This window comes from Staurois parvus, unplaced genomic scaffold (genome assembly GCF_062004578.1).
Source record: "Staurois parvus isolate SC_StPar_1 unplaced genomic scaffold, SC_StPar_1.0 ptg000187l, whole genome shotgun sequence".
NCBI lineage: Eukaryota > Metazoa > Chordata > Amphibia > Anura > Ranidae > Staurois > Staurois parvus.
Window position 1 is genome coordinate 6,630,299 of NW_028317983.1, and position 72,089 is coordinate 6,702,387.

At 43.8% G+C, this 72,089-nt stretch overlaps 1 protein-coding gene across 1 annotated transcript; it reads left to right on the top strand.

Moving 5' to 3' along the window:
• Window positions 1-3,832: 3,832 nt before the first annotated feature.
• On the top strand, window positions 3,833-49,910 carry FBXO32 (F-box protein 32). The gene is made up of 9 exons (XM_089677530.1): window positions 3,833-4,028; window positions 20,685-20,794; window positions 21,069-21,118; window positions 21,776-21,868; window positions 30,005-30,098; window positions 33,613-33,797; window positions 34,957-35,139; window positions 37,589-37,732; window positions 41,650-49,910. The coding sequence occupies exons 1-9, from the start codon at window positions 3,916-3,918 to the stop codon at window positions 41,737-41,739; spliced, it is 1,062 nt and encodes a 353-aa protein (XP_089533656.1). The 5' UTR covers window positions 3,833-3,915; the 3' UTR covers window positions 41,740-49,910.
• The last annotated feature ends 22,179 nt before the right edge of the window (window positions 49,911-72,089 follow it).

Genomic DNA, 72,089 nt, shown 5'->3' on the forward strand with positions numbered 1-72,089 from the left:
GGCCAGGTTACCATTGCGACCCCAGTAGGTACGCCGCTGCTTTAAGGGGTTAAAGAAGATTGTACAATCAGATTGTAATGTGCGTGATCAGCATAACCTATTGGCGAGCACATAACAAACATACATAGCAGCAAGGACAGTGCACTTGACTGCGGCAACCTGAGCTTTTATGCTGCAAATGCGTTCACTGTGCACTCCCAGCGCACTGACCGAGCTCTCACTGCCAGCTCTGAATCATGGTTTTTGATAGGGAGCTAGCAGGATGGAGAGCCAATCACAGTGGTCACATGACAGAGAAGTTGTACTGCCTCCCAGGCATTCAAGTCCACTTAGAGGGCTGCCTTTAGGCTAGGTGCACACCTAACGCACGTTTTTGCACTTTTTTTTTGCGCATTTTCCCACTATACTCATAGGGCAGCCCATTCATTTCCTATCCTAACAATGAATGGCACCGCAAACGCAACACACATTTCATGTAAAGCTCAGCCTCACAGGGGTAGTGAACTCCACTTTATCGCTTACAATATAGCGTACCTGTAGGTACAATAAATATCTGTTACATACAGGGGCGGACTGACCATTTGGAAACTCAGGCACTTGCCGAGGGCCCGGAGTCAGTAGGGGGCCCCATGAGATGCCCCTGGTACCTTTTTCATAGGCTTATTTGAGTTTGGGCAAGGACACAGGGGCCCAATGATCCCCTATTGCCCGGGGGCCCCATGAGTTGTCAGTCCGACCCTGGCTAAATATGTGCCGTTTATGAGACATGTTCTGAGGCCGGTGATGTCACTGACGCATGTGCACTCCGTGCCGCAATCATGACGTACGCATATGTGGGAGTGACATCATCACAGGTGAACCATTCAAACGGAACATGGAAGGAAGACCAGGTGAAGAAGGAAGCCCTGGAAGTGCACCGCTGGAGGGATCCGTTTTACAGGTAACTCTGTCATATTGTACTAGTATGCGATGAATAGTAGCATGTTATTCCATTAACTAAAGGGGGAGGAGAGAAGTTTTGTTTCGTTTTTTAGTTTTAGAACCTACTACTTTAGTGCCTGGTCATACCTAGTGCGGTTTTGCCTTTTGATGCGAGTTTCAAAGTGCATGGCAAGTCGCACCTTATTGTCCGCAATTAAAGCGGTCATATCGGTGCAACTCTGACTTGGTCGGAGTCACACGGATTTTGAAAGTAGTGCTTGCACTTCTTCAGGTGTGACCAGGGCCAGGGCTTCCACTAGGCAAACTAGGCAGCCGCCGAGGGATCACTGCGCAGCACCGGCCGGCACTCTTTGTGTGGGACGCTGCCATGTCATGAATGATCCTTCAGCTGAGAGGAGGGGCGACAGAGGGGAGGAAGAAAGAACAGAGGAAGATGCCGGGTGTCTGGAGCTAGTGTAGCAGCTGAGCTGCCGCTCCTTCCGGTGTTCCTCTCGGACGCGGTCCCTTACTGCAAGCCGGCTGGCGGCTGCTGATCACTGTAGAGTTCCAGCCCTTCCCATTTATCAGTGGAGGCGGAGCTGCACCTGTGGAGGAAGGTGATGTCTGACTCTGATGTCTCGTGTCTGTGTGAGTGTGACTCGGCTGGCTATCCCATCCATCACATGTGCAATATATCGGTGAGTGATGACATCATCATGATCCCACAGCCTGCTGTTCTAGTGCCTGCTGATCTGTGTCAGTGCTGGTGGTGGTGTGTTGTGTCGGATCTGTCACTGTGTGGGATCACTCAATTCAGCTGCCTGCTGTCACAGCGGTTTACCTCCCCCCATTGCCTGGAGAATTCCAGCCTGGGATCTGTCAGATTGTGGATCCATCATCCTCCACTCACTGCAACTGTCACCCTGCCACTGCCAGCCACAGATACAGTCCGTCCGTGACACTGATTTTGTTTTTAACCACTAGCCTACAGGGCACTTATACGCCCTTCCTGCCCAGGCCAATTTCCAGCTTTCAGTGCTGTCGCACTGAATGACAATTGCGCGGTAAAACACTGTACCCATATGAAATTTTTATCATTTTTTTTAGACAGAGCTTTATTTTGGTGGTATTTAATCACCTCGGGTTTATTTTTTTCTTAAACAAACCAAAAACCACTGAAAATTTTGAAGAAAAAATGTTTTTTGTTAGTTTTTGTTATACAATTTTGTAAATAAGTGATTTTTCTCCTTCACTGATGTGCGCTAATGAGGCCGCAGTGATGGGCACTGATAGGTGGCACTGATGAGGAGGCACTGGTAGGTGGCACTGATGGGCATTGACAGGCATCACTGATGGGCACTGAAAGGCAGCACTGATACATGGCACTGACATATGGCATTGGTAGGCGGCACTGACTGGCACTGTTAGGTGGCACTGACTGGCACTGTTAGGCGGCACTGATTGGCATTGATGGGTGACACTGAAAAGCAGTTCAGATGGGCACTGATATGTGGCATTGATGTGCACTGGTAGGCACTGATATGTGGCACTGATGGACACTGACAGGTGGCACTGCTGGGGCTACACTGATCATCAGGGCACACTGATCATCAGTGTCCTGATGATCAGTGTACATGTCCCCTCCGTGGAAAGCCGATTACCGGCTCTCCTCTCGAGCTGTCAGCGTGACAGCTCGAGAGGAGAGAAATGCCGATAACCGGCATTTCCCTGTTTACATGTGATCAGCTGTGATTGGACACAGCTGATCACATGACCAAGCCGACATCTTTGGCTCTTTCCGTGATCGGTGATCCGCTGTGTCCAAGGGACACAGCGCACCGCCAATCGCCGCGCTGCGCACTCCCTGAGCCGCGCGTGCGCAGTGAGAATAGGAGGACGTCATATGACGTCCTCCCAGAACGAGAGAACCACCTTGTGTCCGTCATATTACTATATGGTGGGCGGGAGGTGGTTAATATTGGTGCTGGTGGCATCTTATAGCACTTATTTTTGCAAAGTAAAAGAAATGTAGCAGTTTCATGTTTTGTTGATTTAATATTTTCTACTTTTACATTTTTGTTTTTTTTGGGGGGGGCGCAAGTGGTTGGCCTTGCCTAGGGAGCAAAATAGTCTAGCACCAGCCCTGGGTGTGACTTGCATAGACATCTGTGTCTTGCAAGCCGCAAATCGCACCTGAAGTTGGAATGACATCCGACTTTGAAATCACGTGACTTCACTGGAAGACGCACGATTTCAAAGTCGTATCAGTGTGATCGGGGACTTAAGGGGTTAAAGACGAATGTACAATCAGATTGCATAGTGTATGACCAGCTTAAATGTCACCAGGGGCGGACTTACCATTTGGAAACTCAGGCACTGCCCGAGGGCCCGGGGTCAGTAGGGGGCCCCATGAGATGCCCCTGGTACCTTTTTTCATAGTCTTTTTTGAGTTTGGGCAAGGACACAGGGGCCCCATGATCCCCTATTGCCTGGGGGCCCCAGGAGTTGTCAGTCTGCCCCTGAATGTCACCCAGTTTATTCCTAGATATACTTTTTATTTTTAAATACATTTTACCAAGTAGTTCAAAGCGTGCCAGGATCTGGGGATTGATGACACAACCGGCCAGTCTAGAAAATGAAGGTGAATTGAAAGGACAGCCAATTCGGGGAGAGTTCTTTAAAAGCAGGACTTTCCCGAGAACGGGAGGCGGTGGGCAGGGAAGGGGCTCTGTTTAGCCCATGGAGATGGCAGATACAATGTGTCAGAGCTGCAGCTGTTGGTCTCAGGACACAGCCAAGGATCCAGTTTCCCATTTTGCAATAACAAAGCTGCAGCATAAACAAAGCCACGTGTCAGCGGAGGGGAGGGGCCAGCACTTCCGGCAACAAAGGCTGCGCTATATATAGCCCAGCTCAGGCTGAGAACACTAGACTGAAAACACTGGGAGAGCTGACTACACCAGGGACACAGACCGTCAGCTGATCCCGGAGACAATGCCCTTCCTAGGACAGGACTGGAGGTCCCCCGGGCAGAGCTGGGTGAAGACGGAGGATGGATGGAAGAGATTTCTGGATGAACACAGCAATTACGTCAGCGACATCAACAGGTGAGACGAGCGAACCGGCTGCTGGTGGACTACAAGTGTCAGCCAGCACTGCCGGGCATTTAAAGTTACAAAATGTTTTATTTAAAACGATGCTGAAAAAATCTTTGAAGATCAGCGATGAGATGGGGGCATGGACAGCCAAGGACATTTCCAGGGACAAATGTTTGTATCGCTGTTCCTGGAAATCGAGGACCATTTTACAGAGACGTGATCGATTCTGCGGTCCGTAGACCCCTAAACCGTTGTTTGTATAAGGCTCTCCATACACACTTAGATTTCTTTTGTTCAGCCCAGACAGATTCCTCCATCCACCCTATACAGGGGGCATGGACGGATCTCCCCTGTTGACTATTGCATTCTGACAGCTGGCCCCTGCACTGCTCAGAATACCCAAACAGCAGCTGCTTCTGATTGGATACAGGAGCTGTTCATCTGACAATTTTCAACCTGTCTTCTTGTGTTCAGCCCAGACAGATTCCTCCATCCACCCTATACAGGGGGAATGGACGGATCTCCCCTGCCGGCTATTGCATTCTGACAGCTGGCCCCTGCACTGGTCAGAATACCCAAACAGCGGTTGCTTCTGATTGGATACAGAAGCTGTTCGTCTAACAATTTTCTACCTGTCTCCTTTGGCAAAAATCAATATAAACAATCAACTTTTTGCTGGTGGGGGGGGGTGCCGACCCAACGTTCCAATTGTAGCCCAAATTGGACTGAGATCTGAGCTGTGTATGGCAGCCGTAGCCCAAGCTATTGTTTGTACACCGTGCCAAGGAATTCCGGAACATTAATTTTCCGGACCAATGTTTACAGCGTGATGTTCCCGTCACAATTAACCTCCTGGAGGGACTTGTTAGTTCAATTAAAACTGTCTGCACTGCAGCAGCCAATCGGATTCAGGCATTCTTGCTGATATCCAGGATATGTTTGGTTGCATTAGGGGAACACAGACTGTCCTTGTTTCTGGGGATTTGATATATACAGTGTGAGCCAGGGGCGGACTGACAACTCATGGGGCCCCCCGGGCAATAGGGGATCATGGGGCCCTTGTGTCCTTACCCAAACTCAAAAAAGCCTATGAAAAAGGTACCAAGGGCATCTCATGGGGCCCCCTACTGACCCCGGGCCCTCGGGCAGTGCCCGAGTTTCCAAATGGTCAGTCTGCCCCTGGTGTGAGCCGAATAATGTCAAGGATCTGTTTATACGCGGGGCCACAATGACAACGGGGCAACGGGGCCCGAGTTTCCAAATGGTCAGTCTGCCCCTGGTGTGAGCCGAATAATGTCAAGGATCTGTTTATACGCGGGGCCACAATGACAACGGGGCACTGCAGACCCAGAACACCGCAGCTGCAAGATGGTGATAGGACTGGTAAAGTCTAGGAATGCGTTCATCCAGCCCGAAATTGCATCCACGTTTAGTCGCACTAGATGGACTTGTGTATTATTTTCAGCCTAAATCTTCCGTCACACTGAATCCGAAAGTCGAACGCCGAATCCGACTTTGAAATTGTGCGACTTCACTTGAATTCGCACGATTTCAAAGTCGAGTGTCAGCCTGACTTCAGGTGCGACTTGGAAGACATCTATGCGACTTTATGTACAGATGTCTATGCAAGTCGCATCTGAACTTGAAAAAAGTAGTGCATGAAGTACTCTCAAAATCAGAGTCGGAGTCGCTCCCAGGGGCGGACTGACCATTTGGAAACTCGGGCGCTGCAAGGCAGAAGAGCTAACCATTTATCCACTGGTGAACTCAGGCTACTGTGCGTTACCATGCGCCATTGTTCTGTGCGCTGCCTTATTAATAAGTAATCGAAGAAATGGAATGTTCTAGGCTCATCATTACTGTACAAGTTATACAATAACAATGCACCTGCCATCAATACAGGGCGCCTGGAAAGGTTTGCATTGTTGTGGAAGAAGCCTGTGTGTCACCCCCTGCGCTGTCTGCCCCTCAAAGTATAATTTTAGTTTTGGATTGAGTAGAGGGATGCGAACCCTTGCCAGGTTGTTATTGCGCTCAGCACCCCCGTTGGGAAGATGCACCCTCTTTGTCCTGGTGACCATTGTCATCAAGAGTGAAAGAAAATCCCACATTTTGTGTTGTCACCAGAACAGGACTAGAGGGGGAAATCATCCAATGGGACACTAGTTCTGGGCTTCTCTCACTTTGGAGTGATTTCCTCTCCCTTCCTGTTTTGGCTATGGGATAGGAAGTGAAGGGAAATCTCCCCAATGGGACACAGATGGCAAAGTTGGCAGAGGTTCTAACCCAAATCCAAAAAATAACATTTTGCCACTTTAAAGCGGAGTTCCACCTAAAATTAAAAAGAAAAGTCAGCAGCTACAAAAACTGTATCTTCTGACTTTTAAAATACAGCCACTTACCTGTCCCTCGGTCCAGCGGTGTCCTCGCCACCGTTGGTTTCACCGGCCGTCTTCTCTCCCTGGCGCCGGCATCTTCAGTGTGGGCACCCGGCTGTGACAGGTACCCACTGCGCATGCTCGAGAAGTGCTGCGCTTTGTGAATGGTCCTGTAGTCTTCTGGGACCTGTCACAGGGAGGGAGGGGGAAGGACAACGTCCGCTTCTGATCGCCTCACAATTGTAGCGAAAGTGGGAGCGGGTACCTGTCAAATTCGGGTAGCCGCTCCCCCCCCCCCCCCACTCCCCAAAGGTGCCAATCCTTAATGGGGAGCGGGGGACAAAGGCTTAAAGCAGAACTTCCCCTTTTGGGTGGAGCTCTGCTTTAAGGTTACATTTACACGCGCCTCCTGTGTTTCGTGGTACAAAGAAAAAAAAAGTAAACAGTTGCTATAGAAAAGGCAAAAATTTACTACTGCAGCTAAACGCAGGGGCATGTAAACGCACGTAATAGCAGATAAACGCAATGTACAAATGTGAGTGATTTCTGTGGCAGGAGTGTTGCACCTTCAAAATTAAAAAAAAACATGCATTTACAGTACATGAGGCAGAACAACCGTCCGTGTGAAAGACGCCTAAATGTTATACTTCTTTGTTCAGGTTCTGTTGCATTGTATGTGTTTGCGTTTACGTGCGTTTAGACGCATCAGGAGTATCTACTGTAATCAGGGAATGGATGCACAGAATTCTATTTTCTCTGAATAGCCCAATAGTTATAATACAGTAAAAAATATAAAAAATCATTATATAAATTTGGAAATGTCCTATAGTGTCAGATTTGCCCATGGCAATGTGAATGAGGCCCATACACGGGCGGCGCAGGCCCGCAATGTGAATGAGGCCCATACACGGGCGGCGCAGGCCCGCAATGTGAAGGAGGCCCATGCGCAGGCCCGCAATGTGAATGAGGACCATACGCAGGCGGCGCAGGCCCGCAATGTGAATGAGGACCATACGCAGGCGGCGCAGGCCCGCAATGTGAATGAGGACCATACGCAGGCGGCGCAGGCCCGCAATGTGAATGAGGACCATACGCAGGCGGCGCAGGCCCGCAATGTGAATGAGGACCATACACAGGCGGCGCAGGCCCGCAATGTGAATGAGGACCACCATACACAGGCGGCGCAGGCCCGCAATGTGAATGAGGACCACCATACACAGGCGGCGCAGGCCCGCAATGTGAATGAGGACCATACACAGGCGGTGCAGGCCCGTAATGACAATGAGGACCATAGACAGGCGGCATTGGCTCGCACTGTGAATGAAGACCATGTGCAGGCCCGCAGTGTGAATGAGGACCATACACAGGCGGCGCAGGCCCGCAGTGTGAATGAGGACCATACACAGGCGGCGCAGGCCCGCAATGTGAATGAGGACCATATGCAGGCCCGCAATGTGAATGAGGACCATACACAGGCGGCACTGGTTTGCATTGTGAATGAGGATCATGCGCAGGCCCGCAATGTGAATGAGGACCATACACAGATGGCATAGGCCCGTGATGCAGCACTTTCCCAGTCACGAGATCTTGTAAACACAGGCCCGGCTCATGGAGCTATCTAGACATCCAGTTGCCTGTGTGTGTGATCTGAGCTGGCTTGGAATGGCGTGTTATTTTTGTTTCTCTTGTGGCAGGCATGTGACCCGCAGTCCCGTGTTCCCTCCGGCAGATGGCGCCGTGCTCGGCCCTGGCAGGGGGCCCGGATTATGGCGGGGATCAGAACAGATCTGGATGACATTGCCCAGAATCTCTTGGCAGCTGTTACTGAACTGTGTACTCAGGATTGTAGAAGAGCTCTGTGTGTGTGTGTTGATGGCACACCAGGGCTTTAAAGGGGATCTGTCCCCGATCAAAGATTTCACTGACGCGCAGCAGTTCACCGACATGATAAAAATGACGCTTTATTGCTGAACTTTACTTTATATTGCAGGTGATGTACACCTGAAAGTGGAAACTAGTTTTAGTTGGCCGCTAAGGCTCCATGTACACATACGCAGGTGCATGTGCGTTTTGGTGCGTCACATTTTATGCGTGAAAATCACACAAAAGAAGTGCTAGCACTTTTTTTTTTTTTTTTTTTAATTTTGTAGTGCACCAATTTTAATGGTACTTTGTTACCATGCATTCTGATGCACCTATGGAACCACCTGCCTGGAGTTTGCATGTTCTCTCTGTGCCTGTGTGGGTTTCCTCCTGGTACTCCGGTTTCCTCCCACACTCTAAAGACATGCTGGTAGGTGAATTGGCTCCTGTCTAAATTGGCCCTAGTATGTGTATGTATGAATGTGAGTTAGGGACCTTAGATTGTATGCTCCTTGAGAGTTAGGAACTGATATGTATGTATGTAAAGTGCTGCATAAATTGACGGCGCTATATAAGTACCTGTAATAAATATTGATGCAAGTTGCGTTGGGTTGGCCATTAAAAATTAATTACACCTCAGCATGCCTGTTGAAAAAAAATGTGCCCTGCAGGAATGCATAGAGTTTTTTTTTTGCTTTCACCTGCGTTGTACAAGTGCAAACTGAGCCTAGGGCCTCATTCACATTGGCAATGACATACCTGCATTTATAGGGCATTTCTAAAAAATAGCAACGCATGTTATGGTATTAAAAGGTATCATACATCCTGTGCATTTACCTGTGTTTAGGTGCATTTAGTTTGCATGTTCTCCCTGTGCCTGCGTGGGTTTCCTCCGGGTACTCCGGTTTCCTCCCACACTCCAAAGACCTGCTGGTAGACTAATTGGCTCCTGTCTAAATTGGCCCTAGTATGTGTATGTATGAATGTGAGTTAGGGACCTTAGATTGTACGCCACTTGATAGTTAGGGACTGATGTGAATGTACAATATATATGTAAAGTGCTGCAGAAATTGACGGCTCTATATAAGTACCTGTAATTTTAAAAAAATGAAATTGAAAGAAATTAGAAATCTGTGCATTGGGGGGCAGATTGGGTACTCTGAACATGTCTAAACGCACGTATAATTAAATGCAACAGAACTTGATGTGGGAAGCTTAACATTTGTTTATATTTCCCAGACCAATTTCATTGAAATAAACCGAGTGCAGGACGCTCCTCCAACGTTTGCCTAAGGGCTTGCTCACACTGCTGATGTGCGTTGGTAGGGGCTGGCAGTGCGTTCAGATCAAAATATGCGCCCATGGTACGGAGTTCATCCTGCATGTGAATGACTGTGATAATGTGTACCCTGGTAAACCATAAATGTGCTTTATTGTGCAAGAGCCACCTTTGTCCTAGTAACAAGGGGTGCTAAGAGGCAATGGCTGCCTGTGTCCTAGTAACAAGGGGCGCTAGAAGGCAATGGCTGCCTGTGTCCTAGTAACAAGGGGCGCTAGAAGGCAATGGCCGCCTGTGTCCTAGTAACAAGGGGCGCTAGAAGGCAATGGCCGCCTGTGTCCTAGTAACAAGGGGCGCTAAGGGGCAATGGCCGCCTGTGTCCTAGTAACAAGGGGCGCTAGAAGGCAATGGCTGCCTGTGTCCTAGTAACAAGGGGCGCTAGGAGGCAATGGCCGCCTGTGTCCTAGTAACAAGGGGCGCTGGGAGGCAATGGCCGCCTGTGTCCTAGTAACAAGGGGCGCTAGGAGGCAATGGCTGCCTGTGTCCTAGTAACAAAGCACGCTAAGGGGCAATGGCTGTGTCCTGGCATCAGGAGGATGCAAAGTGGCAGGAGCAGACTGTGTCCTAGCAATGAAGGATGTTTGATGCTAAGACGCAGATGGCTATTGGCTCCAAAGTACAATAAGAGGTAGAAGCAGCCTCTGTCCTAGCAACAAAGCACTCTAGGAGGCAAAAGCTGCCAGTGTTTTGGCAACAGAATGATGCTGGGAGGCAATACTTGCCTGTGTCCAGGCATCAAAGAACACTAGAAGGCATTAGGAGTCTGTGTCCTAGCATCAGAAGGAGGCTTAGTGGCAGAAGCAATTAGGGACACTAGGAGGAGACAGCAGTTTGTGTCCTAGCAACAGAAGGATACTAGGTGGCAATACTCACCTGTGTCCTAGCAATCAAAAATATAAGGAGCCTGTGTCCTAGCAACGGAAGGATGGTAGGCAGCAGGAGCATCCTGTGTCCTAGCAACAGATGGATGCTAGGTGGCAGAAGCAGTCTGTGTCCTAGCATCGAAGAACACTAGAAGGCAATGGCAGCCTGTGCCCTAGCCTCAGAAGGATGCTAATTGGCAGAAGCAGCCTGTGTTCCAGCAATAAATGATGCTAGGAGGCAATAACCATCTACATCTTGGCAATAAAAGGCAGGAACAGCCTGTGCCCTAGCAACAGATGATGTAAATCAGCAGGAGCAACAAATGACACTAGGAGGAGACAGCCGTCTGCATCCTAGCAACAGTAGGATGCTAGGTGCCAATACTTATATCCTAGTAATGAAGAATATTAGGAAGCAATGGCAGCCTGTGTCTTATGCAGGCCATAGATGGGGAGAAAAACGGCAGATTTTCGGCCGATTAACGAACTATCGGTCGATCTAAAAAACTTACCTGACCACCAATTATTACGAAAATCGGCCGATTAATGAGTAACCTATAACGGGAAATGATGTCATTTTGTGGCCTTTGTGATCCTTTTTCGGAAAACAATCGTTCGTTTTTGACCATCAATGAGGATAAAGTCGGGCGTTTTTCGAAAATTTTCCAACATCACCGATAATCTGAAAGTCCAAAATACATGAAAAACGGCCAACAAAATCGTCCACTAACGATAAGATAATCGGCCGGTTTTATTTTCGGACGAAAAATCGGCCGTTTTTCTCCCCATCTATGGCCTGCATTAGCAAAAGAAGGATGGCAGGCAGCAAGAGTGGCCTGTGTTCTAACAACGGACAGATGCTAGGCGGCAGGAGCAGCCTGTGTCCTAGCAACTAAAGGATGGTAGTTGGCAGGAGCGGCCTGTGTCCTAGCAACTAAAGGATGGTAGGTGGCAGGAGCGGCCTGTGTCCTAGTAATGAAGAACACTAGAAGGCAATGGCAGCCTGTGCCTTAGCATCGGCGTTCATTTGCAACCGCAGTGACAGGAAACTTCAAACAATCAGGAAGGATATTTGTTTTCTAAAACAAATATGTAGCCGTGTATGTGGTGTCCATTCTTTCCAAAGTCAAATGTTACAAGGAAACAAAACTTTAAAGTGCTTTCATCATCGAATCTATAGGAAGAGGAGCACTAAGGGCCCTGAGCTCCTGGGACGGTTGTACCTCACACAGCCTGTCATAGTTCCAGCCCAGACAGAGCGCTGGAATCGAATTCTTGTGGTTTGTGTCATTCTAGAAAACAAGCCGTTATTTATAGACTGGTGTCTGGAAGGGGAAGGCAAACCTAAAGCTCTCCATTGTGACGGCCCGTGCCTCACCGCCGGTGTATTACCAGAGGCCTACTGACGGCCTGTTGTGATAAGCAATGCATTCACCAGAGAGAAGTTTCCATCTGCCTAAAATAGTCCAGAACATTCATGGAACGAAATTCGGTTTACTGTCAGCGAGTTTTTGTTCAGGGAGAATGTAAAGAACAAACGGCTTTTCAGTGACGAGTCAGGACCTCCAAAAGGATACAAAGGTGCCATATGGAGAAAAAGATCTGACATTGGACATTTATGTTAAAGCAAACCTTTCCCCCCTTTCATTAAGGCCTCATTGACATTGCAGGCTGTCCCTTTAATCGCAATTGAAGCGCAGTGACTGCACAAACAGGAGCTGCTCCCAGGGTGAAATCTGTGCTGATTACCCCATTGGGAGATTCCCCCTTTATTCCTGTGCCGATGACCCCATTGGGAGATGCCCCCTTTATTCCTGTGCCGATGACCCCATTGGGAGATTCCCCCTTTATTCCTGTGCCGATGACCCCATTGGGAGATTCCCCCTTTATTCCTGTGCCGATGACCCCATTGGGAGATTCCCCCTTTATTCCTGTGCCGATGACCCCATTAGGAGATTCCCCCTTTATTCCTGTGCCGATGACCCCATTGGGAGATTCCCCCTTTATTCCTGTGCCGATGACCCCATTGGGAGATTCCCCCTTTATTCCTGTGCCGATGACCCCATTAGGAGATTCTCCTTTTATTCCTGTGCCGATGACCCCATTAGGAGATTCCCCCTTTATTCCTGTGCCGATGACCCCATTGGGAGATTCTCCTTTTATCCCTGTGCCGATGATCCCATTGGGAGATTCTCTTTTTACTCCTGTGCTGATGATCCCAATGGGAGATTCTCCTTTTACTCCTGTGCTGATGACCCCATTAGGAGATTCTAACTTTATTCCTGTGCCGATCTCCCCATTGGGAGATTCCCACTTTACTCCTGTGCCGATGACCCCATTAGGAGATTCCCCCTTTATTCCTGTGCCGATGACCCCATTAGGAGATTCCCCCTTTATTCCTGTGCCGATGACCCCATTAGGAGATTCTCCTTTTATTCCTGTGCCGATAACCCCATTGGGAGATTCCCCCTTTATTCCTGTGCCGATGACCCCATTGGGAGATTCCCCCTTTATTCCTGTGCCGATGACCCCATTGGGAGATTCCCCCTCTACTCCTGTGCCGATAACCCCATTGGGAGATTACCCCTTTACTCCTGTGCCGATGATCCCATTGGGAGAATCCCCCTTTATTCCTGTACCGATGACCCCATTGGGAGATTCCCCCTTTATTCCTGTGCCGACGACCCCACCGGGAGATTTCTCCTTTACTCCTGTCCTGATAAAACCGCAGCTCAACTGCCTGTCCCCCCCATGTAAACGCAGTTGTACACTTTATTTCTCCTGAGCAGGTTCAATCCTGTGCTGGGAAATGGCAGTACTGGTAACTGTGGAGTCAATAAAGAGTTCTTTGTAATGAAACCTTGACGTCCCTAATGAATTCTTTAGTCCTTCCCTGCACATTGACCCGGCCAAGTCCATGAACCTATGCCGTCACTCATACCTGTTATTGTTAGGTGGTTTCTATTTGCTGTGTGACTAACCTGTACTAGTCATCCATGACGTCAGTACTATTGGCCCCGTGACCCCCTGGAAGGGGGACAATCCATCTCACTGCCCAGGATTGGAGCCAAGTGCCATGTAAGAAGGAAGACCCATCACAGAAGGTGCATTATGTGAAGCCCTTTCAGTCAGCTGGCAGTGACACGCGGCTGTCAGTTTGCTGGATTATCTAAGCCATTGTTGAGCAATATTGTACATAACAGAGAAACCATTCATAAGCCTGACCCCGGAGAGCATTCAGAACATGCTCCTTGAAGGCCCGTGATTACCTTCTCTCTGACCTGATATATAGAACATATTTGTATTGGCTATGACTAGGGATGGGGTTTGAGCTTGCAGCAGTACAGGGTTTGCCGCAAACGTTGGCCATTTGCTGAGTGGGCCACCTAAAGGACCCGACCACCAAAACCGAACCCCCAGCTACTGGGAAGTCAATTTATTCAGTGGCGGAACACCACTAAATCTGGCAACTTCCCAATCAAGGCCACCGGCATCTCACGGACATAGGCCTTTCAAGACATCCTGTCACCAGTTCATAAAAATTGATGCTACGGGTGGTTCCGAGGGTTCAGTGTGGATACCTTTTTGGAGCCAGTGAAGTAAATCCGGCATTTTAGGCCTCATTCACACCTGAGCTGAGAGCATTTACTCATGTTTCAGGCTTATAAAACTATTTTTGGCCAATGGAAAGCCAGTTATTAAGCAAGAAAAAACACGAAAAAAAGTTACATGCATTTTTGTTCATTTTTAATGCATTTTCAGGTCACTCCATTTGAAGATTCTTGCCGGTGGTTGTAAACGCTGCCTGCGTACACTGTGTGCGACTGGCGGCTGTCAGACTTGTACTCATCTGAGTGGATGCATGTCAATAGAGTCTCCGACCAACCCTGGAGACAGATGATGGGCATCTAGGGTCAGTGTTTCTGTGGAGTTTTGGCTGCACACAAACTGGCCGCGGCTAATTGGAGTGCCGCTGTATCCAGAGCTGCTGTTTAGCCGCTGCTGAATGAACAAACTGTCTGCACATATGGGCCCATGTTAGGTCTCTTTCAGGCAAGCGGATGGTAAAAACAGGTGATGTGGTTTTGCCACCCAATCAGACTGTAAAATAACATTGAGATGGGAACAAACCAAACAAATGGAAACCTTTGCACTAACCCTAATGTATATCAAAAAACATATTTACTATATTGCCAAAAGTATTCGTCGGCCTGCCTTTACACGCACATGAACTTTAATGGCCTCCCAGTCTTAGTCCATAGGGTTCAATATTGAGTTGGCCCACCCTTTGCAGCTGTAACAGCTTCAACTCTTCTGGGAAGGCCGTCCACAAGGTTTAGGAGGGTGTCTATGGGAAGGTTTGATCATTCTTCCAGAAGTACATTTGTGAGGTCAGGCACTGATGTCGGATGAGAAGGCCTGGATCGCAGTCTCGGCTCTAATTCATCCCAAAGGTGTTCTGTCGGGTTGAGGTCAGGACTCTGTGCAGGCCAGTCAAGTTCCTCCACCCCAAACTCACTCATCCATGTCTTTATGGACCTTGCTTTGTGCACTGGTGTGCAGTCATGTTGGAACAGGAAAGGGCCATCCCCAAACTGTTCCCACAAAGCTGGGAGCATGAAATTGTCCAAAATGTCTTGATATGCCGACGCCTTAAGAGTTCCCTTCACTGGAACTAGAGGGCCAAGCCTAACCCATGAAAAACAACCCCACACCATAATCCCCCCTCCACCAAACTTTACACTTGGCACCATGCAGTCAGGCAAGTACCGTTCTCCTGGCAACCGCCAAACCCAGACACGTCCATCGGATTGCTAGACAGAGAAGCGTGATTGGTCACTCCAAAAAACATGTCTCCACTGCTCTAGAGTCCAGTGGCGGCGTGCTTTACACCACTGCATCCGATGCTTTGCATTGCTCTTGGTGATGTAAGGCTTGGATGCAGCTGCTCGGCCATGGAAACCCATTCCATGAAGCTCTCTAGGCACTGTTGTGCTAATCTGAAGGCCACATGAAGTTTGGAAGTCTTTAGCTATTGACTCTGCAGACAGTTGGTGACTTCTGCGCACTGTATGCTTCTGAATGCGCTGACACACTGGGGTTTATTTACTAAAGCTGGAGAGTCCAAAATCAGACTCCCTTCTGCATAGAAACCAATCAGCTTCCAGGTTTCATTGCCAAAGCTTCATTGAACAAGCTGAGGTTAGAAGCTGATTGGTTTCTATGCAGAAGGGAGTCTGATTTTGGACTCTCCAGCTTTAGTAAATAAACCCCACTATGTCATTTTGCGTGGCCTACTACTTGGTGGCTGAGTTGCTGTTGTTCCCAGTTGCTTCCACTTTGTTACAATACCACTAACAGTTGACCGTGGAATATTTAGTAGCCAGGAAATGTCACAGATGGACTTATTGCACAGGTGACAACCTATCACGGTACCACGCTTGGAGTCACTGAGCTCCTGAGAGCGACCCATTCTTTCACAAATGTTTGTAGAAGCAGTCTGCATGCCTAGGGGCTTGATTTTATACACCTGTGTCCATGGAGGTGATTGAAACATCTGAATAATATGATTTGGAGGGGCTATCCTAATACTTTTGGCAATATAGTGTAGATTGTGTTGCAGCTCCTCACTATTGTGCATTCAAACACCAAAAGAAATCTATATGGAAAAAGTGTAGCGTAACAAAAATGTGTATAATCCAATATAAATGTGCAACAATTATTTCAATAAAAATGACAAACGCATGTTAAAGCATAAAACACAATTAGTGATATAACTGGTGATATGAATAAAATGCAATTAATACCCCGTAAGGCATAACTACCTGTCAAACCTGCCCACTGAGTTCAATTGGACTGAGCTCCAACTGTGTGCAGTGTATGTGCAGTAGTGCAGTATTATAGGGTTAAATTAGACAGCGAGGAGGTGATTTAATGCCTCCTCACTGCTTGTCAAATGCCATCTGAAAAGTGACACAAATGTGGATCGCTCTTTAGAAGGCACCATACTCCACCACAAGTGTGAAAGAGCCCTTAATGTGGCTTTACAGCCTAATATCCATCCCAGCTGGTGTAGTGCAACATCAGGAATTTATAAATCCATCTGCGGTGTGTATAATCAGTCCATACTCCGGTTTCATTGCTTTGCTCATCATCAACAGAGCCAATCATTCTGCCGCCCAGGTATTATTTGTTTAAAATAGCTTCATTGCTGCCTTTGAATATTGTTAAAAGGATACTTTAATCACTACATGTATTAATATAAATTGTAGCTGTAATGTCTACTCTCATTTTGTAACCCGCTGCGCAAACTGTTGGCGCGATACCAAATCCTGTATTATAAAAATAATATAAAAGAATAAACTACAAGACTGCCACCTAATGGGCACAGAAGGTGATGGAGCAAGCCAAGATGGTAGGACAGACTTGACAAGACATATATTAGGCCGGCCATAGAGGTCAAAATTCTGCCGGATCAGCAGGAAATAGCTGCCTTTTCAATGCATCTATAGGCAGGCTGGTTGTACTGAAGTTCTTGTTGAAACCCTCTGTCCTCTGATCCCACACCTACAGCATTCATCTTCCAATGCTGCGGGGGGGGTAATAGAGCTGAAGGACCTGTCATATATACTCATGAAGAATATCAACTATGCCCCTTTCTGCCCCCTCTACCCATTCATAGATTCTGTACTATAGCTTCCATCAATGAAAAATGATCTATGAATGGAGGAAGTGAACCTTTTCATGGACCCTCCATTCATAGAGCATGACTTATTCATGAAGGCTATAGTACAGCTTCAATGAAAGGAGTAGGTGAACCTTTCATTCATCCACCCTCCATTCATAGAGCATGTCTTATTCATGACGGCTATAATACAGCTTCAATGAAAGGAGTAGGCAGACCTTTTATTCATCCACCCAACCTCCATTCATAGAGCATGGCTTAATTATGGAGGCTATAGTGCAGCTTCAATGAAAGGAGTAGGGGACCTTTCATTTATCCACCCAACCTCCATTCATAGAGCGTGTTTTATTAATGAAGGCTATAGCACAGCTTCAATGAAAGGAGTAGGGGAACTTTTCATTTATCCACCCAACCTCCATTCATAGAGCATGACTTATTCATAAAGGCTTTAGTACAGCTCCAATGAAAGGAGTAGGAAGACCTTTTATTCATCCACCCAACCTCCATTCATAGAGCATGGCTTAATTATGGAGGCTATAGTGCAGCTTCAACGAAAGGAGTAGGGGACCTTTCATTTATCCACCAAACCTCCATACATAGAGCATGTTTTATTCATGAAGGCTATAGCACAGCTTCAATGAAAGGGGAAAAACTGACCTTTCATTCATCCACCCAACCTCCGTTCATAGAGCATGTCTTATTCATGAAGGCTATAGTACAGCTTCAATGAAAGGGGAAAAACTGACCTTTCATTCATCCACCCAACCTCCGTTCATAGAGCATGTCTTATTCATGAAGGCTATAGTACAGCTTCAATGAAAGGAGTAGGCGGACCTTTAATTCATCTGCCCATCTTCCATAGAGTGCATTTCATTGATGGAATCAGCTGCCATTGCTCACCTCATTTCAGAAATGGCAGTTTTCTCGCTGGCTGTGGTCATTCAAAGGAAACTCAGAACTTCTGATTTACATGTCTGTGTTGGTCTGTGGCTCAAAGTGTTGAAGCCTTTTTATCAGCATGACAGCCAAGAAAGTTGCATTTTTTTAGGAGGTCAATATCTAAAATCTGTGTTTTCTACCAGCTTTCCTTTAAGCCGTGAGCTGTAAGAATGAACACTCCGGACATGCAATGCAGCTTCAGTGATACATAACATGTCTTGACTTGTCCACACACAACAATGTATTATTCTTACCCTGTAATCCTTTGTTATGAGTCATTCTGAGATGTGGTAACAAGATATCCTGGTCCTTTCTGGAACACAACTTTCCTGGTAAGGCCCCTTGCACACCGGAGCAGGTTAGCGCCCTGGAGGGGCATTACTGCCGGCAGCCTGTCAAAGTCTATGGTGGACTGCAGCTGGACGGGGCTGGGTGCCGGAACACGTACTGGCATTTAGAGTCCTCTTCATTCACAAATGAGGTTCTGGAATACAGAATATTACTTTCCTCCAGTATAGAGTGGAGCTCTCAGACTAGACTTTGGAACCCGATGAGGACATGCTTGGGCCCAGAACTACTCCATCGCATGGGATGGCTGCTTTCCTTTGTGCTTCCTCGTTAGAGCTGGCAATCTAGAAGGGAGGGTCAAGAGATACAAAAGGTAGTAACTGTGGGGAATGGGGTGATGGACAAAATGCATGTACAGTTGTTAGGTGGGGGCAGGATAGGCCTCTCTGAAAAGATGAGTTGTCAGGGATCATCTAAAAGTGGACAGAGGGAAATAGTCGGACATATTGGAGAAGGGAGTTCCAGAGGATGAGAGCGGCTCTGGAGAACTCTTGGAGGCAAGCATGAGAGGAGGTGACAAGGGAGCTAGAGAGCATGAGGTCTTGGGAGGAATGAGGAGAATGATTTGGTTGGTATTTTGAGACCAGGTTAGTGACATCACTAGGGGCTGAGTTGTTAATGGCTTTGTAAGTATCTTGAATTTTATTCGTTGGGTGAACGGGAGCCAGTGGAGGGACTGGCAAAGAGGGGTGAAGACACTGAACGGTTGGTAAGGTAGATTACAATGACAAAGGTCCCTGCCTCATTCCACAGGGGTTTACCATTATGGCCAGAGATGTTTTACACACAAGAACCTGTGTCTGTACAGTTCATACAGCAATTCAAACATGCCAGTCACTTGGTGTGCTTCCTGCTAGCCTTGTCGCCATTCGTGACACAGGCAAAAGCAAAGAGGCATTTTAGTTCCACAAAGGGATGCCCTAGGTTCCTTCTGGTACCGGAATATATGCAGTCTGTTCAGTCTGAGTTTAATGCACTTCAGTAAAATGCAATATAATGTGAAAAAAGACAACCCCTTTAAAAAAATAAAAAGTTTGGGTCTTCTCTTTTTAATATGTATTTGTTTTTTAAATCTTCTGTTTTGTCATTGCCATTAATAAACTATGAAACTGTAAGACGATAGCTGAGAATAAATGAGGTTGTTATAGAGCAATACAGTCTTTATTTGTGTTTAAAACAGGGATGCCAAACCCCATTTCATTGTGGGCTGCATCAGCATTATGGTTGCCCTCAGCCCTGGTTCACACTGATGCCGTTTCTGTGAGATTTCTGCACCCCATCATAATCGCACCCCGTTTATGCAGACTGCTGCAGGTGTATATTTTAGGTTAACACCCCAAAATCTGTTCACAAAATGCAGTTTGATGTGCAGAATCAGATCGCATGGGTGTAAACACTCATGTGATCTGGTTCAAATGTGGACAAAAAGGAGGGTCCTGCACTATTTTGGTGTGAATGTGGTGCAATTTGAGCCATACAAAATGTGTGGCTCAAATTGCACAGCCCAGAAATTGCATGTGATTTGCACACAATTGGTTGTTTCCATAAGAATAGATGTTCAAAGCACCCCACCCCCCCTTACATCAGAAGTCAAAAGTCCCCCACCCTCCCTTACATCACATGCAGGGGGTGGAGCTGTGAAGCAGAAAGTGCAGGGTCTGGAGGAGGACCAGAGGAGTCCTGGAGTCAGCTACTAGAGTCTGCTGAATGCTGGGACCAGGGGTGGCCTGACCATTTAGAAACTCGGGCAGTAGGGGGCCCCATGAGATGCTCTGGTACTTTTTTTTTTTTTTTTTTTTTTTTTTTTTTTTTTTTTTTTTATAGGCTTTTTGAGTTTGGGCAAGGACACAGAAGCCCCATGATCCCCTATTGCCTGGGGGCCCCATGAGTTGTCAGTCCGCCCCTGGCTGGGACCAAATCAGGTGGAGATGAGAGGGTGCTGTGGCTGCACAGAGGCACATGGTCTGTAGGAGGAGTTCTGTCCTCCTCTGTACTGCTGACACAAGGTGGGGGCGGAGATGAGGGGGGTGCCACAGTCCCACAGGACTTGTCTTTTGACACATGTGGTTTAAAATGTAGACATTCAATTCCCACCCCTGGTCATAAAGCTGTCCCCCCAGATCTGCCCATACTAGAATGAAACCATAACCATGGACCAGAATGATCTGACTTGTTCTACCAGAAATAGTGTCCTGTTACACATAAATCCTGAATATTTTATAACCACTTCTTGTCTTGTATCTTTTCCAGCTATTTCAATGTGGAAAACAATAAAGAGAATCTCTTCAACAATCTGAATTATGACATTGCTGCTAAGAAGAGAAAGAAGGACCTTCTTAATAACAACACAAAGACACAATGTAAGTGTGTGCGCGGATATTTTATGCACTTAGTTAATAATAGTTTTACTCTCCAGGCAAGCAGCCAGATATAAAGCAAAGGTCCAGAGTTCACTGTCCCTTGGACTTTAGTGGGGACCCATTGGGGTCAGTGTTTGTCTAGCCTGGGAACTTACATTAACAATTTACAATGTTTAGAATATTCAGACCCCATGGTTTGTGCAGTTTATCAATACATCTGAAATTACATGTACTGAATGTTCTCTATAATTTTTTTCAACATTTGTCTGAACAGATTTCTACCAAGAAAAGTGGATCTATGTGCACAAAGGAAGCACCAAGGAGGTAAGCAGATTTCATTTTTTGTTCCATTTACATTCAGTATAAATACTTTTCTCACTTGTATATGTGTCTATATATAATAATAATTTGCTGTGTTATTTATCCTGCAAAACTTCTCTCGTTCTGTGTGAATGCTGGCAAAATCGAAAGTTACTAGGTTATATTCTCTCCAGGTCGAATGTTCTTCTTGATACGAATCAGGGACATACCTCATTATGGCCACTAGATGGGGCTGAAGATCTGGGGAATCAAATCATTGTTTCCTGTGATCCACATCTCTATCTAGTGGCTGTAATGCAGTATTATGAATGAAGAACATCCGACCTGGAGAGAGAATAGTCCAGTAACTTTTGATTTTGCCATTCACACAAAACGAATGTCTCTGCAATTATTTATTTTTTATATTTTTTTAAATACACCCATTAATGTTAAGTCTAGAAATGTTACTATGAAAACATGAATTGTATTATATGGGTCTCAGGATCATATGTGAAGAGTTTGTTACAAAGCCAATAATCAAGCTGTTCCTTTTATTGTCCCAGATCTCTGGTGGAAAAGTATATCTTTCTACCCCTCAGGCACATTTGCTCCTAGGCCTGCTGTCTCCTAAAGAATTTTCCAGTGGGGTCATTGTGTTTTTGTTTTTTTTTCCACCTCCAGCGCCATGGATATTGCACTCTTGGTGAGGCTTTCAACCGATTAGATTTTTCCACTGCTATCTTGGACACCCGGAAATTCAACTATGTTGTGAGGGTGAGTAGACCTTGCACTTCATTTCCTCCAAGTCTGTTTCTTTTCCATCAGAAATGAACTTTTTTTTAATTTCCCCACCACCACTCACACTATGTGCTTTCTGTATGGTGGCTTTATTTTGGATGCATGCAGTATGTGTGGTGATATAGAATACTGGATACTTGGTTTGCAAACTCACCGAGGCTGATGTCTGAAAACTGGAGCAAAGAAAAAAAAAACATCTGAAAAATTATAAAACAAAGTCTTAAAAAAACATGACAAATACAGAAAATGCTCAAGTGCTGTCCTTCCTTACTACTTCTTCCTTTCTCTTCCTTTTTTTTTTTTTTTTTTTAAGCTTTCTTTTCCTGTATCCACATCTCTTCTCAGTTTCCCTTTCCTTTCTTTATTCCTTTCCATTCTGCTTCTATCTTTCATTTCCATTCTGGTCATGTTTCCTTTCCATTCCTTATTCCTTCCTTTCCTCTCCCCCTGCTTTTTTTTTTTACTCTCCTCCTTTTTTCCTTTCTATGGTCCTTTCCTTTATTTCCCCTCCTTTCCTTATTCCTCCGTTTTTTCCTTTTTGTTCCTTCCTTTTCTTTCTGTCCCTTCTCCTGATGCTTTCCTTTTCTTCTTTTTACTCTGCACCTTTTTTTCTTCTTTAATTTGCCTTTTTTCTTTTATCTTGTGTTTTTTTTTTTGTTTTTTTTTTCCTCTGTCAAACTTTCAATAATGTATAGGAAAAATGTCTGTCTGCATGTACAAAGATTTAGCACCAGTTCATCCATCCAACATAGAACAAGAAATCCCCCCTTATTAAGTCAAGCTCCAACAATGCTGTGCTGTGTGCTGTTTTTGGGGAGAAATCAATTTCCAGTCCCATGTTGTTGTGTGTCCATGCTGGGAGCTTGGGTGGTGTGTCCATGCTGGGAGCTTGGGTGGTGTGTCCATGCTGGTAGTCTGGGTGGTGTGTCCATGCTGGGAGCTTGGGTGGTGTGTCCATGCTGGGAGCTTGGGTGGTGTGTCCATGCTGGGAGCTTGGGTGGTGTGTCCATGCTGGGAGCCTGGGTGGTGTGTCCATGCTGGGAGCCTGGGTGGTGTGTCCATGCTGGGAGCCTGGGTGGTGTGTCCATGCTGGGAGCCTGGGTGGTGTGTCCATGCTGGGAGCCTGGGTGGTGTGTCCATGCTGGGAGCCTGGGTGGTGTGTCCATGCTGGGAGCCTGGGTGGTGTGTCCATGCTGGGAGCCTGGGTGGTGTGTCCATGCTGGGAGCCTGGGTGGTGTGTCCATGCTGGGAGCCTGGGTGGTGTGTCCATGCTGGGAGCCTGGGTGGTGTGTCCATGCTGGGAGCCTGGGTGGTGTGTCCATGCTGGGAGCCTGGGTGGTGTGTCCATGCTGGGAGCCTGGGTGGTGTGTCCATGCTGGGAGCCTGGGTGGTGTGTCCATGCTGGTAGTCTGGGTGGTGTGTCCATGCTGGTAGTCTGGGTGGTGTGTCCATGCTGGGAGCCTGGGTGGTGTGTCCATGCTGGGAGCCTGGGTGGTGTGTCCATGCTGGGAGCCTGGGTGGTGTGTCCATGCTGGGAGCCTGGGTGGTGTGTCCATGCTGGGAGCCTGGGTGGTGTGTCCATGCTGGGAGCCTGGGTGGTGTGTCCATGCTGGGAGCCTGGGTGGTGTGTCCATGCTGGTAGTCTGGGTGGTGTGTCCATGCTGGTAGTCTGGGTGGTGTGTCCATGCTGGGGGCTTGGGTGGTGTGTCCATGCTGGTAGTCTGGGTGGTGTGTCCATGCTGGTAGTCTGGGTGGTGTGTCCATGCTGGGGGCTTGGGTGGTGTGTCCATGCTGGTAGTCTGGGTGGTGTGTCCATGCTGGGAGCCTGGGTGGTGTGTCCATGCTGGGGGCTTGGGTGGTGTGTCCATGCTGGTAGTCTGGGTGGTGTGTGTGACATCCAAACAACTGTGACATTTCAGCTGCCAAAACCTGTTAATTTAGGACAGACAAAGTTTCTTGGCTCGAGATGTTTCTCTGTAATAATATTTACTTTGGATTTGGCAGGCCTGATTACAATGTAATTTACACAGCTGACTTGATGCTAGGATGGCAGTGTCTGTGGATTGTCATAGGTCTGTATTTCCTTCAATGCCATAATACCATCAGCAGATCAGCTCATACACTGTCTAGATAACAGGGTGCCCTATGTACACATTATTCAGTCTAGGCGGTGTGGCCACTACTGCCTTTGTAGTCACTGCACACCACACCTTCTATAGGATTTTTTTTTGATACATTTTTGTCCTTAAAACTGAATTCCAGCCGGAAAACCATCCACACAGCTGAAAGACATATCAAAGAGCTGCAAATGTATTTGTAATGGATGGTGCAGTCGAAAGTCAAAAAAAGCAAACTGCCCCCTGAAAAAAAGAATTTAAAAATGAACAAACACTTAGAAATGTATCGCCTTCCCCTCCCAAATCCTAAAGGTGTCATCTATGTATTTCCTCTACAATTGTATAAACCCATGGAAGGGTTCTGAAGGATAAGATCCAATAAACAAATTGATAAAAAGGGTCAGTAGAACTGCTCATTGGGGTAACACAGATCTACTTAAAGATCTTGTTCTCAAAAGAAGAGATTGCTCTACAGAACTAGTTTAAGACCCTCCAACAAAAATCTGTCTGGGGTCCCTCGAGCTGAGTCCAACACCCAAAAATATTCAAAGGACAAAAGTCCATTTGAATTTCAAAACATTTATATATCCATGGTTACTCTCCGAGAAAGGGGTTGTTAGTGGCCCTAAAATGTAGCAGTTTTGTATTCTAGAAATGGTGTCCTGGTGACATTTTTTTGTTTTTTTGGATTTCCCCAGCATGGCAGTATAGAACAAATGTTTTTGGCTGGAGTTGGGCTTTAAAAGTTTATTTGGATCTCACACTTGTAGATACACACCATCAAAGCTTTACGGTCCTGGTTCCATTGCAGACTATTCTGAGCTCAGCTGAGGACTGACTGCCATCCATGCTGACTTGGGAAAACATCTGGTATATTTGGATCCTCACAACCCGCCATGATGCATTCTATTGGCAGAACATTATTAGATGATGTTTCAAAGTTCAGCCCATCAATACCCTACAATGTGTGAGAATAGGAGAAATATTTCCATCATTAACCTATAGGCCAGAATCAATCCATCAACCTGTCAACATTTTTCTTCAAGACATTTAAAACATATTTGCCTGATCCAAAATCTAATCAAAACATGGCCATGTTGTTTTTGTTGAAACAAGGTGTCAGTTTTCTGGTGTAATGATTGTCTCCTAAAATGTAATGTCTTATGTAACTAGGGTTCAGTTTTATGAGTAAATTCTAATCTCTAGTACAGGGTCTCCAAATGTTTCAGTACTAGGATCGCACTGTATGTTACAAATGTTCAAGGGCAAAACAAATCAGTTTCATGAGTCAAATTTAAATGAATACATTTGTTACTTGATACTTTATATTGTTTATTTATAATCAGCTTGATATGCTTTACAACAACACAACAACTTCAGTAAAATAAAGCAAAGAAATTCCAAATGAACTTGAGCCCATCAGAGTCCCCCTTATATCAGGGACCCATCAGAGCCTCCTTACTTCAGAGTCCCCATCAAATTCCACCTTACATCGCAGTCTGCCTTACATCCGAGTCCAGGGCTGTAGATAAGGGGGGTACCACCAGTCCTCCTGTATGGAACCCAGGCCAGCAGGGGGGTCTAGACAGCTGGGTGAATCAGGTGTGGGCAGGGAGGGTGCTCAAAATGGTTGGGGGCACTACTGAAATAAATTCCCTGTATGGCTGTCTGCAGCAACTGAAATCTGGATTCTTCTCCTCTCCCTCCCACTGGTTTCCAGCTGCTGCAGACAGCCATACATGAATCGGTTCCAGTAATTGCCCCCCACCCATCACTTTTACTGTGCACCATACGCTTCTCCCTGCTGGCCAGCCCCCCCACTTCTGCAGTGCTGCCGGCTTCCGGTAAATATGTTGCATTTACCAGCCTCCGCCTTTCCTGAATGAAAACAATGAGTGATAGGTACTAATCACTCACTGTGTTCATTCATAACTGAAATATAGTAAACTGTTTTTTTTTTGGAGGGGGGGGAGCAATCAAGTTGGCTGTATGGGGCCTTGTGGTTTCTAACAGTAGCCCTGTCCAAGTCTCTATCAAAGTCCCCTTTTACATCGGAGGGCTAGATAAAATCTTGCAGCAGGCCGGATTTGGCCTGCACTAGTGCACAAAAAAAATGTATTGTATAAGCTGATTTATTTTGCCTACACTATATTCAAAGGGAATGTACATTACTTTTGGATCACCTTGTGAAAATGATTGGCTTGGTAAAATAATTTTATCAACTGGTTGGGTACCTGAGCCCAAGCAACATAAATTCCGGTGTATTTCCCCCACTTGGAAAGCCCAGGTGCTATGCATAGTCTATGTACACTCACCGGCCACTTTATTAGGTACATCTTGCTAGTACCAGGTTGGACCCCCTTTTGCCTTCAGAACTGCCTTAATTCTTCGTGGCAGAGACTCAACAAGGTGTTGGAAAAACATTCCTCAGAGATTGTGGTCCATATTGACATGAGTTATTGTTGCCTTTCTATCGTCTCGATCCAGTCTGCCCATTCTCCCCATTCTCCTCTGACCTCTGACATCAACAAAGCATTTTCATCCACACAACTGCCACTCACTGGATATTTTCTCTTTTTCGGACCATTCTCTGTAAACCCTAGAGATTGTGGTGCGTGGAAATCCCAGTAGATCAGCAGTTTTTTCCGCCTCCGTACTTGACTGTAGGGATGGTGTTCTTAAGTTCGTAGTCAGCATTTTTCTTCCTCCAAACAGGAATCCCAGTAGATTAGCTGTTTTTGAAATATTCAGACCAGTCTATCTGGTACCAACAACCATGCCACGTTCAAAGTCACTTAAATCCCCTTTCTTCCCCATTCTGATGCTCAGTTTGAACTTCAGCAAGTCGCTTTCACCACGTCTAGATGCCTAAATGCATGGAGTTGCTGCCATGTGATCGGCTGATTAGCAGTTTGTATTACCAAGTAATTGAATTGAACAGGTGTCCCTAACAAAATGGCGGGTGAGTGTATTTGTATATGGTCAGCTTTAAGTGGTAGTAAAGTCTTGTGTGACATTTTTACCTACAGGTGAGCTTAGGGGCAGACTGACAACTCATGGGGCCCCCGGGCAATAGGGGATCATGGGGCCCCTGTGTCCTTGCCAAAACTCAAAAAAGCCTATGAAAAAGGTACCAGGGGCATCTCATGGGGCTCCCTACTGACCCCAGGCCCTCGGGCAGTGCCCGAGTTTCCAAATGGTCAGTCCGCACCTGGGTGAGCTTATAATAAAGCTTACCTGCAGGTAAAATGAATATCTCCTAAACGTGCACCGTTTTTTTTTTTTTCTGTTTTTAGGAAGCTACATTACCGCTTTAAGTGCTGGAATTAGCCATAGTATCAGCCTTTTGCAGTCTCTGTACAGCAGAGCTCAAAGGGAGAGGGAAAAGCAGAACAAGGTGCCAATCAGCTGTGCTGCATTAAAAGGAGCAAGCTAATAGGATGAGAGCATAGAGTGGTGCTCATCAGTATGCTTCTTCCCCCACAATTGTCCACTCGCACCATGGGGGTGGGAAGGAGACCTGTAAATAAATGTGACGCTACAGCAGAAAAAGATGAGGTCCCTTCCCCTTCTAGACAGAGATGTTGTGCTGGTGCAGAGCTGTGTAACTCTCAGGACTGGATGGACAGAAATTCAAATCCTATGGCATATAAAACACCCACTTTTTTATGTATTTCATCTCTGGATTTAGCTGCTTGCTTTGAATGTTGCTTTTAGTATTTTAAAAACCATATTTCTATGTATAGTTTGTAATTATAGATATACATACGGGGCAACTTTATTTACTCATTACATACTCTGGTTTTGCTTCCTCCTTAGCAATGGCACATGAGAGGGGGACTGGGCCAGTCCTAATAAGATATAATGGGCTGGTGACAATGAGATACTTATAGATCAGAGCAGGACCTGCAAATGGTAAAACCAGCTGGGCATTCTATTGGTACCTTCTCCCCGATCCGGTTTGGGATCGTAGCACCAGGCAGAGGGGAGTCTTCCAGCTCTAAGTTCTTGTGCCAAGAGCTGCAGAGCAAGCTGTTCATATAAATTTAGATCAGTCATTTATATCTATCATTGCACAGATACATAGCACTCGGCTGTGTCAATGGATTATCCAGCAGTTGTGTTTGCTTTCTGCGGCTTGGTCACATTGACCAGCTGCTGATAACATGTAAGGGAAAGCCTGGTTGGAATGTCATTGGTTGTGTAAGCAGAGAGACACAGCAGGGAATAGGCGACTAACTGTGTACACATTCCCAACAAATAACGGTTTATCTTTTACCTCGAATACAGAAATGTATGCACAAACCTAAAGTATATTGAAAGTCAAAACTTTAGGACATGGGTCTCCAAACTTTCCAAGCAAAGGGTCAGGTAACTGTCCTTCAGGCTTTAGGGGGGCTGGACTGTAGTCAGTGAGAGTATAAAATGCTCCAATATCAGTGCTCCATCATTGGTTTTAATGGGAGGATCAGTGCCCCACTGTTGATTCAGTAGATGAATAGTGCCCCATTGATGGTTTCATTAGGGTAATGGTGCCTCATCATTGGTGTAAGTGTGTGGAACAGTGGCCCAAGCGCCAGATAAGGGCAAGCAAAGGTCCATGGCTGACCCCCATGCCGCATTTTGGAGACCACTGCTTTAGGAGAGCATAGAGAATGGTTAAAGAAGATCATCATGTTTTTTTATTTTTTTGTAGCTGATTAATTTTAAGAATAGAGTACTTACCAGTCCATGGATTCCAACATGGTCTTCCGATTCTTCTCACCACCCTGGGTCCCTGGTGCTCCATCTTGATTTTTGGAGCTGGCTTGGACTTCCTGATGAGTCAAAGGCAGCTTCACATTGCACATGGTTGAGCTCATGCGAGGAGGCTGGTCCTGCAGTCTCCTGGAGGTTGCGGGTGGGGGGCAGGGGGCGAATGGAGTCACCCTTGCCTAGACTAAAGAAGTGGGAGTGAGTACACACAAAACAACTCAGTTACAGGTGGGGGTGAGGGGATAGGGTAAAGAATAAGTGGTACTTAATTTTTTAGGCGAAGTTCCACCTCAATACCCTATGGTGAGTTTTTCCACTATGGCTGATCAACTCAATTGGATTGAATCCAACCGAAAATGAGTCAAAATCGATTGGAAGGCAAAGTATGGCTATTCGATTGTTGGGGGATTCAATCAGAAAAAGAAATATTGAAGTGTGTATGGCCACCATTAGTCACCTTCCTGGCCTCAGCATGTAACTAGTCAGTGAAACTCCAGCAGTAGTCTGATGGAGTCATCCCCCTGCTTTCTCCTCCTGTCAGCATGTTGGTTGCCAGCATATGACTGGCCCTTCATATTGCCTTTCCTCTCCCAGTCTGAGTTTTACTGTACAAAGGATTACATGAGTCTGATGTCAAGCCAAAGTAAGCAGCACTGTTTGTATTTGAAAATATTTTTTAATGACTACGCTACGGCATGAATTTGTGTTTTCTATAAATCTGCCCGGAGTTCCCCTTTTAAGCACAGTAGGCTAGTTGGAAGCTTGGTGAACCCAAGTAGACCCAACAGTTCCACCTGTTCATTGCACTCCCCCCCCTGCTGTGTAGACCTGTTGGCACATGCAGTGGAAAGGAAGTTGATCAGGGACTGAGTCATGATTCTCCGGTACAAGTGACAAGTCACATGTCGCTGAGCTGGATGACAGATGACCACAAGTGTCTGACACCTGATGATGGGACTGCCGGCTGGAAAGCAAAGTTTACATTCTCGTATAGAAGCGATTTTCCATGTGACACCACCATTGTGCCAGCAACCCTCTCAGCTCGGGACTATTCAATGTCAGGAAGCTGTTCATGTTTTGGAAAATGTAAATATATTGTAATCCTCTGTATAAAGTAAAACAATATTGCATTAGATACACTACACTATTGCAGTTTAATATATTTACATGAAGGACGTCTTTTTAACTTGTTATAACTTTTTTAAATAAAATTGACAATTTTTTTTTTTTAATTCCGCAGCTGCTAGAACTGATAGCAAAGTCCCAGCTGACCTCGCTGAGTGGCATTGCCCAGAAGAACTACATGAATATACTGGAGAAAGTGGTTCAGAAAGGTAAGAGACCACCGCTTACTGTTCAGGGGTGAACATCATACGTGTCCACAGGGGCCCAAAACAATAGAAGGGGCACAAAAGCAGAAGAGGATGCTACATGGAGGCCAAGGAGATCAGGGTAAAGGTTGAGCTCCTTTCCACTGTTGGCCATCAGTTCTTCTTTGCAGGGTAACCACAACCCAATACAAGCAAATAGAGAGAGCCGGCAACTCCAAAATCCATGTGATTATTATTGAGTATACAGGAGTGACATGATGGCAAGCTGACATGTTTCGGCACACAGTCTTGCCATGAACAAGGCTGTCTGCCGAAACGCGTCAGTGCTTTTATGCCACTCCTGTATACTCAATAAAAATCATCATATGGGTTTTGGAGTTACCAGCTCTCTTTGCTTGTACTGGATCTAGTGGTTGGAGGACACTATAGAGCCTGAGCCCCCAGGTTTGAATTCCTCTCTGTAATTGAAGGTGTGTTCTCCTGTGAGTGCTTCCTCTGTTTTCTGTGTCTAACTACAACCCAATAAAGCTACATACCCACAGGTGACTTGGCCTGTTAGCGTCATACCCCAGCATTTATGAGCACTGGGAAGGCAGAGGCTGAAATATGCGATAGGTGGAGGCTTTCCCGAGCTGTACTCACTGTCAGGAATGGACTCAGCACTGGTGGTGGGACTCACCTGCCGTGTGGGCTGCAGTACCAGGGCTGACCAGCGGGTGCTCTCAGCAACCAGAAGCTCACTCCTGCAGTCAGCCATCAGCTGAAGCTGATTGCAGGAGGTGTATTTAAGTAGGACCAGGCCTGTGATCAGGGCCTTGGTGTATTGTTTCCCATTAGCCCCTGTATCTGGTATCCTGTGTTCCTGTGCTGCTGACTATCTGATTTGTTGCCGATCCTGACCTCTGCTGACTTCTCCTGCTTGATCCCTGGCTTGCCTGACCATCCTTCTGCCTGATCCTCTGTACCGCGCTGCCCGTGAGTTACTGAACCCGGCTTGTGACCCTGACTATTCTCTGCCTGCTCCTCCGGTACCTCACTGTCCGCACGTTGCTGACCTGGCCTGCCTGACTACGCCTGATGCTACCCAGACGATCCATCCATCCCGCACGGATCCAGTCACTACTGTCCAAACCTACCAGCCCCTTCACATCAGGCTTTCCCCTGGTACATACCCTCGGCGGACCCCTCTACCACAGTTGGGTGCACTCAGGGGCCGCGACCTGGTCTCAGTCCTGCGCCAAGTCCATCCCCACCATCAGGGGCTCTGGTGAAAAGGCAAACTGGGGCTTGGACTCCGCGCCCTGGGGAATCCTGTTCTGTGGGTCACTAGAGATCCCGCCGGGCGGTGCCTGACGGTACCTTACGGCCCGCCTGACCATTCCACCTCTCCAGCCCTGACTACGCCTGTGTTCCTGAAGCCTGCTACTTCCCTGTGTCAGTCCACACATTTCTGGTCATACCCGGATCCCTAACACTCACATTTAGAGCCATATGCATTTCAGAGACGTAAATCCCAAATGTTGGAATTCTGAACCTGGACACATACAGCTTCAAACTCGGGTACCGCTTTGAACAGCATCCAGCTGCCTCGTAATTTAGCCTTTCATAGGTTTTGACTGAAGGCTGGGGCTGGGCACTATACCTTTGCCTCCCTGGTCCTCTAAAATGCCTGGATATGGTGCTGGTGGGCCAAACCACCAGTGTGTATGAGGCCTAAGGATGTTAAAAGTGAACCTATGCTTTTTGCATGTTGCACACACTGGGACACACTAGAGATGTAGAATTCGGCACAGAGCCAGACAACTGGTCGAACGCTGGAGATTCTGTGCCTGTGGCTCTAAAAGAGAATGAAGATCAGAGTTGCCAGCAGTGGGCCAGTCAAAGCTAAACTCCGGGATAAGCCAATATTGTCTGAATATAAGAGCCATGTGTATTCTTACTTGAATCTTGGTGTGCTTTGTGTATTTCTTCCAGATCTGCGCAGTAATTCAGTGTGAGACTTCACCTCTGTGCAGGAACTTCCTGTATTGAGACCGGTCACTGCTGCTCTCTCTCCTAGTGCAGGGTGACTGGTCTTGTCTCCACCCACCTCCTGTAGTTTTCTGCAGGCAGGCTGGAGTAGGTAGAGCCTGCTGGGTCCCTCCCAGAGCTCTGGTCTCTGCACAGACTATGTACAGCACAGTGATGTCACTGATACTTTTTACAAGGCAATAACTGGGTGTGCAAATTATTTTGGGGACGCAAAGTGGATTTATATCAGTGGTCTCCGAACTATGGCCCAGGGGCTGGATGTGGCCCTTTTCTAGCCTCTATCTGGCCTTTGGGTGCACTATTTAACCAACTGACACTACTGATGGGACACCATTCCTCCCACTGACACCAACAACAGGGCCTTATTCCTCTAAATAAAAAATGGTAGGGCATTATTTATGCCCACTGATGCCTGGGCATTTTCTACTCCCACTGGCCATAGTCCGGCCACCTAAATCCTGAAGGACAGTAAACTGGCCCTTTGCTTAGAAAGTTTGGAGACCCAATTTATATCCTTTGTGGTATTTGAAAAATATTTAACTGAAAGCTTCTGTGGCCAGAATTTAGTGTTAATTATCATTACTCCAGCCAAAAATGACTTAAAAATAAAAGGATATAAAGCAAGAGAGGGGCTCTAACTGATCCTCCCCCACTGTCCAAAATTAAATGAAGAGCTTTGGCTGCAGCAATGCAATAAAATTGTTTTAGGATGAATATGGAGTAAAATCTCCTTTTCATACTGTGTTGGATGATGAAAATTCGTAGCATATGGCCAGCTTTACCCTCAGCTCTCAATCTGCTGCGATGTGTTCAGGATGTTTTTGGTGGTTAGAATCCAGGGGCCCTGAATCAGGAGAAATAAATATTTGCCTTGGAAAGCCTCAGTATAAACAGTCACCTTAAACGTTCGAGATGCTGTTTTATTTCCAGGAATAACATCAAGCTTGTTCTTCCTTTTTTTTTTTTTTTTTTTACGTGTTGGACAAAAAAAGAAAAGCATTTAAGAAGTCCAGTATAAAATAAAATATGCACTAGAATGCAGTGATATTTATGTAAAAATGTGTTTTCATGTAGCTACTGTAAGTAGCTGAATTTGTTTTTGCTTCTTTTTAGCCCTTTACAGTAAAGCTTAGACTGGGAGAGGGATGTGCAGATATAGAAGCTAATCTGGTGTGCTGCATACACATGCAGAAAAGCAACCTGCTGACAGGAGGAGAAAGCAGAGTGACAGAGGTTGGCTGCTGCTCCTTTATTGTCAAATTGCAGGCTCTGGGCAGTAATGTGACCTAGAATTATTGCTTAACTGGGGAGCATAAAAAGTCAGGTTGACAGCTGTATTGTGGAGGAAGTTGAGCAGGGGAGTGCTATTTGGCTTCATTTTAAAGAACTGTCACTTGTTTCCTTTTATACTCCGATCCTTGTTCTAACAAGGTCATGCTTTATGTTGTTGATTTTAATAATTTTCTTTTACATTTTGTTCTGGCAGTTCTGAAGGATCAGCAGAACATTCGTCTGATAAAGGAACTGCTGCAGACCCTGTATTCATCATTGTGCACACTGGTGCAGGGACATGGCAAGTCTGTCTTGGTGGGAAACATTAACTTCTGGGTTCCTAGGATGGAGACCATTCTAGACTGGCTGCAACAACTACACAACATCCAGATCACCAGGGTAAGTTGGAACCCACCTACCTGTGATTGGGTACTACCAAATCTCCCGAAATAGGTTAGTTGTTTAAAAGTATAAGTTCATTTAATTGTTAAAAATACCTTCAGATGCCCTTCCTGGATCACTCAATACAGTAAACTATGCAATCCCCTTGCCTCCTATGGGACCTCCTATGCTATCTGCAGCCCAAAAAAACCTAGTGCCAGGCCATGCCATTTAAATGATTTCAATGGGATTCACTGCAGAAATCAAAGGCAAAATATTTGTGCCTAGTATATGTTTAAAAACATTATAAATTCTTTTTTTTTTTTTTTTACAAGTAATTGCATTATCACTGTCCCCAGCTGCATAAGGGGCTTGGGGAGCTAGGTGTGGAGAAACAGTACACTGATCTTCCCAGTGAATGGATGTGCAGGATGGGGTGTCATCACAAGTCTTGACTAATGAAGATAGGCAGACTGCACAACCAGAAAACCGACCTCTCCGGGAAGAATGTGCTTGTATGCCTAGTGGGGGTCAGATTTTAATAGCAAAGCAGAGGGACTGGCAGGATCGCCAGGGATTTCATACAAAGGAAACAAGACAAAGAGAACATGATACATTATGAAACAAGTAGTTGTTACAACAGACCCATATCAGGAATATGAAATGTTGGGGTGGGATAATTAATGGGAAGGCTGTCATTGCTGACTTCCGTCTGAAAATACTAGTTATCTGGCTGTCTGAAGCTTCAATATTTTTGGAGTCAATGACCTGGAGAAAGCAAATGGATGAGAAAGTTAGTGTGAAGTTGAAACTCCTGACCTGTACACTTGTCCCAGGTTTGTGCCTTAGATAGAACCAAAGCTATTTGATTAATGACATCCAGGAATCTAGTATGTTTAGAAAAAGAAGTCAGAAACTTTCCATCCAATGGATAAGAACAGATTTTCTATCCCATCGAACTGGTGTGCCCCTCAAGAGCAGCTGTGCATCAGGCTTTGGCCTGGCACCATTGACAATAGATGTTGCCTACTGGACCAATGTAGGCTTCCTGACCCTTTTTGTGCTGAGATTCTGCTCTTATTATGACATGAAATTGCATGTTACCAGCTGAAGAAGTGCTGTCTTTTCAGCCCTCTGCATTCCTCCCAGCTTAACGCACTGTCTTTTCTATCTTTAGCCCGCTGTTAAGGGAATGACCTTAACCGATCTCCCCTTGTGTCTGCAAATGAACATCATACAGAGGTTAACGGATGGGAGGGACATTGTCTGCTTGGGTCAAGTGTCTTCGGATTTGCAAGTTCTCAGCGAGGACCGTCTGTTGTGGAAAAAGCTGTGCCACTATCACTTTACAGAACGCCAGGTAACTGGACACCCCCAGGCGCACACAAAAATAAAACCCATTGTGTTGGCTTTTCATAGCATTGCTTTAGCTACGACAAAGAAAGCTTCTACTAATATGTCCCACTAGCCTCCAGCACATTGTGCAGCTTCTTCTAGACAGATTGTTCCCATTAGTGTTCATCACACATCATTGAATACCTCTGTGGAGGTAATATGGAAGAATTACAGGCTGTGCCCAGCTGAAATATAAACTGATGATTATCTGAGGAGCTGACGTCTTCGAGTGATTTAAAGAGATCTGTAATAAATGTATGATGCCAGATAGCCTGGTCCTTCTGTATTAAAGAAACCAATTTAGATAAATATGGATGAATAGATGGCTGGCTAGATAGATCTGGATGGAGGAGGGAAAAATGACTACCCAATGAATAGCTAGAGAATGGATCAATAGATGGATAGTAGATGAATGAATGGATGCATAGATCAATGGAAGGATAATTGTTGGATGAATGTATAAATGGATGATGGATGGATGCATGGATCAATGGAAGGATAGTTGTTGGATGAATATATAAATGGATGATGGATGGATGGATGCATGGATCAATGGAAGGATAGTTGTTGGATGAATGAATGTATGTATAAATGGATGCATGGATCAATGGAAGGATAGTTGTTGGATGAATGTATCAATGGATGATGGATGGATGCATGGATCAATGGAAGGATAGTTGTTGGATGAATGGATGCATGGATCAATGGAAGGATAGTTGTTGGATGAATGAATGTATAAATGGATGCATGGATCAATGGAAGGATAGTTGTTGGATGAATGTATAAATGGATGCATGGATCAATGGAAGGATAGTTGTTGGATGAATGAATGTATAAATGGATGCATGGATCAATGGAAGGATAGTTGTTGGATGAATGTATAAATGGATGATGGATGGATGCATGGATCAATGGAAGGAAAGTTGTTGGATGAATGAATGAATGAATGTATAAATGGATGCATGGATCAATGGAAGGATAGTTGTTGGATGAATGTATAAATGGATGATGGATGGATGCATGGATCAATGGAAGGATAGTTGTTGGATGAATGTATAAATGGATGATGGATGGATGCATGGATCAATGGAAGGATAATTGTTGAATGAATGTATAAATGGATGATGGATGGATGCATGGATCAATGGAAGGATAGTTCTTGGATGAATGAATGTATAAATGGATGCATGGATCAATGGAAGGATAGGTGTTGGATAAATTAATGTATAAATGGATGATGGATGGATGGATGCATGGATCAATGGAAGGATAGTTGTTGAATGAATATATAAATGGGTGGATAGATAGGTGGGGAATGGCAAGAAGATGACTGGATGGATAGAAAGGGAGTGGATGGATGGATCAATGGATGGATAGATAATGAATGTATGATGGATGGATAGGTGGGGAATGGAAAAATGATGACTGAATGAATATAGAGGATGGATGGGTGTATGGACCAATAGCTGGACAATGGATGAATACAGGGATGATGAATGGATAGATGACGGAAGGATAAATTAACTAGGTATATGGTGAGGGATGGATAAATGATAGATTGATGGAAAGACAGAGGATGGATGGATAGATGTGTAAATAATTGGTAGATAGATACATGGGTAATCGATTATGGATTGATGGATAATAATAGACAATTGATTGATGGATACATGAATGGATGGACAGCTTTTCCTTCTACTGGATACATGTATCGTGGACAATGTAATCAGCATCCTTGCTAAATGATTGCTGAGATAAACAAATTGATTGCAGGATAAGCTGAGTGAGTGTATTACTTTTAAAATTGCATGTCCTAATGATAGTGCTATATTACTGTTGTCTTACCACAGGTCTATCACTGTACTGTTCTGGGAGACAAACTGAATATTTCCTCATAGCTCTTTCTGATATATGGATAACTGTACATTTCAGAAATCCAGGCCATCATACGTCATGAATTGTATGATTCTTTGTAGGCTGAGAAAATATTCCTGCCTATATTCAAGATAATCACATTAGCAATTTACCTGGTGTGAACCTGATTAGTCCATAATAATGATGGTCTCTTTAGCTACCCTATCCCAGAACTGTATTACAGAGAGGCGGGAGGGAGTGTAACATGTTCCTACATATCTGGAAAGTCTGTGTATTTCTTTGGGGCTCTGATAGTAGACTGGGGCATAGAGAAAAGTAAAACTTTCTAGACTTCCAATAGCGCCTCAATTACACTACATTAACAGATCTCAGGTTTGTCACATTTCTCTCCTGCCGTTGTACAACACAACTGGCCTCTGTGGCCACCATCAGTACCATCATTTACTTCTGAGATGTTGATGGAGCTTTTCAGAATGTCAAAGTTTGAAAGATCAGCTTTATGAATATGATAAACTTTTTTTCTTTTAATTTTATTTTAGATTCGTAAGAGGCTTATCATATCTGATAAGGGAACTCTGGACTGGAAGAAAATGTATTTCAAACTGGTGCGGTGCTACCCCAGGAGAGAACAATATGGAGACACTCTACAGTTCTGCCAACACTGTCACATCCTGTCCTGGAGGGTGAGAACAAAATTGTATTTTAATACTGATGCCTGTATACACTGTTACTAAACTCTGTGCAGATACAACAGACACAAATGAATACAGCTTTGTGTTCATTAATTCATCATTATTACAACACTGCACCCAAATAAAATGTATGTCCTTTTTTCCCACAAATTGAGCTTTCTTTCGGTGGTATTTGATTGCCAGTGCATTTATTTTTTGGGCTATAAGCAAAAAAGACCGATAATTTTGAAAAAAAAACACAATATTTTGGACTTTTTGTTAATAAACATGTCCAGTAAAAAAATTTAAAAAATCAAATTTCGTCATAAATTTAGGCCAAAATGTATTCTGCGACATGGTTTTGCTAATAAAATCCCAATTCGTGTAAATTAATTGGTTTATTATAGCGTTTACAAATGGCGGTATAGATAATGGGATTTTTTTTTTCTACTAGTAATGGTGGCAATCAGTGACTTTTAGCAGGACTGCGGCGGACATTCTGACACTGGGGGGAAATAACTTGGTGACACTGACATCTCCAATGACACCAATACAGTGATCAGTACTAAAAAAAAGCACTGACACTGTACTAATGGCACGGGCAAAAAGGGGTTAATGTGAGGGGTGATCAAAGGGTTAATTGTGTGCTGTGTGTGTTTTACTAGGGGGCGGGGGGTGTGTTCTGTTCTGTGTGTGCTGTGCACAGCCATCCCAATTAGTCTGCTCGAGCTGACAGGGAGGAAGATTGTAAACAAAACAATCTTCCTCCCCATTGGAGATGCTCGGTAATCACCAGCCGGGACCCAATGATTGACATCCGCGGCCGCGATGCGCGGCTCGTGCGTGCCCTCTACCCGAAGATGCAAAGTCGTGTGTGTGTGTGTATGTATGTATGTGTATATGTGTGTGTGTGTGTGTGTGTGTGTGTGTGTGTGTGTGTGTGTGTGTGTGTGTGTGTGTATATATATATATATATACAGTGGGGATCGAAAGTTTGGGCACCCCAGCTAAAAATTTGTATTAATGTGCATAAAGAAGCCAAGGAAAGATGGAAAAATCTCCAAAAGGCATCAAATTACAGATTAGACATTCTTATAATATGTCAACAAAAGTTAGATTTTATTTCCATCATTTACACTTTCAAAATAACAGAAAACAAAAAAATGGCGTCTGCAAAAGTTTGGGCACCCTGCAGAGTTAATATCTTGTACTGCCCCCTTTGGCAAGTATCACAGCTTGTAAACGCTTTTTGTAGCCAGCCAAGAGACTTTCAATTCTTGTTTGAGGTATCTTTGCCCATTCTTCCTTACAAAAGTCTTCCAGTTCTTTGAGATTTCTGGGCTGTCTGTCACGCACTGCTCTTTTAAGGTCTATCCATAGATTTTCAATTATGTTGAGGTCAGGAGATTGTGAAGGCCATGGCAAAACCTTCAGTTTACGCCTCTTGATGTAATCCCCCATGGATTTCGAGGTGTATTTAGGATCATTATCCATTTGTAGAAGCCATCCTCTCTTTAACTTCAGCTTTTTCACAGATGGCATCAAGTTACCATCCAAAATTTGCTGAAATTTTATTGAATCCGTTTTTCCTTCTACTCGTGAGATGTTCCCTATGCCACTGGCTGCAACACAACCCCAAAGCATGATTGATCCAACCCCATGCTTAACAGTTGGACAGAGGTTCTTTTCATTAAATTCTGTGCCCCTTCTTCTCCAAACGTACCTTTGCTCATTCCGGCCAGAAAGTTCAATTTTAACCTCATCGGTCCACAGAACTTGTTTCCAAAATACATCAGGCTTGTCTATATGTTCATTTGCAAAGTTCAAACGATGATTTTTGTGGTGAGGATGTAGAAGAGGTTTTCTTCTGATGACTCTTCCATGAAGACCATATTTGTACAAGTATCTCTTTATAGTGGAATAGTGTACCACAACCCCAGTGTCTGCCAGATCTTTCTGGAGGGATCGTGCAGTCAAACGTGGGTTTTGAATTGTTTTTCTCACAATCCTGCGAGCTGTTCTGTCTGATATTTTTCTTGGTCTTCAAGATCTTGCTTTAACTTCCACTGTTCCTGATGACTGCCATTTCTTAATTACATTCCGAACAGAGGATATTGACATCTGAAAACGCTTTGCTATCTTCTTAAAGCCTTCTCCAGCTTTGTGAGCGTCAACTATTTTCAGTTTCAGTTTTCTAGACAACTGCTTAGAAGAACCCATGCTGCTGATTGTTGGGGCAAGGTCAGATGAGTCTGGGCATTTAAAATCTTTGAGATTGACATCATCTGGTCTTCCCAGACGATGATTGAGAACAATCCATGACACTGGCAGGTCTCGGATTTGCAAAGGGGGCAGTGCATGCTATAAATTCTGCAGGGTGCCCAAACTTTTGCAGATGCCATTTTTTTGTTTTCTGTTATTTTGAAAGTGTAAATGATGGAAATAAAATCTAACTTTTGTTGACATATTATAAGAATGTCTAATCTGTAATTTAATGCCTTTTGGAGATTTTTCCATCTTTCCTTGACTTCTTTATGCACATTAATACAAATTTTTAGCTGGGGTGCCCAAACTTTCGATCCCCACTGTATATATATATATAGTGTGTGTGTGATTTTGCACACAGGTGTCGCCCTGTAGCAGTATATCTGCTATGGGGTGGTCCTTAACCTCCTTAGCGGTACTCCCGAGTGTAGCTCGGGGTTAACTTTCAGCACCACAAGCGGTAACCCCGAGCTACACTCAGGATTACCCTGCAGCATTGCTCTGGGATCCCTCTTGCACTTACCTTGTCCTTCACTCCTTCGCCCCCTTGCAGCATCCCCGAGCATCTCCTCCGGCCGATTCCGGGTTCCGGTCCCTGCGAGCGTCTGGATGTAACCAGCAGGAAATTTAAAAAATGTTAACAAAACACATTCGCTAAATACACTAAAATCACATAGTATAACATTACTGTATCAAACCATTTCACATACATTTTGTCCCGAGTGCTTTGTCCTGCGCCCGGCCTGCATTTTTACTGTTCTTTCTGCCTTGAAACTGAGAAATGTCCATGGCGTCCAAAAAGCGTCCCTTTAGGTCAAAAGCGGTTTTAGACCGGCTAGAGAACAGCGATAGTAAATCAGAACCACTTGCAGAATTGAGTGATAATGATTCGTGGGGGAAATTCCTCATCAGACACTGAAAACGATTTTGCAACTTTGCTCAGTGATATGCGAACTTGGCGCTCTTTAAAATTTCAGTGTTTTTGGTTTGATTACATTATTGAATTTTTTTTATTTTTATGATTGTGTTTCAAATTTTATCATACCCGGGATGTTTACTAGACTCTTGTTCAGACAGATTTCAGTGAGTTATTCCTACAAATTACAGGCCTACAATAAGAAAACAACATATTTCCATGCAAAAAAAATTACCGCTTTGAGCGCAGAAATACTGACATAATCAGACCGCTAGGGATGTAAAATATATAAATGTGCCTTAGTACCCTCTTGTATTCTCCTGTACAGCAAAGCTGAGATTGGGAGAATGAAGCAGCACAAGAAGTGAATCAGGTGTGCTGTAGTGCTAACGAGGGACATGATAGAAGGGGAAAGCAGAATGCCAGGGTGGTGAGCTCATCAGTGTACTGCTTCTCCTTTCACTGTCCAGTTACAGGCCCATATGGGAAGGAGAATTGCAAGTTTTTCAGTTAAAGTATAACTAAAGGCACACTTTTTTAGTTTTGGATAGAGTGGAGAGTGATTCGAACACCTGAATGTTCAATGCTATACTGAGCCACAAACATTGTCACTGATAGAGAAGACCGGTGAGTTTCGTGACAATTAGCTAACAGTCTCTCTAGAGTAGTGTTGTCATCCAGTTGTCATTGTTATAAATTGTTCTTTTTCTTTCCTATCTCACCAATCTCCATGTATTTCCCCTCTTAGGGTACAGAGCACCCTTGCACAGCAAACAATCCAGAAAGCTGCTTGGTCTCCCTCTCCCCACAAGATTTCATCAACTTATTTCGGTTCTGAACCCTCTGGATCATATTAACAAACTAAGTTGAACAATTTTAAGGTCCGAACCTACTATGTAAATAATGTAAATTTCGCAACTGGTACAAGCCACAGATATTTCTTGTGGAAGACGGCAAAGTTCACTTGACTTCTGTCAGAAGAAAGTGTTTTACTACAAGACTCGGCTGGACTTCTCAAAGCGTTGGCCAAGGATCATTGTCATTTGTGGAAGTCATCATAGCATGCACTAGGTGCATTTGGATCCAAGGAGCAGGAACCGAGATGGTCTGTAAATAGAATTCTCAGCATTTATGTACTAAGGCTTTCTTGAAGACTCTTTACCTTGACGGGAAATTTTTTCAAATGACCTGGTTTTGCCATAAACTGTGCTATTCCTCAGCACTCCGCCCACAGAATGTTGAATACACCACACATCTGTCTACCTCTTTTATACAACACCTTCCATCCAGTAGAATTTTTTTCAATGCTCAACACCAACCAGCCTGATGTAGATATGGGTGAATATTTTAAAGGGACTCTAATGTCATTGATTTTAATTTTCGTATTCGACGACTCTGGGGGATATAAACGTGGATGTGAATGAGCAACTACCATTGGTTTAGTCCTGTATTTTTGAGAAGAAGCAAGTTGGATCCTAATTACCGTAAATTAGTTCAAAAGAACGCCAAAGCTGGAGTCTGAATACGATCCACAGATTTTTTTTATTAATTAAAATCCAGGCATTCTAGTACAGCAAGAAGATTCGAATGCATTTCGGCTTACCAATCCTTAATCATAGCCAGCTTATATTTTACTCCCCTTAAATGTTCAGTCACAGGAAATTGTTTTAATTAAGTTAGATCTAAACCCAATCACTAAAATTCCAGATAAGTGTTAATGTATTTTCTAAAGTTCTTTTCACTTTTTTTTTAAAATAAGCAGCTTTTTAAAAAAAAAAAAAAAAAACCTGGTGAGCCTTGCCATAAAGATCCTTGTTCAGGCACTTCCTGTTATGAGGGTGACAACGGTATGCCAAGTATGTTGTGTTGTCACCCTGTCACATGCACCCCTGATAGAGACTACAAGAGGCCATTCCTTCACACCTTGTGCAGCCATAGTCTCCTTTTTGTCATTATCAGGAAGCCATTCCACAGGAGTGATGTGTAGCCCATGCTCATGCGAGTGCATGCTGACAGATAATAGTTTAAAAGAGACTGGAGGAGATCATCACCTCTGGGATGCAAAAAAAAAATTAAAAAGTAAAAAAAGCATTTCATAGAAAAAAAGCACTAATTCGGATACTGTTTTATCAAACTAAATGTCATCCAGTTGGGGTTTAGATCTACTTTAATCTCTGCTTATTTCATGCAGTACAATTAAATATGAGGGTGTGGACAAATAGCAAAGGCTAGAGAGTACTAGGAATGGAACACAATACCATTGGCTGGGAATGTGAGAGTCCAGAAAGGTGTTAATATTGAGAAAAGTAGTAATGCTGGCCATAATTTTGCTCAATGGGTGGACCTGCTGGTCCCATTCTGTTCGTTTGACTTTTGTTGAAGGACGCTGGTAAAAAATGTTTGGCCGAACAGCAGCTGTATCAAATCAGATGGAGCCACTGTAGGAGTATTTTGATGGCTGGCTGGCTGGTCCAGCAATCCAAATACAATACTCATAGCTGGAGATTAGTTCATCCACACTGTAGAGAGTGAATGGAGAAACTGGTTAAGCTGACCATAAATGGGTAACATTTTGAACAAAAATTCTTAGAAAAAGTCTCAGGGAAATTTCAGTGAAAATTCTCAGAACATTCAAATGACCTTCGAAAGATGTTTGCTTTTAACATTTGATTTAAGAATGAATGGAGTTTACATTCGAGAAATTAATTTGAGAAAAAATTTCTTATCATGCCGGTTGAAAACTAGCATTGATTTGACCCCCTAATGATTAGAAAAATGACCAAACTTTCTTAGAAAATTATTTTCCTAAGAATTTTTGTTTGACATTCTACACATCTACGGCCAACTTTAGTTTTTGGGGGGTTTTTTTCATTCAGCTGTACGTCTATCAGTGTATAGACCACAATTCTTTTAATTTTGCACAAAAATGTGCATAGTGTATACAGTTTTATGTGAGACACAAGTAGAGAAACCATTTTGAGGTTCTTGTCCTGATTTGTGAAAACATTTCACAAAAACTTGATATCCTGCATGTGCTAACAGAAAAGGGAATTGATTTTAGAAAGTGATTTTATTTTTGGATGTTAGATATTTGATCTCTTATAACCTTGTGGAGAATATTTTGTTTCTGACTCGTGTATAGATCTGTGGTTTGGGATTGACCTTTTTTAATTTTTAGCATATAAAGGGGACCTGTTGTGAAAGATACAGCCATGCTGTCATTCCCAACTTCTATATGCAGAAGCATGTACCATGTTGGCCATCAACAAAAGTAGAATTTTTGGATTTAGGGTGTTAACATTTATTGGCTAGCCAGTATATTGTATCATCCTAAATGCAAACGTCGACTCCTATATGAAAACCCAGCTGACTGGCTGTCGTGGCATTCCTCTGAATTGAAGCTGACCTCCAGGCTTAATACATAAATTAAATGCATATACGGGAGTTGTTTTCAACCTGCCCAAGGATTTGTATTACTGTCCATCCTGACCTGAGATTTACACAACCCTATCAAACAGCATGGGCAAGTGGCTGACACCACTTATTAGTCATGATTAATGTGGTGTCTCTACACCTTCAGCCTTCTGACTGACAGTAAATGAGAAGCAGCAGGCTGATGAGTTTATCCCTCTGCTCTCTCCTCCAATCAGCTTGAGCCATGCATGCAGTTCACCTGACTGGCTCCTTGTGCTGTTGCTTCCTCTCCCGGTCTGGACAGTAAAAGAGAAGCAGTAGGCTGATGAGGTCATCCTTCTACTCTCCTCCAATCAGCTTGATCCATGCATGCAGTTCACCTGACTGGCTCCTTGTGGTGTTGCTCCCTCTCCCGGTCTGGACAGTAAAAGAGAAGCAGTAGACTGATGGTCATCCTTCTGCTCTCTCCTCCAATCAGCTTGAGCTATGCAAGCACTTCACCTGACTGGCTCCTTGTGGTATTGCTCCCTCTCCTGGTCTGGACAGGAAAAGAAGCAGTAGACTGATGAGGTCATCCTTCTGCTCTCTCCATTAATCAGCTTGAGCCATGCATGCAGTTCACCTGACTGGCTCCTTGTGGTGTTGCTCCCTCTCCCGGTTTGAATAGTAAAATAAAAGCAGTAGGCTGATGAGGTCATCCTTCTACTCTCCTCCAATCAGCTTGATCCATGCATACAGTTCACCTGACTGGCTCCTTGTGCTGTTGCTTCCTCTCCCGGTCTGGACAGTAAAAGAGAAGCAGTAGACTGATGAGGTCATCCTTCTGCTCTCTCCTTCAATCAGCTTGAGCCATGCATGCAGTTCACCTGACTGGCTCCTTTTGGTGTTACTCCCTCTCCCGGTCTGGACAGTAAAAGAGAAGCAGTAGAGTGATCAGGTCATCCTTCTGCTCTCTCCTCCAATCAGCTTGAGCTATGCATGCAGTTTACCTGACTGGCTCCTTGTGGTGTTGCTCCCTCTCCCGATCTGGACAGTAAAAGAAGCAGTAGACTGATGAGGTCATCCTTCTGCTCTCTCCTTCAATCAGCTTGAGCCATGCATGCAGTTCACCTGACTGGCTCCTTGTGCTGTTGCTCCCTCTCCCGGTTTGGATAGTAAAAGAGAAGCAGTAGGCTGATGAGGTCATCCTTCTACTTTCCTCCAATCAGCTTGATCCATGCATGCAGTTCACCTGACTGTCACCTTGTGCTGTTGCTCCCTCTCCTGGCCCGAGCTCTGCTGTATAGCGCATTGGAAGAAGCTGGTGCCAAGTCAAATTCAGGTATTTACACCAGTTACATAAAAAATCTTAATTTAATGATGAATTAATGGATACAGAGCTGCACTAAATTGTGTCTTTTACAACTGCCTGGAGTTCAGCTTTAACTAACCTAGCAGTGACTGACCTGGAGCATGAAGGCAATCTCCAGTTTCCAGCCATTGAGCCTCTGACTTGACTTATGAAGTAGCAAACATGACAGCCAGAGAGCAAGCGTTTTCAGAAGGTAGAGAAGAGCAGCAGAGGTAGTTCTCCACGATAGGTTCCCTTTTAGTACTTTTCTCTGCGTCTTAATATATAAAGAGGTAGCTTTGGTCCCGTAAAGGCAAGTTAGACGGCACATTTTATCACAAATAATATGAATATGTTCACACAAATGCACTTTTTTTATATATTTATATTTATTGTGTGTTAGTATGCTTGTGACATGATTTATGTACTGTATATATTGACATGAGATGGGCAGTTTACCTTCTTTAATAATGATTTTTAAAAGTATTTAATGAGGCTTATAATAATAATAATGTGCAATGTGCTGGAAATTCTTAAAGGCTGAAGGCACTTTGGAGAAACTTTCAAGCACTAAGAAAGTTACATTTGACCTGCTTCAGGTATATTTGTTCACGTTAAGTACATGCATGCAAAGCCTCCGTGTGCTTGAAATCTCACCTGCTTGTACCCTTCACTATGTTGGATCCTTTTCCGGCACACACCACTAATGCTATAGTTGCTGTGTTTCCTCTTGAGCTTATGAGGACCGTTAACTTTGTACACTAATGCAAGCTGAGGAATACTCCATGTTGACGCATAGCCGAAACCAAACAAATTTTAACTTTTTTTTTTTTTTTAAGGGTTTAAAATTGTAAATGTTTCTGTTTATTCAGTTTTTTTTTTTTTACAATTGCTTATTGAGTAGAGAATCAAGGAAGTACAATTATTTTGGTTCTTGAACCCTAGCATCTCTTGTTTTATTGAAACTACAAGTCTCAGCCAGACTCGATGGAACAAAAGCACTTTTTTTTAATCTGTTTTGAAATGCCAGTACAGCTGGCCATACACTAGTAGAATTCTGAACGAACGTTTGTACAAACATGCATATAAAATGCTGATCAGTACATTTGATGACTTAATGAACGACGTTCCAAGGTACTTCAACGTTTCATTTGATTTTAGAATGAATGGACTTTAATGAACAAAAACCACATCAGCTGTTAGGGTCCATGCACACTGGGCATAAAAAATGCCACTGTTAGAAATGTTTTGCGTTTTTGTTTTTTTTTCCCTCTGCCTTCCTCCTTGTTAGCCTATGTGCCCCGGAACACATGGGTGTTTAGAGGAGGTTAGAGGGAGAGGAAACCCCTTTCCTTTTGTGTTCAGGAGCAAAAAATGTTGGCATTAAAAAAAAAATGCCAAAAAACACCAAATGAGGTGTAAACGCAGCAAAAAGTGTGTAAACACGTTAAAGTGGTAGTAAACTCTTCTTTAACAATTTTAACTACAGGCAAGCTTAAAAAAAAGCTTATCTGCAGGTAAAATGCATATCTTCTAAATGTCTCCATTTATGAGATATCAGCCTTTTGTGATCACCGGTGCATGCCTGTGCCATTCCTTCAGAGCACTGTGCCATGGCTTGGGACTCCCACGCGCATGCGCGGGAGCAGGGATGGACTGACAACTCATGGGGCCCCTGGGCAATAGGGGATAATGGGGCCCCTCTATCCTTGCCCACACTTAACCACACCCAAAAAATCCTATGAAAGGTACCAGGGGCATCTCGTGGGACCCCCTACTGACCCCAGGCCCTCTGGGCAATGCCCGAGTGCCTGAATTGTCAGCCCGCCCCTGCACGGGAGTGATGTCATCGCAACTCAGCCAGTCAGCCGGCCAGAGCTTGTGAACCCAGATGGAAGACCTGGTGAAGAAGGAAGCCCCAGGGAGCTGTGACATCGCTCTGCTGGATGGCTTAGTGTCAAGGTAAGTCCTTCATAATGTGCTAGAATGCAATGTATACTAGCACATTATGCCTTTACTTTGCAGGGGGTGTTTTTTTTTTTATTTCTTTTTTTTTTTGATGTGGTATATTATTATACAGGATTTATATAGCGCCAACAGTTTGCTCAGCACTTTACAATATAAGAGACAATACAGCAACAATACAGTTCAAAACAAGAGGGTTAGGAGGGCCCTGATCCCCGGAGCTTACAATCTAAGAGGTATACTACCCACGGTTAGCACTTTTTTCATTTCAGTTAATATTCTGGCCAATGAAATCAAGAAACATGCTTGACCCCCCTAATCACATTTTTTTAAATTGCTTTTAGGAGAATGCCAGTGTGCATGGACCCTTAGAAATTCATTTGAAAAAAAAAAAACCATCCTGCTCTTTTGAAACTTTCTTGTCACTGCAGTAGAAAACAATTTCCGACTTGAACTCACTGATGATTAGAAAATCAAATGAATGTTCTGAAAACCCAAATTTTCTATGCAAATTCTAACTAGTGTACGGCCAGCTTTAATCTGTACAGAAGTACTGCTAGCAAAATAAATGGTAAAGAAATCTAGAAAGAAAAATAAATCCGAGATGTTGTCATATATCTACCCTCAAGGCATTGCTGCTAACTCTATGGGCTGATCCACACCTGTGCAGGGCGTTCTAGGTGCGTTCCACATGCGTTAGCACTGAGCTCAATATATCACACATTCAATTACAGGTTTTTTTTTAATGCACCCCACATGAAATGCACAGGTGTGAAGGGGCCTAATGCCCTGTAGAACTTTATATTTCATAGACTGCAAATTTTCCAGAAAAAATGAATAGTTAATTATCTGATACCTAAGTACATCTGTTACTTCTCCAGAATGCAGATATGTTTGGTGGGGGAAGATTTAATTCTGTCCATTCACTAGAAATTAGAGAGCTCGATAAGGCATGAGGCACAAAGTGCAGCCTTTACAGCTGATGTGCAATATATCCATTCACTAGAAACAAATGTGCAGTATATCCATTCACTAGAAACAAATGTGCAATATATCCATTCACTAGAAACAAATGTGCAATATATCCATTCACTAGAAACAAATGTGCAATATATCCATTCATTAGAAACAAATGTGCAGTATATCCATTCACTAAAAACTAAAGTGCAGTATATCCATTCACTAGAAACAAATATGCAGTGTATCCATTCACTAGAAACAAATATGCAGTGTATCCATTCACTAAAAACAAATGTGCAATATATCCAATCACTAGAAACAAATGTGCAATATATCCATTCACTAGAAATTAGAGAGATCATTGAGGCTTGAGACACAAAGTGCAGCCTATATTATGTTTCTGGTTATTCCAGAATCCTAATGAGTTTTTTTTTTTAAATAAAGCCTTTTTGTTTTTATTACATACCTTATTTTAGACCCAGTGACATCATCACTGGGTCTAGTCGCTTCCCTATACAAAGCAGGCAGATCATGGCTGGTGGGAGGGACTGGCAGGGTGCTCTCCATAGCTTCCTGAAAACATTACAGCACACTGCCTTGGTATTCCTGAGCTGTGCTGCTAACATTGGAATGCCAAAAGAGCACGGCAAAGGTGGGCATTCAAGAGACTCTCACTTTGCCCTTTCAGGACAAAGCAACCGGATCTTTAGATATGGATTAGTTTGACGTTTCAACGGGTATAGGAGCACGGCCTCCAACCAGACATGAGGGGAGAAAGTTCCAGCATACAATGACATGTCTTCAGATCCAACCTCCAGCCATGCATGCTGAGACTTGTAGTTTCTCTATAGCCATTGCACATTCACTATAGCATGTGACACACACGTATCTTTGTATAAGAAGCACCATAAAGGGAAGTCACTTTTTTCCATATAGGTGTCACCTTTTCACTTTGTATCTCCTAGACTTTGAGGCTTCCTTGGTGAAGAAATGAAGCTAGGTTATGAATTCTGATTGGTTTTATTGTATTGAGTGTTCATGATGTGACTTTTATATTGCTATCATTTTGCAGCACTTTGTGTAATCAGGGTACACCAGCAAACAATGTTAATATGATTTTTTTTTTTTTTTTTGGCGACAGGCAGACTGTATTATTAACGTGCTAAGCATAATTTCCTAGAAATAATGTATATATTATGTATATGTGTGAGCTGATTGATTCCATATGATGCGTTACAGCACTTTGAGCTGATGGCATGAATGCAAGTTTGTGGATTCTATGTACAGTGTTTTCTATTCCAGTTCCATGTTATTTCCATAAATACAATATTTCATGTAAACACTTGTGTGCCTTTTTATTGAAAATGTCTTACAGTATGTTCTGTCCAAAAACATTCTTCATGGATGCACTTTAATGTGTTGCTAAATCCTGGACCCCGCATTCACTATATCCGGTCTCCCCGGACCCCGCATTCACTATATCCGGTCTCCCCGGACCTTGCATTCACTATATCCGGTCTCCCCGGACCCTGCATTCACTATATCCGGTCTCCCCAGACTCTACATTCACTATATCTGGTCTCCCCGGACCCTGCATTCACTATATCTGGTCTCCCCGGACCCTGCATTCACTATATCTGGTCTCCCCGGACCCTGCATTCACTATATCTGGTCTTCCCGGACCCTGCATTCACTATATCCGCTCTTCCCGGACCCTGCATTCACTATATCCGCTCTTCCCGGACCCTGCATTCACTATATCTGGTCTCCCCGGACCCTGCATTCACTATACCTGGTCTCCCCAGACTCTACGTTCACTATATCCGCTCTCCCCGGACCCTGCGTTCACTATATCCGGTCTCCCCGGACCCTGCATTCACTATATCCGCTCTCCCCGGACCCCGCATTCACTATATCCGGTCTCCCCGGACCCTGCATTCACTATATCCGGTCTCCCCGGACCCTGCATTCACTATATCCGGTCTCCCCGGACCCTGCATTCACTATATCCGGTCTCCCCGGACCCTGCATTCACTATATCCGGTCTCCCCGGACCCTGCATTCACTATATCCACTCTCCCCGGACCCTGCATTCACTATATCCGCTCTCCCCGGACCCCGCATTCACTATATCCTGTCTCCCCGGACCCTGCATTCACTATATCTGGTCTCCCACAGTACACAGAACATGGGTGGGCAGCACAGTGGCTAAATGGTTAGCACTTCCACCTGGCAGTACTAGGGTCGTTGATTCGAATCCCAGCCACGACACTATCTGCCTGGAGTTTGCATATTCTCCCTGTGCCTGCGTGGGTTTCCTCCGACACTCCAAAGACATGCTGGTAGGTGAATTGGCTCCTGTCTAAATTGGCCCTAGTATGTGTGTGTATGAATGTGAGTTAGGGACATAAGATTGTACGCCCCTTGAGGGTTAGGGACTGATGTGAATGTACAATATATATGTAAAGCGCTGTGTAAATTGATGGCGCTATATAAGTACCTGAAATAAATAATGGAAATTAATTATTTTAGTAAATATAAACTGCTAAATCACTGCTAAATTTCTCATCAGCAGTTAGAGCAGTCTTGTGAATTCAGCCGAGCACTGGGTAAAGCTTGTAGAAGTTTTCTTTCTGCTCTAGGAGGATGCAGGGCCCCTGACCTCTGTCTGCCCAGTACTGATTGGCCCTGTGCTGATCACATACACTTTCCCAATAAAAAAAAACAAAACCTCTCTAGTAATACACACTAAACTGAGCAAGTGCAGAATGGCTACGGTTCAATCTGTCTTATCAGGAGATAAGACGTGGACATTTGAGCAAGAGGAGCCGCAGGATCACACTACCTTTTTACACAATGCAGAGGATTAACCCCTTAGGTTCCACAGTGAGTATAACAAGCATGCTTTACTGCATCTACAGACTGATTTTACTGTTGTGGGTTTAGTAACACTTTAACATTTTAATCTATAGGGATGGTATTCAATAATGCAGTGCTCAAATCAATGGTGAAGCCCAAACAGCCAACCATAAGGCCTCTTGCACGCTGCAGCTTGAAAAATCTCAGTACAGCGTTTTTTGTTTTTTTTTACTGATCTAAAATGCAGCCTATTTTTTTACAAGTTGCCTGTACACACAGGCATGTAAACAAGTATTGTGTATATTTGAGTGAAAAAAAAAGAGAAACATTTGCGTTCCTGGCCAGTAATTTGCACCGTTATGTGCAAATGTGCGCAAATAAGCACATATAAGCATAAATATTCATGGAGTTTGCCTAGGAATGTATTGTGTGCACAAATGCGCATATGAGCGATTGCACACAAATACGCTGAAAACAAATGCCTTAGCAGGAAACACAAAATAACTACTTTTAATTCACAAGTTACAGGGAAATCTTACAATATTGACAAATGCATTACATGCAACAGTAGGTATGTGGTATAACTACTTGTATGCCCAGGTCAATTACAATATATTGGACGCACAACTAGACGTCTAAGAGAACGGGAACACGTACATAACATCAAACGTGGTTATAAAGAACACTCACTGTCTATCCATTACAGACGGGTCCACAATAAGGATCCAACTACATTAAAATTTATTTAGTAACAACCTACTGTAGAGGTACATATAAGAGGAGAGCGGTCTCTTAGCTTGAAACGAAGTGGATTCATGAACTACTTACTCTGTACCCTAATGGCCACAATATTGAAGAGGACATAAACTGTTTTATTGCTAATAGTTAGGATTTTATCCCCCTTCGCTCTGTTTAACATCATTTACTATATATTTTTATTGGGTTTTACATTTTTATACCCCATTCTTACTTATCTGATTCTATATTATTAATATGCTTTTTATGGTGTTTTGACATTGGTTTTATTATATACATATTATAGGATTGTTTTTTATCAGGGGTTTTCCCCGTTTTATGTTGGTTTAATTTTCATATCTATCTGATTCTATATTGCATATTTTATAACTGGACATTTTTTATAATATATTGTCCCCCTATGAGTATATTCAGCTTAGGCTTCTAATAACTTGTTGTTTATAGTTCTTACATTGTAAAGGTTTAATCCCCCGTTTTTTTCCATGACGGTTGCATCCCATAAAGAGTTCTTAATATATCACATTTTATGAGTTTAAATTTAGTAATTCATCCACTAATCGTAATTAGTTTACTTTTATACCATATCGCTTTTAGTATGATGATGATTTCACCTGAATTTGACTTGTCATATTGATCTTAATATCGAACTAATTCTGTATTATATATGAAAAACCCATGGAAAAATGGCGCCCGTTCTCGTGTGTGCACCCTGGGTTTAACTTTCTCCAAAATGGCGCATGCGCCACACCCTATATAAGCAAACGGTGCACGACAGAATTGGCCATCCCTTCTGAAGATGTGCGTGCGCTCGAAACACGTTAGGAAGAGCCAATTACGCCGTGACGTCATGCCGCCGGAGCAATGTGGAGCTCCAGCGGCCATCTTTGAATGTGAACGGTTAGTCCTGTAGACTTTTATACTTTTATACACTATCTGATGCATTGGTTTTAACTAATCCTTGAAGAAATACGTTTTTACCTACTACACTATGGGCATGTCCTTGTCTTAACTCCCTGGGGGAGTTTTTAATTTCCAGACACCCTGCCATAGGACAAGATCCATCCTAATATCCAGAGAGGGAACCTCTTATCCAGGGAGCAGCACCCGCTTAACCCCTTAAGGGGAACTCTGCTTGATGTGGATCACCATTTAAAGCCCCAGGATCCTTTGATGACCATCCACCCCTTAGAGGGAAGTTACCTTATTACCTGGCTTGCCCTGATGACTTCTGGAATTATATTTACAGGCGCATTTTATTTGCGCGTCCAGTGAGTGCGCATTTCTTATACAACTACTGCAGAGACACCGGTTTACCAAGAAAGCAGGCACCTAAAGAGCACTAGAGTCACTTTCGAACTGTTTACCAATTTAAGAACTTTTATTTGGATATATTTATTTATCAGATTTATATGATTGACCTTTTAGCGCTGCACCACCCATAGTTGGTTGTTTGCTTCAGTTGCACTATCAAGGATTGAAATGCTCCAGGAAAGCTCTTTTCATGCTGAGCTAATGAAAATGATCACAGCTGAAAATCAAATGGCTTTTTGTGCCATTGAGAAGGTGCTTAGCTATACCTGAATACTGACACAAGAGGGTGATCCTTTTTCCAACTCAGTGATTCTGTTTTTGAATTTTGTTACAATTTTCTCTGACATGTTGATGTTATTTCTTTTACATGGATGTTATAAGTTGCACTGAGTAAATATAGCTGCAAAAAACAAAAAATGTGTCTGTCTTCATTTCAGGCTGCAAAGCAACAACATGTGATTATTTTAAAGGAGGGGTGATTCTTTTCTATACCCACTGTACACGTGAAGCAAAACGCACTACCAACATCAGTGGTAATTGCACTTCTTAGCCTGTGTATGAACCGCTTTGCCCTGAGTTGCTTTTCTTTGGATGCAGCTGGTCCTATTGAGATGGGTTAGTACGGTGGCCTTTGTGCTTTTCACATTTGACTGCATGTGTTTAACCACCTGCCTCCCCCCATTGGCCTGGGCAGGAAGGGGGCCCCCTTCCTGTCCAGGCCAATTTTAAGCTTTCAGTGCTGTTGCACTTTGAATGACAATTGTGCGGTCATGCAACAATGTACCCATATAAAATCTTTATAATTTTTTTTACACACATAGAGCTTTCTTCTGGTGGTATTTAATCAGGAGGCACTGATGAGGCTGTGAGCATTGATGAGGAGGCACTGATGAGGCTGTGGGCATTGATGAGGAGGCACTGATAGGCAGCACTGATGGGCACTGATAGGCTGCACTGATGAGGCTGTACTGGTGGGCATTGATGAGGAACTGATGAGGCTGCACTGATATGTTGCACTGATGGGCAGCACTGAAGGACTCTGACTGGCAGCACTGACAGGCACAGATTGGCAGCACTGTTGGACACTGATAGCCACTTTATTATCAATGTAGCTGAATCCTTTCACAGTTGCCAATTATCGGCAGTACTTTTCTCACGCTGTGACAGCATAAGGAAAGTACTGCCAATAACCAGCAGGTGTATTTACATGGTGATCAGCTGTGATTGGACACAGCTGATCACATGGTAAAAGGTCACTATGATTGGCCCTTTACCGTGTCATGTGATCAGCTGTGTCCAAAGGACACAGCGATCACAGACAGCCCCGGGTGTGCTCCACTGGGGATGACCGGACTGTAGCTGTCATAGATATAGTGCAGTCAACAAGTGGTTAAGCAGCCCTGCGTTTAAATGCACAGGGCAGTTTTTTTTTTTAATTCTCTTTATTTCTTTTATATTCAAATACAAAAGACAAATAAAACATTCCACAATTACATTTCAATATAATATATATATATATATATATATATATATATATATATATATATATGTGTACTTCTGCAATCTTCCGTGTGAACATGACCAACACCCACAACATAACACATATACAAAAGAAAAAAAGGTTGACCCCACACTGCTCCCAACGTGACATCCATGTATGATGTGGGTGCGGGCGCAATGTCCTAAATGCACCCAGGATTCGTTCGGTCCCATGCACCTGCACGGCTGTCACATTGGGAGCAGCCGCTGTGTCCGTGCAGCTATCACATCCCAATTGACAGCAATGGAACTGACAGCGCGAGGAGGCATGAAACGCGTGAATCCCCATGTGAGTTTACACGGCCCTCACAGTGGTCATGGATTCATATGTCAACTAGAACAGCTGAGACAAAGCTGCAAACTCTACTGCAATCCAGGGCTCCAGGTACCGGGTGCTCGGGGCTAAGTGGCTTCCGGTAACCTCCAACACTGCACAGACCACAAAGATAAGACGGCACCCGGGTAAAACAAAAATGTAATATATTGTAGCCTGATAGTTCTTAGACATGGTGGCTCCATTCATTTTTCACAAAAATACCAGTTTCTTTACTTATACACAGAAAAGTGTGTTATCTGCAGAATTACCAGGTAAAATAAAGGGACTGCTAAGCTGTAATATATTACATTTTGTGTTGTGGGATTCACATGCATTTTAACCTGTCATTTTTTGCATTTGAACTCTTTATAGTAGATGAAAGGCAAAACTTGTGTGAGTGAACTTACACTTTAAAGTGGACCTTCACATAAGAGTGAAAGTGCTGCTAATCTGCAGGTACATTTAGGTCCATATATATATGGACACTGGCACAATTTTAGATTTATTCAGGTATTTACCAAAACATATTCAAGCTATAGTTATATAATGGATATGGGCTGAAAGTGGACACTCTCAGGTTTATTTGAGGGTATGTACACCCAAATTGGAGGAAGGGTTTAGGAATTACAGCTCTTAAGAGCAGCCATCCCTCCTTTTTCAAGGGACCAAAAGTAATTGGACAATTGAATCAAAAGCTGTTTCATGGCCAGGTGCGGGCTACTCCTTCATTATTTCTTCATCAATTAAGCAGGTAAAAGGTCTGGAGTTGATTCTAAGTGTGGTATTTGCATTTGGAATCTATTTCTGTGAACCTTCATCATGCGTTCAAAGGAGCTGTCCATGCAAGTGAAACAAGCCATTGTAAGGCTTCAAAACCAAGACAAATCCATCAGAGAGATAGCAGCAACATTAGGAGTGGCCAAATCAACAGTTTGGTACATTCGGGGGAAAGAAGAACGCACTGGTGAGCTCAGCAACATAAAAAATCATGGACGTCCACGGAAGACAACAGTGGTGGATGATCGCAGGATCCTCTCTATGGTAAAGAAAAAGCCATTCAAAACATCCAGACAAGTGAAGGACACTCTCCAGGAGGTGGACGTATCATTGTCAAAGTCTACAATCAAGAGAAGACTTCACGAGAGCAAATAGAGGGTTTACCACAAAGTGCAAATCATTCATAAGCCTGAAGAATAGAAAAGGCAGCTTAGACTTTGCCAAAAAACATCTAAAAAAGCCAGACCAGTTCTGGAAAAGCATTCGTTGGACGGATGAAACTAAGATTAATCTGTACCAGAATGACGGGAAGAAAAAAGTGTGGAGGAGGCTTGGAACAGCTCATGATCCAAAGCACACAACGTCATCTGTAAAACATGGTGGAGGCAGTGTGATGGCATGGGCATGCATGGCTTCCAGTGGCACTGTGTCATTGGTGTTTATTGATGATGTGACAAGACAGAAGCAGCCGGATGAATTCTGCAGTGTTTACAGATATACTGTCAGCCCAGATTCAGCCAAAGGCAGCAAAGTTGATTGAACGGTATAGATGGACAATGATCCAAAACACACTGCAAAAGCAACCCAGGAGCTTTTGAAGGAAAAGAAGTGGAATATTCTGCAATGGCGGAGTCAATCACCTGATCTCAACCCAACTGAGCATGCATTTCACTTGCTGAAGGCAAAACTAAAGGCAGAAAGACCCACAAATAAAGAACAACTGAAGACAGCTGCAGATAGAGCCTGGCAAAGCATCATAAAGGAGGAAACCCAGTCGTTGGTCATGTCCATGGGTTCCAGACTTCAGGCTGTCATTTCCAGTAAAGGATTCTCAACAAAATATTAAAAACATTTTATTTATATTCATATTATATATTATATTCATTTGTCCAATTACATTTGAGTCCCTGAAAATAGAGGGACTGTGTATAAAAATGGTTGCAGTTCCTAAAATTTGTACTTGATATTTATGCTCAACCCCCTGAATTAAAGATAAACATCTGCACTTCAAATTCATTTGGATTATTTTGTTTAATTTATTCAGGTGGCATACAGAGCCAAAAGTATGAAAATTGTGCCTGTGTCCAGATATATATATGGACCCAACTGTGCATATTCTGACAGGTACCTGCTTACCCGCTCCTGCTGTGGGACCAATCTGACAGCGCAGTGTGATCTTGCACACGTGCAGTGAGGTCCAGTCCGAACACCAGCAAAAAACTGGGTGGAAACAGCGTTGGACTCCCAGGTTGGTAATTGTCTTTTTTCTTTGTCACAAAATGAATGCAGGTGTATGTAAAGCCTAATAATGAACTTCTCATATTTTCTAAATTTGGCTTGTTAAAAATACAGTACAGAGCCCCTCCCATGTTATGGAGAAGAGGAGGGGGGAGGTTATTGTAGTCCTGGTTGCACAGTTCTAGGGTGACAACACTGCTTCTCCATAAACACAGAGCACTGTGACTATAACTGATTATGCCGCTCCAACTGTCCATCCAAAACTGTAGTGCCTCCCACTCACAGGTGCAGGCAGGGGCGGACTGACAACTCATGGGGCCCCCCGGGCAATAGGGGATCATGGGGCCCCTGTGTCCTTTCCCAAACTCAAAAAAGCCTATGAAAAAGGTACCAGGGGCATCTCATGGGGCCCCCTACTGATCCCGGGCCCTCGGGCAGTGCCCAATTTTCCAAATGGTCAGTCAGCCACTGGGTGCAGGTAAGAAGGGAGCTCGTCCTGGCTCTATGGACGCACTCTGGGATGAATACGCCAACTCAGCCTGAGTGTAGGACCAATCAATACAGCTTCAGCTGAGCTCGATCCAGGCCATGGAAGGGAGAGGAGAAGAAGTCAGCTTTCAGCTGCTGAAGAGAGAGCCATACAGGGGATCGGTTCCAGTAATTGTTCCCTGCTGTGCCAATCACCTTCCTTGCCCACATCTGATTGACCCAGCTGTTTGGGCCCCATACAGGAGGACAGGTGGTACCCCCGTTTGCAGGATCACCATGTCAAAACAGAGAGAAAAAGTCTGAAAAAATAAAACTAATTCAGCCACCACATCTAAGGACTGATAAGCTGCAATATATTATATTTTTGTTCTTGGCTTTAGATAGTTATATTATAGGGTTAAAAAACATTAACTCAGGCTGTCTTTTTATTTTTTATATATTTGTTTCCCAATTCTCATTTTACACGCTTTCCTAAAAATGGTGGAGACTTATCCTGCAATGTATGATTTGCTTTCATTGAGTGTTCTATTTCAGAGATACGGCTGTGTCTAGACAGCGGTGGAAACAGGAAATGTAAATGATTATAATGCAAGCTACCAATGTAAACTATAACCAGACTCTGACTTCACTTACTGCGGTCAGGAAGATGCAGCAAAACCGAAGAAGCCGAGAATTGATTCAGTAACTGTATAAAAGCTGGATGTGATCAGAGGAAAGCGAGGTGGGGATCTGCAACATGTATTAACCTCCATGGCGGTATGATTATTTCAGATTTTTGGTGCTAAAAGCGGTACCATTTTTTTGCATGGAAATAAGTATTTTTTTTTTATTGTAGGCCTGTAATTTAGGAATAACTCACTGAAATCTGTCCGAACAAGAGTCTATTAAACATCCCGGATAAGATAAAACTTGAAACACAAAATCATAAATTATAATTTAATAAATAATCATAAAAAATATAATAATTTATTTAATTAATATAATCAAACCAAAAACAGTGAAATTTGAAATAGAGAGCCAAGTTCACACATCGCTGAGCAAAGTCGCAGAATCGTTTTCAGTGTCTGATGACGAATTTCCCCCACGAATCATTATCACTCAATTCTGCAAGTGGTTCTAATTTACTATCGCTGTTCTCTAGCCGGTCTAAAACCGATTTTGACATAAAGGGACGCTTTTTGGACGCCATCGACTTTTCTAAGTTTCCAGGCAGAAAGAACAGTCAAAATGCAGGCAGGGCACAGGACAAAGCAGTAGGGACAAAATGTATGTGAAATGTTTTGAAACAGCAATGTTTTAATGTGTAATAATCATTTTTAAAAAAATTACATCCCCAACGTCACAGGGACCGGAACACGGAAGCCGGATGCCGGCATCGGCCGGAGATGCTGCAGGGGACGCATCGCGGGAGCGAAGGACAAGGTAAGCACTGCAGGGAATCCCTATGCAACGCCACATGGTAAGCCCGAGTGTAGCTCGGCGTTACCGTTTTTGGTACTGAAACTTTACCCTGAGCTACACTCGGGAATACCGCCAGGGAGGTTAATAGGATAATCAGCAGTGTTTTATTATTTTCAACTGCATACCCATATGGAAGAAAAATATATTTGAAATATAATTTAAAAATATTCTACCCAAATATATTGACATATATTTGAAATGCTACAATTTTGACCATATTCAATATATTTAAAAATATTTCAATAAGTACATATATACTGCATGCTGAAATGCATTTTTTTTTACAAAATATATGAAAAATATTTTTAAAAATACATTCCAAATATACTGTATGTCTTTAAAAATACAAATCTACATTTTTGGAATGCATTTACAAATGTAAAAATATATGTTAAAATTACTTTTTAATATGTTAAAAAAATCTGAAGAATATATTTAAAAAATATATTTTGTCAAGTCTTGACAAAGCGTAACTGTGCGAACCATGTCTTCTTGGTAACACTGCATATGGTCCCAGCTGAAGCCAACGCCGGACACTGCCTTCCGCCCTTTGCTTGCTTGACGCCACCCGGGACACCGGTACACTGACACCATGTGATTCGAAGCCGACAAGAGCATTCTCCGATCTCCGCTCCCTTCAGAACGGACGGGCCGTCCATTGGAGTCACACTGTTCACATCAGGCTGGTCAAATTTTATTATATTTGCTACTTTGTCTCACTTAACCCCCCTGGCGGAATTCCCGAGTGTAGCTCGGGGTAAAGTTTCAGCACCACAAGTGGTAACCCCGAGCTACACTCAGGAATACACTGCGGCGTTGCTCCGGGATCTGTTCTTCTCTTACCTTGTCCTGCGCTCCCGCAATGTCCCCCCTGCAGTGTCCCCTGTAATGTCCTCCGGCCGATGCCGGCATCTGTCTTCTGGGTTCCGGTCCCTGCGAGCGTCGGGACGGACGGGGGATGGAACCAGCTGGATATTTAAAAATGTGAAAAAGTGACATTCACTAAATACACTAAAATCACATAGTAGAACATTGCTGCATCAAACCATTTCACATACATTTTGTCCCGAGTGCTTTGTCCTGCGCCCTGCCTGCATTTTTACTGTTCTTTCTGCCTGGAAACTGAGAAACGTCCATGGCGTCCAAAAAGCGTCCCTTTAGGTCAAAAGCGGTTTTAGACCAGCTAGAGAACAGCGATAGTAAATTACAACCACTTGCAGGATTGAGTGATAATGATTAGTGGGGGAAATTCGTCATCAGGCACTGAAAACGATGTTGCAACTTTGCTCAGTGATGTGCGAACTTAGCGCTATATTTCAAATTTCAGTGTTTTTGGTTTGATTATATTATTGAATTAAATGTATTATTATTATTATATTATTATTATTTTTTATGATTATTAAATTTTAATTTATGATTTTGTGTTTCAAATTTTACCATATCCGGGATGTTTACTAGACTCTTGTTCGGACAGATTTCAGTGAGTTATTCCTAAAAAGTACAGGCCTACAATAAAAAAAACAACATATTTCCATGGAAAAAATGTACCGCTTTGAGCACAGAAATACTGATATAATCATACCGCCAGGGAGGTTAATAAAGATGCACCTTCCCTAAGGTGCTTGACTGAGAGCATTTGCTACAGCGCCTATTCTTTTCAGTTCACCTCAACCCCATAGAACACCTTTGGGATGAATTAGAGCGGAGACTGCGATCCAGGCCTTCTCATCCGACATCAGTGCCTGACCTCACAAATGTGCTTCTGGAAGAATGGTCAAACCTTCCCATAGACACCCTCCTAAACTTTGTGGACGGCCTTCCCAGAAGAGTTGAAGCTGTTATAGCTGCAAAGAGTGGGCCAACTCAATATTGAACCCTACGGACTAAGACTGGGAGGCCATTAAAGTTCATGTGCGTGTAAAGGCAGGCCAACCAATACTTTTGGCAATATAGTGTGTATGTAAATTGACAGAGCTATATACATATCTGTATCTATAATAATTAGAGATGAGCGAATCGAACCAGGCGAAGTGGAATTCGTTTCGAATTTCAGGAAAAATTCGATTCGCGGCAAATCCGAATATTAGCATACTTTTCTTCTTCATGAAAAGAAGAATGAGAAGAAGAAGAAGAATGAAAAGAAGAATGAGAAGAAGAATGAAAAGAAGAATGAGAAGAATGAAAAGAAGAATGAAAAGAAGAAGAAGAATGAAAAGAAGAATGAAAAAATGGAAACAAATAGATACAATGTTTCAACCGCTGTAAATGTGAATGTCAGAGAACTGTCAGAAATAGCGGAGCTCTGCAGATACACTTTTTGCCGGCTTGGAATTCTTCTTATTTTCATCCTACTTCTTCTTCTTTTATTACATTACATTACATTACATTGAGTTTATATAGCGCCAAAGGGTTTGCTCAGCGCTGTACAATAGAGGGGGGGACAATACATGAAACATTACAGCAGCTACGAACAGCACACGAGGGGTAAGAGGGCCCTACTCTTTCGAGCTTACAATCTGGGAGGGAGGGGGTAGTGGTACAGGAGGAAGTGGCTGTGGGGGATGGAGTGGTAGGAGGAATGAAGGAGAGCAGCAGTTAGGTGAGGGTGGGGTAGGCTTCCCTGAAGAGGTGGGTTTTCAGGGAGCGCCTGAAGGTGAGGAGGGAAGGTGACAGTCTGATGGATTGGGGTAGTGAGTTCCAGAGGATGGGGGAGGACCTGGAGAAGTCTTGCAGACGTGCGTGTGAGGAGGAGACCAGGGAGCAAGATAGAAGGAGGTCCTGTGAAGAGCGAAGGGTACGGGTAGGGTGGTACTTGGGAATCAGGTCGGTGAGGTAGTTAGGGGCAGTGTTGTGAATGGCTTTGTAGGTCAGAGTGAGTAGTTTGAATTTGATGCATTGGGCGATAGGGAGCCAGTGGAGGGAGAGGCAGAGGGGGGTGGCAGAGGTGGAGCGGCTGGTGAGGTGGATGAGTCTGGCAGCTGAGTTCAGGATGGTCTGAAGCGGGGAGAGTTTGCACTGGGGTTGGCCGGTGAGGAGGGAGTTGCAGTAGTCAAGGCGTGAGATAATCAGGGAGTGCACAAGTAGTTTAGCGGTGTCTGGGGTAAGGAAGGTGCGTATTTTGGCGATATTGCGGAGGTGGAGCCTGCATGTGTTTGTCAGTGATTTGACATGAGGTTGGAAGGAGAGGTTAGAGTCCAGAATGACCCCAAGGACTTTGGCTTGCGGGGCGGGATTGATGGTGGTGATGTTAGTAGTGATGGATAGGATGGGGGGGGGGCGCGGGCAGGAGGGAAGACGAGAAGCTCGGTTTTGGAGAGGTTGAGTTTGAGGAAATGGAGCGACATCCAGTCAGAGATGTCGTTTAGGAGGTGAGTGATGCGGGCGGAGAAAGTGGAGGTGAGGTGAGGGGTGGAGAGGTAAATTTGAGTGTCATCAGCATAGAGATGGTAGTTGAAGCCGTGGGAGTGTATGAGTTTGCCAAGGGAGGAGGTGTAGATGGAGAAGCGAAGGGGTCCAAGGACAGAGCCCTGGGGGACCCCAACAGAGAGGGGGAGGGAAGGGGAGGTGGCACCATTGTAGGAAACGCTGAAGGAGCGTCGGGATAGGTAAGAGGAGAACCAGGAGAGAGCGGTGTCTCTGATGCCAAGGGAGAATAGTTTATTAAGGAGGAGGGGGTGGTCAACTGTGTCGAAGGCCGCGGAGAGGTCCAGGAGGAGGAGGACAGAGTAGTCGCCTTTGGCTTTGGCGGTAAGTAGGTCGTTGGTGATTTTGAGGAGGGCGGTTTCGGTGGAGTGTAGGGGACGGAAGCCGGACTGTAGTGGATCAAGGAGGTTGTTGTCAGTTAGGTGGTTCTTCTTCTTCATCCTCATCCTCATCCTCAGAAGAAGAAGAAGATGAGGATGAGGATGAAGAAGAAGAAGAAGAAGAAGAAGAAGAAGTAGGATGAAAATAAGAAGAATTCCAAGCCGGGAAAAAGTGTATCTGTCAGAAATAGAGGAGCTCTGCAGATACACTTTTTGCCGGCTTGGAATTCTTCTTCTTCATCCTCATCCTCTTCTTCTTCTGAGGATGAGGATGAGGATGAAGAAGTAGGATGAAAATAAGAAGAATTCCAAGCCGGGAAAAAGTGTATCTGCAGAGCTCCGCTAAGTGTATCTGCAGAGCTCCGCTATTTCTGACAGTTCTCTGACATTCACATTTTACAGCGGTTGAAACATTGTATCTATTTGTTTCCATTTATGGAAACAAATAGATACAATGTTTCAACCGCTGTAAATGTGAATGTCAGAGAACTGTCAGAAATAGAGGAGCTCTGCAGATACACTTTATGCCGGCTTGGAATTCTTCTTATTTTCATCCTACTTCTTCTTCTTCTTCATCCTCATCCTCATCCTCTTCTTCTTCTGAGGATGAGGATGAAGAAGAAGAAGAAGAAGTAGGATGAAAATAAGAAGAATTCCAAGCCGGCAAAAAGTGTATCTGCAGAGCTCCGCTAAGTGTATCTTCAGAGCTCCGCTAAGAAATAGCGGAGCTCTGCAGATACACTTTTTGCCGGCTTGGAATTCTCCTTCTTCTCATCCTTCTTCTTCTTCTCATCCTTCTTCTTCTTCTCATCCTTCTCCTTCTTCTCATCCTTCTCCTTCTTCTCATCCTTCTTCTTCTTCTCATCCTTCTCCTTCTTCTCATCCTCCTTCTTCTTCTCATCCTTCTTCTTCTTCTCATCCTTCTTCTTCTTCTCATCCTTCTTCTTCTTCTCATCCTTCTCCTTCTTCTCAAACTTCTCCTTCTTCTCATCCTTCTTCTTCTTCTCATCCTTCTTCTTCTTCTCATCCTTCTTCTTCTCATCCTTCTCCTTCTTCTTATCCTTCTTCTCATCCTTCTCCTTCTTCTCATCCTTCTTCTCATCCTTCTCCTTCTTCTCATCCTTCTCCTTCTTCTCATCCTTCTCCTTCTTCTCATCCTTCTCCTTCTCCTTCTTCTCATCCTTCTCCTTCTTCTCATCCTTCTCCTTCTCCTTCTCCTTCTTCTCATCCTTCTCCTTCTTCTCATCCTTCTCCTTCTTCTCATCCTTCTCCTTCTCCTTCTCCTTCCTCATCTCCAAGGGCATTTAAATTAAAGGTACAGTGTTCTGCACTAATATAAAGGCTCTCTGAAGCCTAGAAACCCTTTTTATAAGTTAAATTCGCAGCGAATAAATTCGCATCGAATCGAATTTCTTCCTCAAATTCGGCGAATCAGCCGAATCGAATTTTTGAATAATTCGCTCATCTCTAATAATAATAATGTGGAGCAAAGCCCATAAAGTTTACTCTTTCATACAGTGGATAACATGCCAGGTCCTCTGATTTGTAACAATTTCATTAATAAAACTTCAATAAATGTTTGAAATAAGAATACATAAATGGACACAGTGACTACCATTATGGTATTTATGATTAAAGCAAAACTTCAGGTATGAATTTTATTGCATACTTATATTGGCCCAGCTTGACACCATGTAAATATACATATCTCATACCTGAGGGCTTCAGTTGGCAATACTACACTACTGACTGTTCTCCAATCCTAGAGGACGCCATTTTTGGAGAAACGCGCGTCGGGCGGAGCTCTCTGTGACGTCACCTCGTTCCGGCTGGTGGTCTGACACCGTGGGAATTGTAAATGTTTATACTGCCTTTATGCACCTTATCTATGTAAGTGAAATACTTTAATAAATTCTTTGCAGGTTTATCAGGTCGCACTGTGAAGTTTTCTTCTGTTTTAAACCTTTCCTTGCATGATGTGGAGAGCTGTCTGATGTGATGGATTCGTTCAAGTGAAGCTGCAGTTGTCCATTCATCTCCTTGATAGGGATAACTAGGGTGTCAGTGTGGGATCTGAACACCATCTGCTCGTTTGATCTCTTGATTGGAGATCAAAGTGTCTGGTAAGAGGCAGGTTTTTTCCTTTTGTGTCAAGCATTTGTGGACACCTATGCACTTTCCGTTGGAGGATTTCTTTAGCAAACAGCACTGTGTTATTGGATTTTGGGACTTTTATTATTTAATATATGAATGTGGACTTTTATCATTTCAAATAATTTATGCCCTTTTTATGTAGCAGCATTTATTTGATTATTGTTTATGATTATTTAGTGTACAGCGCACTCATTTTTTTATATGATACTACACTAATACCTGCGATCTTCTGGGTCCAGTGTCGAGTGACTTGACTGCAGGGGTCACTTGCTTGGCACTGCTGCCATACACAAAACACCTTTTTTCCAGTGAGTAGAAGGCCTTTGTTCTTCAATTGACATGCTGGACAGGAGGGGCAATAATATTCCGATCACCACCATGTCCAATCAGAGGGTGACTTTGATTCATTGAAAAAAAAAAAAAAAAGTGCAAAGTGTTCCATAAATGGTGGGGGTGCTGTGCAGTCAACCCCCTGTCATCAGTGTGCAGAGGAGAAGGCACTCATCAAAGGACCCGGAAGATCGCGGCTGTCACTGCAGTAGGTTTGAGATACGCATACTTACATTTTGATAAGCGACATCGTACCTGGAGTTCAGGAACAGCAAGCGATCGAATGCTGCACATTTATAATATCCAAACAGGCAAAAAATAAACCAAAATAAACCAGATCACAATAAATAAACTGAGAACAAGATAACATGCTTCAGTGTCAGACTTTGTGGGAACCAGATATTGGCTCGCTGTCAGATCCCTTAACTTGGAACAAAATAAGAGAATCTGAAATATGTTTTAAAATGCAAAACAATATAAGAAACCAAAAATCAAATATTGCGGTGGTAGGGGCGGACTGACAACTCATGGGGCCCCCGGGCAATAGGGGATCATGGGGCCCCTGTGTCCTTGCCCAAACTCAAAAGAGCCTATGAAAAAGGTACCAGGGGCATCTCATGGGGCCCCCTACTGACCCCGGACCCTCGGGCAGTGCCTGAGTTTCCAAATGGTCAGTCCGCCCCTGGTGGCGAGTAACTCTTAAGGCCTGGCTAGTAGCTCAGGACTTGAAAATTTTAAGCCCTGATTTAAACGAAACATGTTTCACAGCTGAAGGGAACATAAATGGCTTTAGAATATAAAATTGTGACATTTGGATCAGTGTGTAACGGAACCGACCCCAGACTGCACTTAGGTATTTCCGTTAGACTACCGCTTCCCCGTCCGAACATCGACAGCAGACACCACAGCCGACCATACAAGACTAGACAATACCAGTCGAAGTAAACCAGGAAGTAGACTAGTTTATTTGAACACAGATACAAGATATATACACTCAGGAGACAATCCCCCCTCCCTGCATAATGACACAGGGCGGGGCAATCTTCATTTAGTAACAAAAGACACACCAACAGACAGTCCCATCAGGAGGGCTGATGGAGACACCCCCCCCCCCACCAAGCCAATACACATAAACACATACATCCCATAATAGTTTGCTGCCAAGCAAGACACACAATAGAACAATGGGATGCACCACGTGGCATTAAACAATCAACAACCCCCTCCCCAATATTAGGGCAGATCACCCTGTACCCCTAACCCATAAGAGGGATATGAGGAGCTGAGACAGGGGTCTCCCCTCTCCAAAGTGAGCTGGTTTTCATGGGCCCCCCACCCAAAGTGACTCCCGTCACACAGTGGCTTTTAGGCCTGTGGCGCACATAACTGTATACCCGTAGGGGGCCGGGTTTACCTGCATGGGGATGCGCAGGTAGTCTGTGCATCCCCGTACAGGCAGTCCATTGTGGTCAATCAGCATGCTGCTGCATCACACTGGGAGCAGTGGCACCCTAATTGACCGCAATGGGACTGCCGCCTTTCTCTCGGTGCATGGCCCCAAATTCATCCCCACATCTGGAAGCTAAAGTAAAAGAAAAAAAAAAGTGAAATTGATAAGTCTTGGTTCACACTAGAGCGACCGGAACGTGGTGCGACTTACAGTACGACTTTGCCAGGCGACTTGAGTACTAATTTGAAGTGATTCTGAAGCAACTCTTAGGGGATGCCTGGGTAATCTTGCTGTAATGTCTGATCCAAATCACATCAATATAGATTAGGATCCAACTTGGATGTGACTTCCATTAAAGTCTATGGGCACAAGTTGGATAGAAGTCACCTTGAAGTAGTACAGGAACCTTTTCTAAAGTCAGTAAGACTTCAGTAGACAGCTCTCAATGACTAACATGGGATTTCACATGTCATGTGACTTGGGGTCTCACAAGTCGGATCCAAAGTTGCAGAAGTGTGAACCGAGCCTAATGGGCCCTGTGTTTGCCTGCAGGTAGAATATACAACTTCCTCCACTGGCTTCTGATCATTCTGTGAACAAAGTTCAATATAATAACTGTTGGAGATACAACAGCATGTACTATATAGTATTGTGTGTTAATATCACTTGACCAGTAGATGGCACTGTACACTAAAGGTTACTAGTTGTGTCTATGTGAAAACTTGTTGGTTCCTCTCTATCATCTCTTCAGGAAGTAATGTGTCTGTAATATGTCTGCTGAGAAATGTGCTCTGTATGTTTGCAACTTAAGCCACACAAGTAAAGTCTGAATTCTGCTATCACTACCAGTGTCTTCTATAACACATAACCAACAGGTTATGGGCCCAGCTCCAGACACTGGGAAAAGGAGAACTACAAGCAAGTAAGTGCTGTATTTACAATCCTACCAAATCCTGTGTGGGGAAACAAGAGCTGTAAACAATTCACTGAAAGATTGCAAGTGCTTCAGATATGAAGTTTACAATAGCAAAGCTCAACAATGCCAACTACCAGCTATGGAAGTTTAAGCTTGAAATGCTGTTATCCAAAGATGACTTGTGGCCGGTACTAGATACACACAGACCCAATGACAACCCGGAAGAATGGGACAGAAAAAACAGGCAAGCAAAAGCAGTCATAAGCCTGTTAGTGGAGGACGATCAACTCATTCATATAAGGAAAGAAAGCACAGCTAAAGATATGTGGACTGCACTACAAAGACTGCATGAACGTGCAAACCTAAACAGTAAACTATATCTGCTACGCAAACTGTATAAGATGAGGCTAGAAAAAGGGCAGGAAATGGGTGAACATGTAAATGCGATGCTAGAAATTGTGGACCAGCTGGATGCAATAGGTGAAGAATTAAAAAGCAACCATGTTGTGTCAATACTTCTGTGCAGCCTTCCAGAATCATACAGTGCCCTTATAAATGCTCTAGAAACTAGACCGGAAACTGAACTGACACTAGAATATGTTAAGGGAAAATTAATTGATGAATACAGCAGAAGAAAGGAAAATTTGCATAGTGAAGAGAAGGAGAGACCAAAGGCAGCTCTGAAGGTGCATGAAGGCATAAGACAAAGCAAAGAAACCAGGGTATGTTTTCGCTGCAAAAAGGCCGGTCACCTGAAAAATAACTGTTCAATCTGGAAAGCTGAGCAGCGAAAGCGGGAGCTACCCACAAGAGAAAGAGCTAAAGCGGTAATGAAAGACAATGAAAGTGCATCATGGAGTGGTACTTTTAAAGTGACTCAGAATAGTACCCCACACGGATGGTACATTGATTCAGGGGCAATAAGTCACATGACAAGCAACGAGACATTCTTCACAGAAATTGATTTTAGTGTAAAAGATAAAGTCTTCCTAGCAAATGGGAAAAGTATTACAGCGGAAGGTAAAGGTCAGGGATTTCTGAACTGCAAAACGCCATCAGGGGGCAAGCAGAGCATCCTTGTAAGAATGTTCTATATGTTCCAAGCCTAGAAGGAAGCCTCCTATCAGTTAAAACCCTTGCAAGCAATGGACTCACTGTCCAGTTCAGAGGTAATGAATGCACAATTCAAAATGGAAAGCAAATCCTAGCAAGAGGAAGATTAAATGAACATCTGTACAAAATCATCACTGAAAGTGAGAAGGCCAATGCGGCAGCTCATAACCCACATGACAAGTGCATCCACCTGTGGCATAGAAGATTGGGGCATCGAAACCCAGAAGCTATAAAGGACTTTGCAAAGAGAGGTCTATCAGAAGACATGAAAATATTGCCTTGTCACACTCTCAGCAAGTGCACGTGTTGCATCAAAGCAAAGGCCACCCGAACCTCTCTTCCACAGACCAGTCAGAATAAAACCATTAAACCCATGGAACTGATACACAGTGATGTGTGCGGACCAATGAAAACCATCACACCTGGCGGGAACAGATATTTACTGACTTTCATCGATGATTATTCCCGGTACACAATAACGTATCTAATGAAGCACAAAAGTGAGACATTAGAAAAACTTCAAGAGTTTGTAGCTATGACAAGCAACAAATTTCAAAGGAAACCTGGAATAATACGCACTGACAATGGAGGGGAATATATGAATAAAGAGATGGAATCATACCTAAAGAAACAAGGTATTATACACCAAACAACTGTACCACACACTCCTGAGCAAAACGGTGTAGCTGAAAGAAAGAATTGCACTCTTGTAGAAATGACAAGATGTATGATTACGGACGCTGCCTTACCTAACAAATATTGGGGAGAAGCAATAATGACTGCAACATACCTACAAAACAGGCTCCCATCAAAAGCTATTGAGAGTACACCATATGAAATGTGGAATGGATCAAAACCTAACGTAGGACACATCAGAGTATTTGGCTGTAAAGCATATGCCCACATTCCAAGTCAGAAATGCTCCAAGTCGGAGAACAAAGCCATAGAAGGCATTCTGGTTGGCTACAGTGAGCAGAGTAAGGGATATAGAATCCTTTGTCCAAAGACCAACAAGGTCACAGTAAGCCGCAGTGTTTATTTTGATGAAAGTGAAGCACCAGATAATAAAATTCTTGAAAAATGTGGAGAGGATTTACACGCTGAATCGGCAAGAGACACTGACCCATGCGAAGCAGGACAAGAGCCAGAACAAGAAGTGGAACTTACAATCAACGAGCCAATAGAACCCACTGAACAACAAGAAATCAGAAGATCTTCTCGAATGACAAAAGGGATACCACCCCGCAGGTTATCATACGCTGATAAAACACATCAAACACAGGAGCCAACATCCTGGGAAGACATAGAAACTTTGCCGAGAAGGGAAGCCAATCAGTGGAGAAAAGCAGCTGAAGAAGAAATAAAATCACTTCAAGAAAATAAAACTTGGTCACTAACAGAACTCCCTCCTGGTCGCAAAACCATCGGAAGCAAATGGACTTTTAAAGTGAAATATGATACAGAAGGAAACATCTATAGATACAAAGCAAGATTAGTTGCCAAGGGATACTCCCAGAAATTTGGAGAAGATTACGATGAGACATTTGCTCCAGTTGTGAAACATTCTACCATAAGAACACTCCTTAGTATTGCTGCCGAAAAGGGAATGCAAGTAAAGCATCTAGATGTCAAAACTGCCTTTTTGTATGGGGACATCAAGGAGGATCTGTACATGGAACAGCCACCAGGCTTTGAGAAAGAAAAGAACCTTGTGTGCAAACTGCAAAAGAGCATCTACGGGCTCAAGCAAGCGGCGAGAGCATGGAATGAAAAAGTGAATGAAATACTCAGAAAAGAAGGGTTCTCAAAAAGTAAAGCAGATCCATGTCTGTATTCAAAGAATCAAGAGAACAAATGGACATACATCCTAATATACGTCGATGACATCTTGACGTGTTTTGAACAAGAAGGGGACTATGACCAAATAGTTCACAAACTGAAACAAAATTTTGAAATTAAAGAGTTGGGGAACATTACTCACTACCTAGGAATTCAAATAGAGCGGGAAGAGGATGGAAGCTATCTTCTTAACCAAAGTCAGAAAATTACAGAAATGTTAGAACAGTTTCACATGCAAGATGCAAATGAAGCGAAAACACCAATGGAACCAGATTATCCAAAAACAAGAGAACGTCATTGTTTTCTACAAAAGAGACTCAATGTCATATAATTATGCACATGCCCTTGAGAAGGGGTGTTGGAGATACAACAGCATGTACTATATAGTATTGTGTGTTAATATCACTTGACCAGTAGATGGCACTGTACACTAAAGGTTACTAGTTGTGTCTATGTGAAAACTTGTTGGTTCCTCTCTATCATCTCTTCAGGAAGTAATGTGTCTGTAATCTGTCTGCTGAGAAATGTGCTCTGTATGTTTGCAACTTAAGCCACACAAGTAAAGTCTGAATTCTGCTATCACTACCAGTGTCTTCTCTAACACATAACCAACAATAACAACATACAAAGCCATCCAGGAAGAAGTCTATCCTGCTTCTAATTAGTAAACTGCCTTTTATTTCCTCCATCAGCCCATCCCCCACAGCTATTACCTTTTGTATCACTCAACCCTTCCTCCTAGATTGTAAGCTCTGACGAGCCGGGCCCTCTGTTTCCTCTTGTACCAAATTGTATTGTAACTGTAATGTCTGCCTTCATTTTGTAAAGCGCTGTGCAAACTGTTGGCGATAAAAATCCTGTATAATAATAATAATACACAACTCTGCCCTGAACTACATCATCAACCTCATCTCAAAGTATCATCCAAAATGTCCTCTCCACACCTCC

Bases quoted from the DNA above. Each gene is read 5' to 3' on its own strand.
- FBXO32 (XM_089677530.1), top strand. From the start codon at position 3,916: ATGCCCTTCCTAGGACAGGACTGGAGGTCCCCCGGGCAGAGCTGGGTG. The intron at 4,029-20,684 runs GTGAGACGAGCG...TATCTTTTCCAG, and splicing joins TACGTCAGCGACATCAACAG to CTATTTCAATGTGGAAAACA. The intron at 21,119-21,775 runs GTAAGCAGATTT...TTCCACCTCCAG, and splicing joins ACAAAGGAAGCACCAAGGAG to CGCCATGGATATTGCACTCT.